Genomic DNA, 64,111 nt, shown 5'->3' with positions numbered 1-64,111 from the left:
CAATTTTTAAAAATTGTAATTTCATTATGGAAAGCTCTAGAATGCTTATTATCATTACTCAGTGATCAAAAAATCAAACACGTAAAATTTATTTGCAATTTAAGGAAGAGATGCTACTCCAGGTCCCTCTTCTCCAGGTCCCTCTTCTCCAGGTCCCTCATCTCCAGGTCCCTCTTCTCCAGGTCCTTTTTCTCCAGGTCCTTTTACTCCAGGCCCCTCTACTTCAGGTCCGTCTATGTTAATAATTTTGAAGACACAGACGTTGCGCACGAGTAGCAATTGTGTCTGTAAAAATTACTTTAGTACAATTTTTGAAAGCGTTGGCCAATGGAGCGCTTACTAGTGCTAGCTAAAGAGGCATTTTTTTATTGATAATTTAATATAATTTATGGATTTTTCCCTATAATATAATTTACGTTAAAAAGTGTAAAAGTCAAAGTTTATTTGTTGAAGAAAAAAATATTTTAATTCTCTTTTGAGTTCATTATGAGAAAACTGCATAAATGAACCTATAGAACCTATGAAAATGCATAAATCGACCTACAGAATTTATGTATTAACTATAAGACTTAACACATCTCTAAACTTTTTTTATTATCTGAAAAAAATGTTTTATAGAAGAAAACTTGTCAAAAAATATCATGTTGTTGATCTTGTATCCCAAATGTAAAATATAAATGTTAAAGGTTTTATCCTGCAATACAGAAGAGAATTCAAGCAACTCAGGCTAAATTTCTGGCAATGCACCCTTTTAACAGTTTTAGATATAATTAATACTGACTTATTAAGTTTAATTGGCTTAGTTCCACACACATAGTTTGTGGAGCTAAGGCAAGTTTGAAAACTGTTTCAGGAATAATAATATCGCTATCTTATGCAATCTATTAAGATCTTCTCCAAGATGTTCTTCCTAATTTCTGCTCAGTTCTTTTGTTTCCTTCTGATATTGGTAATTAAGAGACCTGCAGTAAAATGCATTAGAGTGCTTTTTATTCAAGCAAGGAGATTTATAATATTTATTTGAAATACGCATTATGGTGTAAAAAATGCATAACTCTGACAATTATTTTATTTTTTTATGTACATTTTTATTGATCGGTAAATAATATAATTTCATAGAATTTAGCGGAACCTTCTGATAAACTCGTGCTTGGATAGCTAAAAAATTTCACTTTGAGGATTTCTTTGTAAATCTGAGATATGGACTACAAAATCAAAATGCAGTACCAAAAATGTTAATAAGAGTTGCCTAATAAAGTAAGCATATGACTTAAAGTAAAATTTTGTACTCTTTTATTTTTATCTTTTCTATTTAGCCACAATAAAAAAAGCATTTTATTTGTAAATTGTGCAATAAAAAAAAAGCAGAAACGAAAAAAAGAAACGACACTATCTTAGAAAGTCATTAAAATACTTGTCGATAAAGACAAAAAATTGATCAATCTAAAGTAGAGATTCCTAAACTTTTTTGTGTCGTAGACCACTTGCCATGATTTTCGGTTTTGGGTGGATCCCCTACTTACCTGATATTGATTTTTTATAAATTTCTAACTGTAGTGAAGTTTAGTGTTAAAAATCTAAAGTAAAAACACATGTTAAGTTTTATATATTTATTAATTGAATTTAAGTTAAAACTGCTTAAAATAAATTTTTGTATCTGTTGTATAAAATATACGTAACATAAGATAAACATAAAATAAACTAAGCAATAAATAATTATCAACATTTTGCGTCAATTTTGTAAGATTTAATCTTAAATCCCCTCGCCTACGATTTCCAGTCTTTTTTTTTTTTTTCATTAGGAGATTGGTAACAGCGTTGAACCCCTTTTCCACTAGGTTTGACGATGGAAAGGAAATAAAAAAACTTCCTCGCTATATTCCATAGTTGCTTCAAACTCGGTTTACCGCATCAATCACTAATTGAATAGATTTATGCAAACTCAAATTTTTAGCAACTAAATGTTGTCGATGAATGACGCATTGTGTTGCTAACATCCCTGACACAATTTGTTTTAAATAGCTTATAAATCCACGATAACGTCCGACCATAGCAGGTGCTCCATCTGTTGCTACTGATATTATATTTGATAAAGGGATTGCTTTTCAATGAAGTAATCCTTCAAAACATGAAATATTGATTCACATTTAGTGTCGGTTGTCAAAGTTCTTGCAAAGAGCAGTTTTTCGTAGATTTCTTGATTCATAATAAAATGAACATATGCCAATAATAATGCTTCATTACCAGGTAAAGTAGACTCGTCCAATTTTATAGAGAAATGGGTCATTTGCGAATAATTACACAAGAAGCTTTCAATATCAGAACTCATTTCATCAATACGTCTTGCAACAGTATTTTTACTTAGGGAATATTTTTAATGATGTCAGATGTAGGTTTTTGTAAAACAGTTTTTAAAAACTCTTCAACGGCAGGCAAAATTAGCTTCTCTCCGATAGTATCCGGTTTATAGTAGCGAGATATTGTAAGACGCCCGCAAACCATCATCGTTTCTTTGTGACGTCGAAGCGAACATTCTGTCCAGCGTGGGTCTCTTTTGAAGTTTATCAGTTTATAAAACAGATAAAGATTTGAAAGCATTTCAAATCTTTATCTGTTTTATCAGGGTGACATCTTTTCAGATGATCCTGCAGCTTAGATGGTTTCATAGCGTCATTGCATAAAAGGCACGCAGGCAATTGTTTGTCCAATAATGATGGAACAAAGTCAAACTTCAAATAATCAGCACTGTTCTGTCTACATTTATTTTTAGATTTGGACATGGCATTAGTCATTTGTAGGCAAAATTAACCTATTTACTTTATTATAATCTATTTATACTCTATTATATACTTTAATATAATCTATTTATAATCACTTAATGCACACATTTTATAAAAATTTACGGTAAAAAAACATTTTTTTATTGTCGAAAAGTGTATAGGATGTTATCATTATGAGGTAAAAACAAACAAAGAACCTTTTTTTTTATTATGGTTTACTTGTTAATAACAATTGATGAAATTCAGATATGAACTCATAAAACGCGTTGAAGTAATACAAATATTTTAATTTATTACAAAAATATTTATAATAAAGTATAAAAAATAGAATAAAATAAAAAACTAAAAAACTGAGTTGATAGCGTTAAGCAATAAAATAAAAATCGTATTTATAAAGGAAGTGTAAACAATCTGTTTTGTTTACACTTCTCTTATAAATGTGATATATTTTATTACTCATCGCTGGCATCTCATTATACATTATAAAACCATATATTTATTAGCAGTTAATTTACTGTATAATATGTATAATAAACGAGCTGTTTTTGGGCATATGGCTGCAAGACGAGAAAGATGCCACATGTGGAGTGCCAAAATATAACATCACAAGTGTGATAATAATGTTATGTTGATACTGATTTTTAACTTTTTGAAATGATACCAGTGACTTGCCTACCGCAAGTCACTGTTATTTCCGCAGCGAACGTCAAAATCTATGGCAATTTGACAAAACTTTTTTTCTTGAGAAACTCTCTTCACCAAATGGGACATTTTTCGTCCCTTTTCACAAAACGGAACGTTTTTTGACCGAAAATCGAACCCAATTACTATTTTACCGATAGAATTTTATAAATCAATACTTTAACGACTTGGCAGCACGCTTAACCTTATTTAAAAATTGTATGAAGAGTTTAAAAAGCGTTTATTTCAAATTTTGAGGTTAAACTTTTATCGATTTGTTTGATGATGAAAAAGTATACATATGGCTATTGTTTTTTCGGGACAATTTGGTTGGCTTGTAGATCATTTCAAATCAATATCGTTATCAGTCATTGACTCCAATTACACGTGCGATCCAAAACTTTTTATTGTAAACAAGTATGGATTCAGAAAGTCTTCTTTTAATCTTTTTATTAACGAAAGCTTAAACAAGAAGCAACAATACTATGAATTATCTCTGGAACACAAAAAAAAAGAAAAGAAGGTAAACGTATCTTTAGGATAATTCTATAACCCAGAAAATTATAAAAAAGATTTTAAAAGTTGATTTTCATTCAATTGAGAGAAATGATATGATAAAAATTCCCAAAAATTTCAGCCTTCAACTAAAGCAGTTCCTGAAATATGGTTACTTGACGTTTAGATCATATCTGCAACATTTCCCCATTAGAAAAAGTTCTACTTTTTCCCTTAGAATAGCAACGTTTATTTGAAGGTTTCAAATCAGATAACTTTAAAATGTTTTTTTTTTTTACTTAAAAATTTGAATCTGGATATTTTCTGGGATGAGGTCTCCAATCAAATCAGAAACTGCTTAAGTTATTTTTAAATATCACTATTTTAAATAAATTTATGTTTTTTTTATATACCTGATTTATTTGCAAGAAACCCATGTGGCCTTGATGATATCACAATACGAGTTGTTACACATCATTCTATATACATTAACTTTCCTTAAAACAAATGGCAATTTACCTGCAAATGTATATATAAATTGTGTTCTCTAATCTAAAGCGTAAACTTAAATTTGTTTTTCATGTAATACTTTTATAACTCAAATAATAAGTAATAAATCTATTAGGATTAAGTTGTATAAAATGATAAGTAAAAAATAATTTCAAAAATAAATACAAAAATGTACAAATAAAAGTTGTTCAAATAAAAAAACAATTATCATCAAGTTTTTATTAAAATTTGCTTAGATGTGTTAATAGTCAATTTATACACTCATTTAGTTGTTGTTACAGATGTATCTATGGTATAAATTATATTGGTAATTGAAACCTAACACTCATCTGCTCTAGGTAATTCAAAAATTTTTTAAAAAGAATTACCAATAAAACGTAATATATATATACATGGAATAAAATCACTGACTTTTAATGTATCAATTTAATTTGTTAATTAGATTGAGTTCTTCGAATACTAGTTAAAAATATAGGCTTGATATATTTATATCTTCTCTAGTTTGTTTGGGTTAAATTGATAATAGCTCAAAAAAGAAGTTCTTTAATGTTGTTTAAACAGAACTCAAATATTTAGTTACAATTAAATATTTGGTTATTTTTGGGCCTCAGACTTAAAAAGTTGTATTTGCAGGCAATTATTTTACAATGCTACCTATATGTTGCTAATGATGCAAATTTAAGTCTCTAAGTCTGAGGCTCATAAATGGCATCAACATGTATCAATCAATGATGGGTATATGTGCAAATGGCATGAGTCCCTGATGCTTCAACAGTTATATACCACTTTGTTCTTAAAACATAGAATTTAGAATACTCATCAACATCTCAAGGATATTTAGTTTTAAAAGAAGCATATAGTTTCAAATATATCATAAAATCAGGTGCTTTTACATGTGCTGATTTCTACCAAAAGTTACAAAATCTTTTTCCCTAGACATTTGCCTAGAAAATTGATTTTCATTGTATAAATTGTTGGCTATATTTTATATTGTTTAAAATAATATTTTTTTCTTAATATTTATAACTAAGAGTTTTGTATTTAGGAATGTTTAAATATATGGAAGCGTTTTTTCTTGATCAAGACTTGAGTGTGAATGTTAACAGCTGAATTTGAGTTTTTCTGTCAGATATATTTAACCTATCTTTTGTCATTTCATTTCTTTCGTGGTTTTTTCTATTATTTTATTTGGATTTCATTGCATTTACTTATGTCAATACTTGTGGCCTGATGATTTTTATGGTTCAATATTATTTCATATACTTTTGAATTTTGCTCTCCTTACTTTGAATTTATTTTTTTCCAAACATGCTTGATATCCAGACACAACAAGTGGAAACTAGTTTCTAATTTGTTTTTTCATATCTTATTAAATGATCACGTAAAATAAGTATAAAAGTAAGTTGTCTGTGATTACTTATAAATATAAAAACGTTACTTCAATCTTCAATATCCTAATACGCAGCTTATTTTGTAGTTATTGTTTATTTGTAGGTTCTAACTTTATTGTGCGACACATAAATTTTGAGTGATTGTTTATTGCAAATTATTTACCTTTGGTACTTTTCTTTTTGATTTATGTTTATCCATTAAATAACAACATTTGGCTTTTTTTCAAAGTTTACACAATCTTTCACCAAATCTTCACAAATCTTTTGTAAAGGCAGATTGTTAAAATTTAAATAATCTGTTCTAAATTTTTAAATTCCTCTTTACTATCTTTTCTATAATACTCAAATCTGTTTAAATGTCTTTCTAACAAAAAAATTTTTTATGACTAGTATTATTTAACAGCTTTCCAAAATCACACAAATATTTTCAAAGCTGCTAACAACTTGCATTTAACTTAAATGATTCAAGAATAATTATGAAATAAGAAACCAAAACTATTTGAATTTATAAAATTTATTTAAACACATTGAAAATGAAATATTTAATAGTAATTGATTTTTACTATGTTTTTTTTTTGTGTTAAGATTGTGATGTGATGTGAAATGGTTGTTGAATATTTATTACTTTTAACATTGTTCTTTAAATGAAATGAAGTTGTTAATGTTAATCACATTTTATTATAACACTATAACAAAGATGAATTTATTAGATTATAAATTAATGTAATGTTATGACTGGTTTTTGTTACTAGTAACAGGGTGTTAGCCCAGAATATATTTTTTACTGTGTTTTTGATATATTGGGAATAAAACAATATATATTGTTTTTGTTCTACAAAATATTGGGAGTTTTTATTGATATTGTCCTATTATTTCACAAAAAAAAAGCTCATTGAATTTTTTATTTTATTTGACAAATGTTTATACAGAATGAATTACTTCAGAAATTATTAAAATTCTGTTATCGTGTAAGTCCTGTTATAAAATATAATAAAAGTTATAATTAATTGAAGTAATAAAGTTATTAGAAATGTTATAAAAAACATTATTTTAAATAAACTTTTAACTTATTTTTAAATTCAGTCAATGAGTTGATTTTCCTAATTTTTAATGGTAGATCATTATAGACTCTTGCACCAGAGTAATGGAAATGTTTAGCAAATTCAAGTCGGATATTTGAAATTTCAATTAGGTTTCTGTTATTTTTTGTTGCTTTTGAATGGTTGACAACTTCAAAGTAGTTTGTAAAGTTTGAACATGATAAACCAAGAATGCATTGCTTCGTTATTAGACAAGATGCAACAAGAATTTGAAAATAGTGATTTTGTGTTCACTTTGCGCTTGCTGTTTGCATTTATTGTACAAGATGCACATATATGCATTTAAAAAAATGACCAGGGCCCGGCCCCGGCTAAAAATTAGACTTATTTCAAACCCGGCCCTGGCTAAACTATAAGTTTAGCAAGGGTTGATAGCAGAGGCTTGAATTATAATACTTTATAATACTTTATAATACTTTATATATTATAATTTTATGCCTACATTTACTATTTATTAATTACTGACATATATTTATACATTTTCAAACTCTTATTTACTTTCAACAACATTGCAAGCAACCGCTAATAAGTTATGAGTTACTTTAAATAAAAAATAAGTAAAAATACTAGAAAAAAGTTAACTGTAGACTTGAAAAGTCTTAGGTTGTATATAAAAGAAAAACATGAAAATGGTGAATAGTTATAAGGTTTTTTTTTGATGTGCAAGGAAAAAACTGGATTAATAAAAGTTTTTATAGCATGAAGGGACAAATACAGTAAAAGGATGCAACTTGTTGAATAAGAAACAAGCAAGAATGAGTTTTGATTTATGGTAATAAAGACAATAGCTTGTTTGAGCATTGACCATGATTGTATTTGTAGAAAAAAGAAAGAAATGCAACCTTACAAAAATGGGAGAGTGGCTCAAGCTTGGCAGATAAAGCAGGTCTAGTTTATTATTATTTTTTTATATGTTAATTCGCCTCCCCAAGGCTGAAAATGTCACTACAAGTGAGGAGGCTACTTAATTGTGGTTATAACCGTCTCTTAACTATAAAACTCCAAAACATGAACCTTGAGAACCATGGCTGCTGTGCAGAGAAACACGTTGAGCGCTGCACTACCAGGGACTTGATGGGGATTGAACTCGGTATCTCTCGCTTATGATTAGAGCACTCTACCACTACACTGACCCCATTACATTTACAATATGCTTTTAGACTTTGTCTGAGAATAAGAGGGTTGTTATTCATCAATATAGGTATACCAACATTATTCCAATATTTTTTTGCAGTAAATAAATTAGTTTTGTTGGCTAACAAAAATTGCAGATTTTAAGTCCAGAATTTAAATCCATCAGCCACAGCAAGCCTTAGGCTTGCCAAAAGAGAGATCAGATTTAAAATCAGCTGCTTGTTCTAAGCAATCAAAAAGTGAAAATTTTTTGTCAAGGCAAGAGTATAAAGTTGAGTCATCAACAAATAGAGCTACTTAAGATGTTAAATTTTTATGAAGGTTGATATTGTAGATAAGAAACAATACAGGAGCAAAGATTTACGGGTAAAGTTAACTTAAAGTTACTTGAAATAAAAAAGAGTGTCTTCAGGGATAACTTTATTACTGCAGTTAGTCAGAAATAATTTAATAATCTCAAAACCTTTATATAAAGAAATTTATAACAGAGTGAAGACTAATTGTAGGATCAGGCCTTCTCAGGAAATGTGTGCGGTCGCATGCCTTGAATGACCACGCATATATTGCATATATAAAAATAACGCATTTTAAAAATGCACTGAAAAAACCAAACTTATTTGTCATTATTTTATTTTTCTTATTAATAGTTTATTATTATAGTTATTAATGACAAAATAAAAACATTAAAATAATATATATAACACCTGTTCCATAAAATTTGAGACTGGCTTTAAACTTGAATAAAAACTTAAATAAACACGATAAAATATTTTTTTTTGGTATGTTCTTAGAATTAAATATGCAGAATAGGAAAATAAAAATAAATTTATCACAAGACTCCATATCTTCGAATTTGATCAAGTCTGGTATTCATACCTTGTACCAGCTTTTGTACAGCATTTAGGTCAAGTCTACTGGCACAATAACGAATCTGACGCTCAAGGTTTGATATGTTATTTGTAGACCATCTATTCTTGTACACATTCCCCTTAAGCATTGCCCGAAAATCCTCTATAGCACGAGCTTCTGGTAAGTTTGCTGGATTATTATTTTTTTGAACAAATTGTATCTTCTGGGTTTTTAACCATTTTGTTACCGAATTAGCATAGTGAGATGTTGCTAAATCGGGCAAAAAGATATACTTGGTATCTCGATAATATTTATTATTAAAAGGTTGCAAGCGCTTTTTTAAACACTCTTTTAAATAGATCTCTTGGTTTACCGCTTGGCCAGAAGGAACAATGTAAATAGATGTGACCTCTCGAGGGGAGACGCCATCCTTACAAGTAATTTTTTTTCAAATTTTGCAACATCATAATACTTAACAATGTCTGGTGTCAATTTTTGATCATTTGAATAGTATGTATTATTACCAGCCAGTGTGCTATTCGACAAAGTAAAGTGAATTTATTAATGACTCATCGTCAACCATGAATTTATTAATGACTCATCGTCAATAATAAATTCATGGTTGCGATATTTTGAATAAAGTTGGCCACATTTTCGGTGACCCCAAAGCCTCTGTTCAGGAGTTCTGCTTGGTCTTTTTTTTCTTTTTATAACAAAGAATAGGCTTTTTAAAGAATTTTAAGATTTGTCCGATGGTGCTTTTACTACAACCAAGTCTTCTAGACGCCTTTGAAAGTGACACACCTCTTCGATTGTTAACCATTTTCCTTAATTTGATGCGGTTGTTTTGTGTATTAACAGTAGGCCTTCTTCCACTTCCAGCTTTGTGACCCAATGGTCTATTTTGATAACTGTTCATATATCTATAAATTGTAGCTTTTGAGTAGCCCTCCATCTTGAAATGGTTCCAAACAATGTGTTTTCTATCTTCATGTTTTTTTTTTTTTTAATTATACACACGACTTTTTAGGGCTTGTTGATTTGGCATTTTAAATTGTTATCTAAACAAAAAATAATCAGAGAATTTATATTCCAATTGAAAGAGGAAAGAAAGAGCTTTCATTTAATACCAAATACTAATTATTTTATCAAGCTTACTAATTAAACATGGCTAATTTAAGTTAGTCTCAAATTTTATTGAACAGGTGTTATATGGGCAATTCTATTTTTAACTTACTTTACACACGCAATAACAACTTTATCAAATATTTGCTTATTTAAACTTTAAATTAAAGTTTTAGCTATTTTGTATGAAAGCTGTTATACTAATGAATAAATTAAGTTAAAATGTTTTGAGTCTGGCCAAAAGAGTGTGAACTTATTGCTGAAAATGCCACTTACGCTTATGTTACACTGAAAACAAAGTAAAAAATTGCTTCAACTTTAGGTCTGATTTCTGCGAATCAGTAAAGCGGTTTGTATTAGAAACTTTCACAAGATGTTGAGAATTCTATACCAATTTAATATTATTATAGTTATATTTAATACTATATATTTTATTTACATTACATCACTTACATTATTGAGCAATTATTATCCTGAAATTCGTTTATCAATTATTAAAAGTTAGAGTTATGTAACAAAAGAATTGCAAAAGTATTGAACTCATTCATTAAAATTAATTAGCAAAGGAAATTTTTAAAAACTGGTGGCACTCTTCCTGAGTGATTTTTCATAACATTCATAAAAGTTATCAAATCGAAAACAGTTTTTCCTCAAGACCAAGAGTAACTTCAAAAAATTATTCTATTCTCCTAATATAAAAAGTTTCATTTATAACCTTGTCAAACCAACGCAACAAAATAAATAATGAATGACATATTTCATTTTGTAAACAAAAAGTTAACGATAAAGCGCCAGAGTTTTAGTAAATGCATATATATATATATATATATATATATATATATATATATATATATATATATATATATATATATATATATATATATATATATATATATAAATTAGTAAAAAACACTTATCTAACTTTTATCTTCGACTTGAAGTTTCACCATTGCTGGATCATCAGGAAGAGTTCTATTTTTATTCAGGAAGAGTTCTATTTTTAAGCCAAGCTTGAACCACTCTCCCATTTTTGTAAGGTTGCATTTCTTTCTTTTTTCTACAAATACAATCATGGTCAATGCTCAAACAAGCTATTGTCTTTATTACCATAAATCAAAACTCATTCTTGCTTGTTTCTTATTCAACAAGTTGCATCCTTTTACTGTATTTGTCCCTTCATGCTATAAAAACTTTTATTAATCCAGTTTTTTCCTTGCACATCAAAAAAAAACCTTATAACTATTCACCATCTTTATGTTTTTCTTTTTTAAGAGTATTATTTTTATGTTTTTATTTTGTCATAAATAAAAAATATATGTATATTATTGTTATGTTTTATTTTCTCATAAATAGTTATAGTAATAAATTATTAATAAAAAAATACAATAATATGACAACTTAACTTGGTATTTATAGCACGTTTTTAAAATGTGCCATTTTTAATATACGCATAAAAATTGTGGCCAAGTTATCAACAAAAAAAAAATGCATGGTCATTCAAGGGGTGCGACCGTATGCGTCTCCTGAGAAATCCTGCAGGATAGTTAGAGAGGTCAAAGTGTTTTCTAGAGTTTTAAAAAGTTGGAACCACTTATTTAGCACTTTTTAAAAATTAAATATTAAATATTATATAATTAATAAGATTAAATGTTTGACTTATTTTAGTTAATGACATTGTTGAAGACTAACCTAAAGTCTCTAGAACCTAACATCTAATATAAGATACAAGATTTAGTAAACTGAGAATAACAGAGCTTGACATCAGACAGAATCTTAAGAGATTTTCCTGTACCGAACAACATGGACTCCATTTTACTGACTCCAAGGTTATTAAACAAGTATTGGCTCGTTTTTTATATACCATTTTGAGATTTCTTACATATCAGGTGAAAGATGCGCCTTTATAATAAATATATCTTTTCTAGGAACTTATATGACTGTGTCGTCAACACAAATAATAGATTTTGAATGTTTCAAACAAGGTACCAGGTCATTAAAGTAAATAACAAAAAGTAAAGGGCCTAATATTGATCTTTGAGCTACACCATATACAACTTTTCCTGTTTTAGATATTGTGTTTTGAAAACAAATTGTTTGAGATCTGTTAAATAGGTAATCTTTAAACCAGCAGAATTCAGTATCACGAACACCGTAACTGTTGAGCTTGTTGATAAAAAGTTGATAAAATAGTTGGGGCAGTATTTCTTGACTTGAATAAGGTATTTAACACTATAAGTTGTGTTATCTACAAACTTTTTATTTATGTTATCAACTTTCTATTTGCGTTATCTACAAACAGTGTTGCAGCAAGTTTTGTTAAACTTTCATGCCAAAACCAAACTGATTGTCATTTATCAAACTGGTTTTCTCTGAATAATTTGATAACTAGATGTGTACAGCTTGCTCAATAATTTTTGATATAGTTGGTATTATATATAGGTTGGTAATTTTTTTGTGGGACTTTGATTTGTAAATTGGGAGAATTCTTAAGCATTTCCAATCAGTTGGATAGGTTAATGTCTTCAAAGACATGTTTATTATGTTAGTAAATGGTTTAGGCTAGATGTTAGCTGCATCTTTCAGTATTGATAGTGATATACCATCTCGACTTTTGGAATTTCAAACCTATTGGGAATTCTGCAGTATACAAGGTGCCATTGAGATGGCTAATACCCTAACTAATAGCTTTTATTTAAATAAAAAATTTGCTGTTTATCATTTAAATATTAAAAAATATCAAAAGCTTTAAACTTTTTATTATAAAAAACTATACAATGTAAAATTCCATCAAAATCTATTGTAGATGAATGACTGTGTTTACAATATAGACAAAATAAAATCTTTATGTTTTATGAATGATTATTGGAAAAGTTTTTTTTTTTTGTTGATAATATCAAAACCACATGGGTTTCTTGAGCATCCAATATTTTAAAAAAGCATCCAATATTTAAAAAAAAATTATTTTTAATTTTAAAAATTTTTTAGCTCACTGGACACAACATTTTTTTAGCTCACTGGACACAAAAAGTATGTAGAACTAAGAAACATATAGAACTAAGATTAATTTAAATGTATAATTCTTATAATGGAAATTACTAAAGAATTAAATTTCTTCAAAGTTTTAAAACAAATAATGAGGATATTTTTTAAGAAGTCCTACATTGGTGTGACAATTAATAATCTCAACTACTGAAAAATGCATTATTCCTTATCCTGCTTTATTTTTGTGTAATATTTTTTATATACAAACTGCATTTTTTAATTTTTGACAATTTAATAACTTAATAAAAAGTTTAGATAAAACAATATTTATTTGTAAAATTTAATTTTAAGAAAATATATATATAGCTATTTCTTCAACACCAAACAATGATCTTTACAACCATTTGTGACATACTACAACACTAAGGAAGGTATAATAAAACATTTTGCACTGCATTATATCAGACAAAATTATACACAATGTATCCGTTGAAAGACACCATATAGTTGAAATGTCGGTATTATGAAATGGTTGACCGTGAAAAAATGTTTAACATAGCCATACCAAAACCAAGTGCATCAAAAATCATTTATGAATTTTAAAAATATAAAGTCTTTACTTCATATACATAAAAGGATTGGAATTACAATTGCAACACAATGAGATACAATTGTGTAACAACTCATTTCATCAGTTGATAGATCTTGGCAATAATAGAGTTGGTGCAAATATGAATATTATAGACAGGTTATGTAGTGGTATTCTGTGATAATAATTAAGGTGGTTTGATGCGAAACTTATTGTCATTGCTTGGATTAACATTGGATTACTTATTAGTCAAATATTTATAAATATGCATTTTAAATATATCATTATAATTGAAATAATGTTGCATGCTATCATGCAAGTATTTGCTTGTATTAAATGCTGCAATACTTTTTATATTGGTTATTAATTAAATTATTTTTGTTTTTAGAAAAATAAAAGAAAGCACCCCTTGAATGCTGGAGAAATTAGAATGATTGAATACCATAATGAGGTAAATTTTATAGTAATTTTTTAAAATGATTTTAATACTCATCTTAAGATCTCTTTTTTTTATAAATGGTTTTAATAGAAATTTTCATAGTGATATTTAAATAGATTAAACATTAGAGATTTATACAAAGGCGGTCTTATTTTAAGTTAAAAAATCAAACATACCTTAAAAATGATATTATTGGTAAAGCATTCATTGATGGAATCTGTTGACAAAGTTCAAACTGTTATCTAAATGATTGATATTTGAAATGTGAATTATGCTACGACAATGCATTTTTTTAAAGTTAACTTGAATTATTTTCAAAATATGTAAAAACTATTTTTAAGTTAGAGATTTAATTTCTTGAAATTTATTTTAAATTAAATAATGTTTAAGGCAGCACATAAAACAAAATTGCCTATACTGCAATTTAAACAAAGCTCTCCATATGTATATGTATGTATATATATATATATATATATATATATATATATATATATATATATATATATATATATATATATATATATATATATACAGCGTGGGAAATAAGAAACTGAAGATGAGCGGTATATACATGACCGCTAATCTTCAGTTTTGTTTGACCGGCTAATACATGTACGGTAATACATGACCGCTTATCTTCAATTCTGTTTGACCGGCTAACACATTGAATTTACGGTCAATTGTTTTTATTGGGCGGTCAAAATTTTTAATTTTTTCTTCATTCAAGTTTTTATCTTAGTTCTTTATCACTGAACAATATAAATACAATAACTTAATGCTTAAAAATTAAGGAATTATTATTCCTTTTAAAATAATAGTGTTAAATATATTTAAGGTGGCTCATATAGAAAAAATACTTAACTTAAAAAAAAAAATTTGAATTTTTTTTTAATATACCATTTGATTCAAAATTTATAATTCTTTCAGAAAATATATACATTCTGCATAAAATACTTACTAATATTACCTTACTTAAACTTTTTTATTGGTCAGTTTCATTTTTTTGCTAATAATTTCTATTTATTGGAAAACTTTGGTCATGATTTTCATAGCTTTTTAATTTTATTATTTTTTTGAACTTCAAAACATGATATCTCGAGATTAAGAAAAGCTTTTTGGCTGAAATTTTTAGTGTATGTTCCTTAATCATTAAGATTTCAGATGTACTAAAATGATCAACTAAGAATAGTTTTATCAATTTTTATAACACAACACCCGTTTTTTATTACGTAAAAATTTGTGATTTTTTTAAGTATTGTGTCCCGTTTTTGATATTTTAATTATTTTTTTATTCTTTTAGTAGAAATGAATGAAAACAATGTAATGAAGCTATGACCAAAAGGTTTTTGAGTTTAAACCAAAATTAATCAAGAAATATTGTTTTGAATTTTTTTTAAATTTGCGTTTTTTACCTCTTATTTTGTTGAAAGTTGCCTAAAATATAATTTATTTACAGTTTTTTTAATGAAATTTGAGTTTCTTACATCATCAAAAATAAAATAAAATATATATGAACCGTTGCAATTTATTCTATTAAGAAATTTTTTTTTTCTATATGAGCCACCTTAAATTGATTAGTTTTTATTATAAAATGTAAATATATTTATTTAAGTTATTATTTTATATTATAATTTATAATTATTAGTTTATAGTTATAAATAAATTTTTATTTATATTATTTAAATTATTATAAAATTTAAATATCTTTAAATTAATTTTTTATTAATAAAGTCATTGATTTTATCAATAAAATTAATGAGACTTTAAATGGAAACTTGAAAACTTGGAAATGTTCAAATTACCTGCTAATGGTAATAATAAAATAACTGTTAAAAATTTTAATAATAAAATAAATCATGAGTACACATTTTTATTCATTTAAAAAAAGAATTTTGTTAACATCCAAGTAATTGAATTTAATTATTGTTGAACTTTTTTTATATATCAAAACGATTTTTATGAAATATTTAAAAAATTTAAACTGAATTCTTAATAAGAAAAGAAATCTTTTTATGAAATGCTTCTATAGCAATTACTTATGTTACATAACATTATAATTTATAACGCTACATTGTCGGATTCTTTGACTAATTGATTAATAGAGGGAAAAAAAAGTGCGAACGCAAAATTGATAATTTTAAATTGATCTAAAAATAATTTATTCATTTCAATGACTTTGCAAATGTCTGAAAAAGCTACAAAAAAATAAATGAAAAGTTTGAATTTAAAAAACAACTAAGTACAGTTAGAAGAGATAATGTTACATACAACAATTTTAGATAATAATAAAATAAGACCTTCAATCTTAACAGTTAATGATGTTAAAAAAGAAAAATGATAACACATTTTATATAACTGCTCATTAAAATCATTTTCAAATGCTAATTAATTAACGTTATTAACTTTATTTTCAGATACTATTTTAACTAAATACTTAATATTAAATTGTTTTATATTTTGTTTTATGAAACTAATTAAATTAAATTACTAATGTTACGCAAAATATATTATTTTAATAAAAAAAAATATGTTTTTTTAAAATAATAAAATTAAAACTTAAATCATTTATGAAAAAAGGATTTTCACTACAAATGAAAGTAATCTAAATAAATTGAGGAAAAAAATTAATAGAACATGGTTACGTCATTACAAATCAAAGTAGGTCATCTTAAATAGAACTTTTTAGAACGTTTTTTCAAAATTTAAATAGTTTTATGAAATTATAGTATGCGTTTTTTCAAGTTATTGTCAAATCTTGTTTTTTTCTGACTTTTTTTCAACCGGTCAAACATGACCAACAGGAATTCATTTTTGGAGTTTTTGTTTTCGTAGCAATTTTTTCATCCTGGTATTTTTTTTAAATTAAATTTTATATTATTATTTTTATTTAATAATTTAGTTATTAAGTAAATGAATACATAATAATATAAAAGTTTTATAACATAATCAATCTTTTTATTAAAACAACAATATAAAAATACTGTTATACTATTACTTAAAATATCCCTGCCTCCGGGCTCTTTGTTGAATAAGTGCTAAAGATAGTGTCATCTTTGGGAGATATTATTTGCATAGAGCTATTATCTTGTCAGAGGCCTCCTTAACAAAGACATAAGGGGTAAGCAGATATAAATCTGTGTTACATTTGTTTACTGACTAGGATGATGAATTCTGGATCTTCTTAATTCACTCCTGTTATTACCTGATGAGGGTATAGCTTTAAAACTCAGTTTAATGGTTCTGAGCCTGTCTGGTGGCAAAGTTTCCTGAACTCTAATAGCTCTGATAGAAGCTGATTCTGCCATAAATACATGGCTCCTTTGTAATATGCTTTTATAAGCAGCTTTTTGTTTAAGAAGAATCATTAGAGCATTTTGTCCCATGGGTTATAGTGGAATTTTTAAGTTTTTTTTATCAAAAAAAGGTGCTGGCTTTATTGTAGATCCTATTATCAGCCTAAAAGGCAAAGAGATAGTGTCTCAATTAAATCACACATACTAGGCAGATGTTACCTGCATTCGGATACAGTCATGTAGAGGCCTCCTAGCAAGGACTTGCTAAGTGGTAAGCAAAAATTTTCTACTGATCAGTCTTGTACCCTTTCTTTATTCACACACACATAGATATAGATATATATATATATATATATATATATATATATATATATATATATATATATATATATATATATATATATATATATATATGTATATATATATATATATATATATATATATATATATATATGTATATATATATATATATATATATATATGTATATATATATATATATATATATATATATATATATATATATATATATATATATATATATATATATATATATACGGTATATATATATTTTTATTTTTCCACGCATATTGGCTCCATTATCGTAGCCTTGACCACGAAGATTCATAACCATTTTGTGTCAAAAAAGTTAATATTTCTTCAGTCATCTTTGCTCCGGTTGAATCCAAAATGTTAATAAATTCCCAAAAACTTTCTTTAACTTCCACACTAGCATTATTACCTTCAGTTGATTTTGTTATGTGGACGTAACGCAGAACAATTGACATTTGTTCTTTATGGCTGGCATCGGGTGTACAGTCTACAATAACAGAAAAATACATTGCATTTTTTACCATTTCCAAAATATTATCCTTTGTAGCTTTAGGGATCAATAAAACAATTTCTTGCTGGATATTTTTCCCAAGTAATGAGGCTTTTTTGGATTTTCTACTGCTCGTTTAACATGTTTCTCTAACACCGGATCAAACTTTGAAAACAACTCAACAATTTTAAAAAATTTACCATTATTTTTGGTGAATGTTCTGTCCGAAGATCCTCTAAATGCAATATTTTCTGAGGCCATCATTAAAATAATTGAGATTATTCGCTTGAGCACTTCGTACCAATGTCCTACTTTACTCAAGTTTAATTTATTTGCTAGACAATCAATGGCTTGACCACAAGAAAGTTGTTTTTTAAGCTCAATCCACTTTCCACAGCAGTGAAAATGCTCAGTACTTTGCTCATGTCTTTTTAAAATTATTGTTATGTGGCCCCAATCATTTGTTCCTCCTTTTGATAAGGCAACTTCATCGCTACTAAATAATTTACAACAAAAACAGAATACCCGATCTACTTTGGATAAATATACAAGCCAGGTTCTTTTAAATAATTCACCATTTGCTGTTTTTTGATGAAAATGTATTTTGGTAAATGATCGACCCAAACTGTCTTTTGGGTATTGGTTAATTTCAGCTTGTATTGGACCTTTGGAAAATCTATTTTGAATTTGCAAATTCTTCCAATTTTCTGGCCAGTCCATTATATTACAAAAATCATTACAGCTAGATATATTCTTAGCACTTTTTTCTACCTCATTATTTAAGCATTCATCTTGATTAGCTGTACTAGTGCTAGCATTTAATTCAACATTAACGTTAGTTTCGTCAGTTTCAGATACAGACTTCTCACCAGTTACAATATATTCATCACACTCATGTGTATCGGTTTCTTCAACTATCTTATCAGAAATGTCTTCATTTTGCCTAACTTGCAGAAAGCTGTTCAACATTTTTTGATTTTTAAGTTGCTCTTTCAGCCTGTTTTTCCTATTTTTTTTGTTTTGCCAACCAGACAATTTCCATTTCCGATCCATGTTACAGCAAATAATTTTTAATATTTAATTTTTCAGTATTATAATTCAAATTCACTTACAGTGAGTTTATGATTCAAATTCACTTACTTATAAAATTTAAATTCCTTTTCAAAGTGTAAAAATGAAAATTTACACTTTGAAATACATATGTATATGTATGTATAAATATATGTATATATATATATATATATATATATATATATATATATATATATATATATATATATATATATATATATATGTATATGTATGTATATATATATATGTATATATATGTATATGTATGTATATACATACATATATATATATACACATATATATATATATGTATATGTATATATATATGCATATATAGAAATACATATGTATATGTATGTATAAATATATGTATATATATGTATGTATATATATATGTATATATATATATATATATATATATATATATATATGTATGTATATATATGTATATATATGTATATGTATGTATATATATTAGTAGAAAATCACTTAACAAAATTTTTTTCCATTTAACACTGTGTTTCATCAACAAAGATTCATCAGAAATGGATGATCAAATTAATAAAACTTCAATTTATACCAAAAATTAATTTACAGGAAGTTGCAAATGTCTTAACTACTGTAAATTTTCACACATTTGTGGAATTTGCTGACACTATTATAAAAAGAATTCTTTAGAAATGATTACTTATGCTATTTTTTTAATTGTTTTTTTAAAAAGGGTAGTTAATGTAAATATTATTTGATCTCATTTATTTTTATAGTTTTTTAGGAGAAACTTATTTTCGTGCCTACATTTAGAAATTAATTCCGATCTTTTGTTTAATAAGCATTCTTGATTTGCATGTGTAATTATTTCAAATTTTTCTTGTCGGCATAGTATGCATTTTTTTGAAATACTTTTATATGCAGGCGCTGTTTTAAGGATGGACCAATTCAGTATAAAATCATCAATATTTTTTTCTTTTAATTCCCATATATATTTTGACAGCATGGTGTCTTTTGAATACTTTTTATTCTTGAAAGATTGTTTATGATTGGCAAAACGTTTTTTCCATTCACCCTCTGTTATGCCAATATATTGTTTATCAGGTACATTCTTAGAGGAAACAACACATTTATATACCACATTTTTTGATAAACAACTTCCACTCATTGGACAATTGATTTTTTGTTTACAATTACAATTTTCTGTAGTTTTTTCATTTATAATTTCTTTTTTGTTTAACAAAGCCTTATTGTGATCTTTTATAATTCTTTCCATATTTTTTGTGCAACTTTAGCTAACTTTAATTGTATTCCGATTAAAAATTTTATGTAATTTATTAGAGGGTGGGAAATGACCAATTTTAAAAACACTTTTCCTATGTTAGTAGAAACATTTTTGCTTTATGGGGGGTTGAACCAAATTACATTTCTAGTTCTATTTCGTTTTTTTGTATTCTTTTTTTCAGGGTCAAATTTTAGTTCAAAATTTTCAAAACCACTTTTTTTAAGGGCATCTTCAAATATTCGTTTAGAGGAATTGAATACATTTTCATCTGAGGAGTTTTGGTTTAGTCTGTTATTAATTGAAATCGGGATTTGTTTTAGAACTTGGGGTGGATGGTTAGAGTTAATGTTAATATATAATAGTTCATCGTTTGGTTTTTTGAAAGGCTTATATGAATTTTCAGAGAGGTTAAATGTGACATCAAGAAAATTCACAATTTTTAAATTTATGTTTATTTCAATTTGAAAACCAATATTTTTAAAAATTTTTATAATATCTTTTCTAATTTTGTCGAGCTGTGGACCAGATTTTCTACGCATTACTATTAAACCATCATCGCGATAAAGGCCTAAATCTTTTATATTGATTATTTTACTTAACAAATCTAAAATATATAGTCCAACAAAATCACAAAAACCTTACTTTATTTTAATAAGGAAGCTTGGAAAAAGAAAAACATACATGACTGCTTTGATGTAACAATGGGCAGTTATGACGGAGCAGAAATTTGTGTTTAAATATATGTATGTATATATATTTGTATATATATGTGTATATATAAATGTATATGTATGTATATATATATACATACAGGGGCTATTCTAAACCTTTTTTAACATCTCCGACCATATTTGGGCGCCACCCAAATTCAGACTTTTTTTTCTCAAAAAGTGCCCACATACCCCCATGTTTCTGCCAAATTTCCTTATGGCAGATGCTGGCAAGAGGGGTACCGCCACCCAAATTATTTTCCTAGAATAGCCCTTGATATATATGTGTGTGTATGTATGTATGTATATATATATATATATATATATATATATATATATATATATATATATATATATATATATATATATATATATATATATATATATATATATATATATATACATATATATATATATATATATATATATATATATATATATATATATATATATATATATATATATATATATATATATATATACAGCTGCGGACAAAACTACGTGAACGATTGCAAATAGTTTTTTTCAATGAAATTTTCAATGTCTTAAAATAAGTTTATAGTTTAATACTATATATGGTTGGATAGAGCGGTTTTTGCTCTATAAGACTGTGTAAAGTGTATTCTCTAATAATTTGTTTAAAATTAAACATATCTAAATGTTCAAAAAGCGTCAAATATTTTGTGCGACAAAACCACGTGAACGATTATACAAACGTAAAAGAATAATTTTACTAACATCAACAAATAATAGATTCTAAAAAAAAAAAACATTAATATTTAGTTGCATAGCCTTTAGAATGGATAATGGCCTTGCACCGTCTTGGCATAGATTCTACAAGAGTTTCTAGTAACTGTTTTGGTAATGCCTCCCATTCATACTGTACGGCTCGAAAAAGTTCATCCGGTTTTTGAAATTTGCGACCTCCCAAGCGTCGCTCAACTTCAATCCATAAATTTTCGATTGGATTTAAGTCGGGAGATTGGGCAGGCCACTTCAAAACCGTTATGCTATTATTTATGAGCCAATTTTTTACAGTCAAAGCTGTATGTTTAGGGTCATTATCATGTTGATAAACCCAATTGTGAGGCATTTTTTCTAAAGCGTGTGGCAACATTTGATTAGATAATATTTCCCTGTACTGTAGTTGGTCCATTATACTGTTTACACGGTACAACGGACCAATTCCAGCCCAGGAGAAACACCCTTAAACCATTATATTGCCACCCCCAAATTTTACAGTTCCTATTGTATACTCTTTTGCAAATCTTTTACCTACTGGACACCTAACATAATCTTGACCGTCGCTGCAAACCATGTTAAATTTACTTTCATCCGACCACAAAACTGTTTTCCAATTTTCAACCGTCCAGTTTAAGTGATCTTTAGCAAACTGTAGGCGATCTTTGACGTGCCTGGGCTTAAGGAATGGTTTCTTTGCAGGTCTGCGCCCATAAAGACCTCCTTCGTTTAAACGCCTTTGAATCGTTCGTGTGCTTACGTTTTCCATGCCTGTTTGCAGACAAATTTCAGGGGCTGTCAAATGTGGATTCTCAAGAGATTTTCGCACAATTTTTCGATCAGTACTAAAAAATAAAATGTTAAACATTAAAATTAACATTAACATTAATATTATTAAGATTAAATATTAAAAAAAATAAAATTAAAGGAATATTACCGCTTATCCGTAATACGTGGACGACCACCTTTCTTAACGATCTTTTTGCTCTTTTCTCGGTGTATAATTTTATGTATTCCACCTTTTGACATCTTCACATGAGCTGCAATTTGCCCAATGGACCATTTTTCTTCTTTGCGCAAACGCAAAACCAAGCTTTCAATTTTTGAATCAGTTTGACGAACCATTATAGTTTAATTTTTTTAATTTTTTGATGTTAAACAGAATAATCTTGAGAAATTTAAATGATTGTAAGTTCTTAGAATACCAAAATCACATGAACGATTTTTAAAAGCACTGATTTCGATGTGAATATAATATAATTTGCATCAAAAATGACGCGTTTATACATGTATGATTTTATACGTATTATTAAAGAATACACTTTACACAATCTTATAGAGCAAAAAACGCTCTATCCAATCATATATAGTATTAGAGAAAAAACTTTTTTTAAGGTGTTGAAACTTTTGTTTCAAAAAACTATCTGCAATCGTTCACGTAGTTTTGTCCGCAACTGTATAATTACATAACTAAAAGTTTCGTGCAATAGCGATCATCAGATGTAATAATAATTAAAAAGCAACGTATTGAGCTTATATTAAAGTGCCGCCATAAATATAAATTTAAAAAAATGTTATCAAAGCAGACACTCCATAGCTTTTTTTTTGCATATAATTTAGCAGAGAGTTTTACCACTTATTCTCCTACAACATATATAAGACCTTAGTTTGTATAAGATTAATTAAATACTTCAGTATACAGAAATTTGATTTTTTTTTTTTTTTTTTTTTGCTTATTTTCTTAGCATGTTGAATTTATTAGCTCAGCTACAAAGGAGCTTTTATGTGGCAACAAGCTTTCATTTACAGACAAAGGTACATTTCACTAACAAATTATATAAACAAGCTTTACAACTAGTTTTTTATATTTATTATTATTTTTTCAATATTCATAAAGACAGTTACTAACAAGTTTATACATTTATCAAATATTATTTATTTAATAAATTTGCATTAAATAAGATATTGTAATTTTGCTTTTTAAAATAAATTTACCATACACAAATTAAATTTGAAATCTTTAAAAAATGTTTTTTTTTTTTAATGAATGTTTCTTAAAATATATGCTTCTTGATATATCTATTCTATATTCTATAGCTGAAAACAACTTTAAGAATCTTAATCTTTGTGAAGTATATTTGGGGAAAAATTTGCATGAAGGTATAAACTTTTTTATGTGTTAGATATTATTCTTTAGGTATTATTTATCTGTATTGATAATAGTTATTTGCTTCTTTATTTTTATTACTATTTATATTTAGTTTTCAATAATAATTTCAATAAATATTATAGCCAGCTGATTAAGTTAGACATTCAGTTGAAATTATACTTATTAACTTTCTCAATGTTGAGGAGAACCATTTTCTTCGTTGCAACAAACAAATCATCTATTATCACTCCAAATCATTAAGTATCAAATTCATAATGGTAGAGTGAAGGTTTGTAAATGTAATATAATACAAGATCTAAATGAAAAACCTGTGGTTATATTGTTATACAATATAACCACCTGTATCACAGCAGGATATATTGTTATATATTATAAATGTTTATCGTTGTATATTACAAATGTTTATATAATACAAATGAATATTGTTAATACTAATATACAATATAAACCTAGCAAAATGCTAAGAATTATGGGTGTAAAAGGTAAAAAAATGTTAGTGCCAATATAACCAGGGCTTGTTTAAAAGAAAGCTTGGCTAATTTCTCCATTCGATCAATTGAAGAAAGAAAAAAAAAAAGAAGTGAGCGTGTTTAGCTTACTATTCACCTAATTTCAAAGTGGAAGGAAATATAATGAAACCATACCATACGACCAAATGGAACTTACTAATGTACCACGCCATCACTTCTGTAGACATAAACAGTCTCTAATATCAGTAAATCAAATATTTGTTCTTTGTTGCATCTATGCACCAAGCGACTAGAGTGTTAGTTTCTTTCTCTGCCATTTGTCCTACTTTATTCTTCTACTTTACAAGAGTCTTACAACTCATTTTATATGGTTTTTATTTTTTATTCAACAATGCCATCTACAATAGGGATGTACTGGAATTCTGTTCCGTCCAGAATTTGTGATTTTTAGGTCATTCCGGTTTCGGCCAGAATTACAATATTTCAGGCCAGAATTAATTTTTTACTTTTTTTTTTAATACATCTGATACAGACTGTGTAAATTAAATTAAAAAAATATTGTCTTACAGTGCAATTAAGTACATATATTAAGTAAATATATATATTTAAATACAATGAAGTAAATATATATACCTAGGTAAAAAATACAAACTTCTTAACAAACATAATGTAAATTTAGGTAAAGCTACAGTAAAGTGGTCTAAAATAATTTTATTTTTTACTTATTGCGCTCTCATCAGTGGAGGCTTTTTAAACAGGAATTTTAATTGAAACAATAAAAGTAAAAAAAAAATTGCTGCCCTTAGCCAAACCCTCAGTTGATGTAGCAGCACTTCCTTGTAGTAGCAGGCTATAAGATAGTTGTATTGTGATCTTGGTCAAAAGATGCTAACGTCAGCACCAAACACCTCTATGGTTTTACCATTATTTGAATTTCACCTCTGCAGAGGCTCATTATACATCTGCCAAAAGTCTTGTTGATCTTAAAGATTTAAATTAAAAATAATGCAATGTAGATAATATAAGATTTAAAATGACAAACTTAAAACTTATTACATTCAATTTTGACAAGATAAAGTTAAAGTGCTATTTCTATCGAGTTCATTTTTATTAAATTTCTCCTGATTTTAAGAAAAGTCTGTCATTGGAAAAAAAGTTTGTTTTAGAGCTATTTTCTTTGAATTTTACATCTTATTTTAAACCATTTTGCAAGCCATTGTTTTTAAACAATTTGTTACTTTATGACAAATTATTCTCAAAAGATAAGACTAAAATATCAAAACTTATGAAATTAAGTTTTGCTTTGAAAATTGCAGAATCAGGAAAGTCACAGATCAAAAACCGTGATGCCCTGGAAAGAGAAATGTAGTCAGCCATTCTACTGATCTCTATTATTACATAGAATAAAAACCTGACTGATTTTAGAGTAATGCAACTTGAATTTCATGAAATTCAAGGCAAGTGAAATTGCTCCATATTTATTAATTTTCATTAATGGTCTGATTTTTTCCTGCATTTGCATATATGTTTTAGAAATATATACAAATGTAAATAATTTTAAAATTAGAAATTTATACATTTTGTTTTCACAAAAAGGTATTTTAAAGTGAAGCAGTTTTATCTTTACCTTACTATTTTTTAACATTTTATGGTTTTATGATATAAATAGTTTATTTGTCCGCTTAACAGATTTATTTATGGCTACGGCTATATGAAGTTCTCTGACATGACGGCATGAGGTTATCAAGAATAATGGTTGGCCAGGAAACTTAGCTAATCTTGTACAAACCTCTTTTAAATAGCCAGGGCTTGAAGTGAGTGAACTGTATGAGATCAAAAGCATCTAACAAATTTCTAATTGCTATGTATTGGGCCTTAACGCTATTGTGTTTAAAAACCACATTTTTGTAACTTCTTAATGAATTTGTGCGTTCTTAAAATACCACCACTTAACAAAAATAATAGTAATAAAAATGCGCACAATCAGTATAAATAAAAAACCTTCCATTGTTTGTAATGATGTTATTATGTAGTTAATGATTTGTAAATTTCTGTTCATGCCGATTGTTTGAAATGCCCTTAAAAACTCAAAAAATGTAAAAATTTTAAACTTTAAAAGAGTGGCGCTAGTATAAATAATCATCCAAAATAAAAAATTTAATTAAGAAAACAATACCTTGGGAATATTTTTTGACGCTCCTCGTTTTTTAACAATTCTGGCAAATCCGGTTACGGCCAGAATTTAAAATTTATATATCCGGTATACCCCTAATCTACAATCTGTATTTATTATCACATCTCCCAGGTCTACAAAACTGGATGACTCCATTGGTCATCTATATGCAATTATTGTATTGCATAAAAAATTTTAATTAAATTTATTGTGGCTGGTTCACCGGAACAGATTCACCAGCTGTCGGGTGGTATTATTTAGTATTAAATGGTATTTTGTATTTGTCAGGTGAAAAGTAATTTGTCAGGTGAAAAGTATCTGGGTTCTAAAGAATGGTAATACTTTTGTAAATATTTTTATATAACTTTTATTTTCCGAGGTTATATAAATATGGTAAAATATCGCGTGAACTTACTAAAAGAGGGAGGGGTATATGAAGCTTCTTGTCTTACCTCTCATTATGTAATTGTTTTGCTCTCATTTATCTGCTTTTGCCTATGGTATGGGTTTTGAGTAATACCGTTGTGTTTTTAATGGGTGGTTTTCTAGTTTAGCATTGTCTTCGTTACTCTCTAAAGAACATTTACAACTGCATACATATATTTTTTGGTGGTCTGTTTGTATTATTAGACCTAAATTGTGAATGCTTTGTTTTTGCTTAGTGCAAAAGCGTTCACAATTAAACTCAGATTCAATCAAATATCAGGGAATAAAAATGACCTCAGAAAAGAAAAATATATACATATTTAGAAAAGTGTCACCATTCTTTAGAATCCACTGGCTGTCTTCTTTAATCAATTATTTGTGTTAGTATTTCAGGTGGTATTTTTTTGTATTTAATTTTCACACTATTATGCTTCCCACACATAAATGGTCTCATAAACCATCAAAAAATCATCAGGTAGCTGCAGACTCATAATGTTGAATGTGGTACTACCAGGAATGTGTTGAATAATGCTGACCTTGTTGACCATATGTGTTGAAGGGTTTTGAATATTTTTTTAAACCATAACTCCATTTCACCACCCTAAAGTTAAATGTGAAACTAATCTCAATGTTATGCTTTTAATTACAACATCTATTTAAAGTTTAAAAAAATATAAATGCATAACTTTTATATTGATAAATGTACATTCTTAGAGATAGGCATAATTAAATATATATATTAAAAGATTGGGTCGTGGGAAAATACATTTATAAATGTATAAATTTGATACATTGATAAAACATATTATAAGCATGTTATGTTATTAGTTTTTTGTTTTTTTCAAAGGGAATAAGAATTATTGTTTATTTAATTTAAAAATTGTTCTTTATTAAATTAGTTTTTAATTTTTTTTAAAGTTACAAAAACAAACAATGTAGTTGTCAAATATATATATATATATATATATATATATATATATATATATATATATATATATATATATATATATATATATATATATATAAATGCAGCCTAAAAACTGAATAAAGTATCAAGTGTATAATTTTTATAACTTATATTTAGGTTTTAATATTGTGTGCTTGGAAGACCAAATCTATAAAAATTCACTAACTAATACATGCACTGTTGTATATCAAAATGAAAGATACTTGATTCCTCCAAAATCCTCGTTTATTGTTTCAGATTTTTCGAAGTTGTCATATTTAGTTAAAAAAGGTTTGTTCTTCGTAAATCTTTTAATCAATATGTGTGTGTGTGTGTGTTTATATATATATATATATATATATATATATATATATATATATATATATATATATATATATATATATATATATATATATATATATATATATATATATATATATATATATATATATATATATTTCATGAACGTCATAATAGCATAAAACAAGAAATTATTTTTAAAAAAAAGGTGATGTTTTTTATTCTTGACATGTTTCGGTAAATTTATTTACATTTTCAAAAGATTATTTTGAAATAATAAAAAACTCAGAAATAAATATTAAAAAATAGAAGTCTTTACAGAGAAATATTAACGGACAAAAAATTATACATAAGAAACCAATATATTTATTACAAAATAACTTAGTAAATAGCCAATCTAATTAACCAACTGTCAAAAAATAATAATAATATTAAACTGACAGTAAAATTAAATAGATAAGTTTACAGTATAATGTAAAGTTTGTTTATTAAGTGAGGGACTTTTCCATTTAATGTGGAGGGCTTCTTTTATCTTTAATTTGTTATTGGTTGGGGGTAAGCCAAATTTTTGCAATTAAGAGATAAATTTAAGTGTTTAAATATAAGATTGTTTATCACTTTTAACGTGCTCATCTATTCTATTTGCCAAGTGTCTGGAGGTTTCTCCAATATAACTGGCATTACTGCCAGTGCAAGAAAATTTATAGACATCATGAGATTTAAGCAGTTTAGGAAGTGACTCTTAAAGCAAAAACAATCTTGTATTTTATTAGTAGTGAAAATTAATTTTATTAGAACATCCTTGCAATATTTATGAACAATTTTTGATATTTTCATTTTAGTGTAATTTGAGTACATTCCAATGTATGGAAGCTTAAAGTATCTTATATTTAAGATATTAACGATGCTAGAAACAGGTTCATTTTCTTATCAATATAGGATTTAATTTCATAGTCAATAATTTTTTGGGAAATTTATTATTTTGTAAAACTAATGATAGATTCTTAATATCTTAATCAAAACCAACCCAAGAATTATTAATTTTAAATGTATGATCAATCAAACAACGAACAAGTCCAAATTTGTAGCAAGAGGAAATAAAAATAAAATTTTTTTTGTAAAAGACCTCTATACGTTTTTTTGTGATAAACTGAAGTCGAAAACAAATTGGATTTTTTAATTAGTTCATCTAAAAAAGCAATCTGGTAATCTTGTTCTTTTTCCATTTTTTTTCAGATTTTTATGTTGTTTATTGAGGTGTTTGAAAAATTCTTGAGCTTCATATTCAGAATTAAAAATTGCTATTATGTCAACCACATACCGTTTATAAAAAAATGGTGCTGTAATGGAGCAGTTATTGACCCATGTTTGTTCATGATATCCGACAAAAATATTAGCTAAGCTGGGCGTTAAAGGAGAACCCACAGCAACACCATCTGTTTGATCGTAACATTTTCCGCCAAATAGAAAATGTGAACCGGATGTAAAAATCTGAAGTAATTTTTTAAAGTGAAATTTTGGGAAAGTCCCTCACTAAATAAACAAACTTTACATTATGCTGTAAACTTATCTATTTAATTTTACTGTCAGTTTATTTATTTTTTTGGCATATATTTTTTTTTGACAGTTGATTAATTAGATTGGTTATTTACCGAGTTATTTTGTAATAAATGTATCGGTTTATTATGTATAATTTTTTGTCCGTTAATACAGGAGGGACAAAAGTCTCGCTACTATTTTGATTGCCCATAACTTTGTTCAAAGAAAAGATAAGTAAGTTTGGTATTCATAAAAAGTTTATTTAGTCTTTACATTTTTTTTCGTTATGATTAGAAAATTATATCGGTAAAATGGTAACCGTTATTCACTATGCAACTCTCTGCTCTTTTTAAGGCATTTTTCATGACATCCTGTAACATTTCAGGTCGAATTTCTTCAATTTCATGACGAATATTGTCTTTAAGATGTTGAATCATTTGGGGCTTATTCACATAAACTTTTGATTTTAAAAAACTAAATAAGAAAAAGTCTGGTGCTGTTAAATCCGGGAGTCTAGCTGGCCATGTTAAATCGCCATTTCGCGAAAATTGTCTTTGTGGAAAAATGTCATTCAATAATTGAACTGTTGAACGGGCTGTGTGTGCTGTGGCCCCATCTTGCTGAAACCACATGTCCTCCAGTCCTTGCTCTTCCATTTCAGGCACAAGAAAATTTTGAATCATGTCTTGGTACCATTCAGCATTAACAGTCACTTGAACACCCTGTTCATTTTCAAAAAAATAGGGACCAATGATGTTTCCAGCATGAATACCACACCGTACAGTTGTTTTTTGTGGATGCAATGATGTATCATGAATTAATTTTCGTTGTTCCCCAAAACCGACTGTTCTGTTTATTGGCATGGCCATCAAGAAGAAAATGGGCTTCGCTCATTATCAATTTAAACGAAAAATCTTCAATTTCACTAGACAGCCTTAGGATTGCATTACTGTACTTACTCTGCAACACTATCGCGCACCAGAGCCACATTTTCAGCGTTACAAGACGTCCGTTGTTGTCCAGAACGAGGTCTGTCTGATGTCGTACCGTACTGTCGAAAAATGGCATGTAATCGATAAATTGATGTTTTGTGGGGCACTGGATGATTAGGATATTTTTTACGCCATTTCCGCTGACTGGCAATAATGAAATGATCACTTTCGATAAATATTGTCACTATTTCTGCTTGTTCTTGTGGCCTTTATTTATCCATTATAAAACTGGAACGTCTACACAACACAATGCTTAAAACAAAACTGATCTAAACGTCACATAACCAAGATGGCACACAATCAAAATGGTAGCGGGACTTTTGCCTCACACTGTATTTCTCTGTAAAAACTTCTATTTTTTAATATTTATTTCAGAGATTTTCATTATTTTAAGATAATCTTTTGAAAATGCAAATAAATTTTACGAAACATGTCAAGAATAAAAAACATTGTGTTATTTTTAAAAATAGTTATATATATAGATAAATAGATAGATATTTTTCATGTAAAATTTGTTAAAATGTTAGGCTGATAAAAACTTATTTAAATCTAATTATTATTAATTAAATTTTTATTTATGTTTTATTAAGTTTTTTTTACTTATTATTATTAGATATTGTTTATGATTTGATTGTGATTGATCCTCCATGGGAAAATAAATCTGCTAAGAGAAAAAAAGAGTAAGTTGCTATATTTTATTTTTATATGGACTTTTTTATTTTTTAAATATTTTTAAGTATACTTTTACTGGTGGAAGAAACCAAACCTTCCCTGGTGGAAGATCGTTTTGTTATTTTTATTCATTTATAGACATTCTAAACTTTTGTTAATTTAATGATTTTTTTTGAAATTTATTAATTCATTTTATGTATAATTGAAAAGAAAAAAAAAATCCAGGAAGATTTAGGGGGAGGGGGGGGGACAAAGTTGGTCAGAGGCCCCTGGCCCTCGCTTGGCCGATGACTATAAATGTTCTAAAATAGTCAGTAAATAACACTATTTGATGTTATATTCAAATAAATGTTTTAAAAAACATTTTAACTGTTTTCATAACAAAATTTAAATTGGTCTAAAAAGACAATTTGAATGCAAATTTTGAAGTATTAGAGAGACAATTGATAAATCAAATTTTTTTCAGTAGACCTAAGATAAAATATTGATATACAATTAAACTTTTTACTCAGGATTTTGGGCCACAGTCTTCATTTTACCTTTAATAATCATGAATTTACAGGTCAATTATTTTGAACAAAATTGGATAAACGAGGCATTTCCTGGACAATCGAGTCTTGAGGGTGCTATTTTTGGATTACTCAAGTAAAAATTTAATAGGGTACCAAATTTTAGGCATTTTACCCAAGCCATTATGAAGATACTATATCGTCAGGTTAGAATTATTTTGTTCTAACTCTGCATTTGTTTAAACTGAGATAAATCAAGTTGAAGTTTTACACTGTAATGCAGTAGAATTGGCTATATATTTTTCATTAATGAGAACTTTTTTCAATACTCGGCTATATACTAAAAATAATTATTTGTTTTGAAAAAAAAAGTAAGTTGCTCATATTGCTATTATGGCCCGACCCTGTTTGGAATTTCGATAGATACATTTTGCGTTAATATTATTTTGTGCTATCTCCATATTTTAGTAAAAACAATTTAAACGTTTTGCAAAAAGCAAATGAATTACAACAAATTACTTTTAACTTAGGGATTTAAACGCAAATATAGAAACCTAAAACACTTCGTTGGAAAACTTAAATGAATGGGATGATATAATTAGCTTTCTTATTGCTACTTAGACAGAATTCAACTGATATTGCTTCTGGAAGGATGGGCAGCTTTTAACAAGAGCTATATTATTTAAAGAAAATCATTTCTATCTAAAAAGATTTATTGAAAATAAACAAACAAAGATTTTAATACAAATAACATGTTAATAACAGTTTGAATGAACCTTATACAACTTATACAACTTATAAAACTGAATGTTGCATAACATAACTAAAGTATAGAAATAAAATAATTAAAATGAAATTTGTTTCCGGATGAAGAGTTGAAAAAAAACTACTGAAATAAGGTTTTATAGAAACAAACATCTACAGCTGGCGTGTATGGGTACATAGAAACAATGTCTTTTACTTTCTCACTAGAAGTTTCAATATTATGTGGAAAACAAGATGCCAATGGAATCGATGGTTCTTCAAGATTACTTCCTGATCCTCTAGTGTTTTTTGGCTTAGACAGCCGTGCCTCTTTATAAATATCTGTAAAAGGATTCTTGAAATACACATGACCAGGAGCATTAGACCTATATACAAGTGTTTTGAAATTAAAGTACGGAACCTTTTTGTAGTTCATAAGACAAGCAATTTTTGAGAAATTTTTGATGTCCTTTTTTTGCATTTGGTATACAAAAAATGGTTTACATTGGTTAACATTTAACATTGCTTTTTCCAACTCGGGAGGGCTGAATATTTCTGACGAATGTAATGATTTCTCAATCTGACTGTATATTATCACATTCCTGAATGGAGCTATGCCCTGGCTCACAATACTTTTGTTCAATGAATTCAACATTTGGATGATCAATAAAAAACTCACGCAATGCAGCTGACATTTGACTGTTTCTATTTTGTGGAACACAAGAATCAAACCAAAGTAAAAACTTGTCAATATTAGGAAGATCCTTGTAAACTTGATTTAGCATACATATCACAGCACTAGCTATATCGTTACCAGAATGACCAGACATTCCTTCATGTCATAATACACGATATGCTTTTTTGTTTAGCGAAGAGTAACCTATTAAATTATAACAACTGAGCTTTCTTTTATAAAAGAAGTTTCCCACGTTATTTTTTGGCAAGCTCAAGACATTTTGTAGATCAATACAAACTATGGTTGTAGTAGGGGAGTTCAACTTTCGATCTTTATCTCTCTCGATCTTTGTTTCACTTTTTGATGCAATATGCTTGTTATACTTTTGGATTTGCTCTTCATTAGCATTTTCAAGAATGCAAAATTGGTAGCATGCATCACACAGATCTTTTTTTCGGCTTTTGAAATTCAATATTAAATTTGGTGTTAAAAATATTGCGGTACATACATTCCTGGTAAAATTTTATATTGAGTGCAATATGTTAAATATAAATCATAAAGTTTCTTCAAATTTAATGAACCATCAAAGTATTGTTTGCAGGAAATGCTTCGACAATAATGTGACTCAACTCGTGGAAACAAGTTAATATGGTTTTCTATACTCTGTTTAGTCATTTCAAGAACTATTTTTTTACAATGTTTCCCCCATTTTGTAGGGGCAGGAATACCAGTTTCAAGCTTATTTTTATGATAGTATGATATTTGCCTGCTGCTGATGTCTAATGTAGACAAATAAAACACCTTACATACACGATGTTTGACATTATCAACAAAGAAATTGTAAAAATAAGTATATTTTCTTCTTGATTTGCTTACTTTATTGGTCTGAGTCGTTTTTTTATCTAATCTTTCAGTAGTTTTACTAAAAAAGTGTTGCTTTTCAATCTGAGACATTCCCCACAGTCCATTAAATAATATTTTTCTCTCTTCTGAAATTTTCACGGAACACTTAAACTTGCAACAATTTCCACAATCTTTTTTATTTTTAATACTTTTTGATTGAATAACCCTGCCTCTGATATATATATATATATATTCTAATCCTGATTGACTAAGTCGCTGTCTTTTTGACTGTTTCCAGTTATAACAGTTTGCCTTACGTTTTCTTGTTTCCCCACCGTGCGGAGGTAATCGCAGTTGAGCAGCAATTAAAGGATGTGTTAAAACATAGGGAGTAACCATGATATTAGCTTATTGTGGGTAAACTAAAAATAAAAATTAAACATAAAAAAGTTATGCAATGCAAATAGATGAAAATAAGATAATTTTTTCCACATATGAAGCAATTCATTTAAATTTGAATCTTTATATATTTAGTATATTCAACAGATAGAGTGCTCAATATATATACATATATATATATATATATATATATATATATATATATATATATATATATATATATATATATATATATATATATATATATATTATTAAAACCTCATGGATTCTGTTATATATGTGACATACACACACTAGTGTATATGTCACATATACAACAGAATCTGTGAGGTTCTGATAAGATAATAACACATTTCCTACTAAAATAATGTGCTGAATTTTTATTAATAACTAAAAAAAAGCCGATTAGCACTAGAATATATAAGAAAATACCTGTATTTTGGTTTATTACTCCAAGACATACATTTTTATTTTCCGCCATTTTAAATTTTTAAAGAGGAAATAAACACGAACGTATTATTTTAATGCGATTTATAAACAATTTTATTGGTTGTTGGAAATAGAACAAAATAATATTAATAACTATCGCTATTTTGCACATAGAACAATCGGTTACACCTAATTTGACACTATTTAGTTTTTTTTTTTTCAATTTTAAAAGTATTACAGCTAGAAAGAAAATATAACAAAAAAATAGAAAAAGGTATAAACTCATTTTTTTCAAATTTGGAGATAAAACAAAATATTTCTAACCTGACGATATGTCAAAGTTGCTTTGTAGTCACTTCTGAGAATCACTAAAATGCTAAATGATTCAGCATTACTTGAACTGACGATATCTCTGAAACCCATGTGTATTTTTAACTAAAATTTTTGCAGTTATTATTTTTTTAATATGGACTGCAAGTGAGGTAAAAATGAACAAATTCTGAGATGCAAGGGTGTCATGATTTCGATGATTTCATATGGAATGACCCTTTGCCTAAAAAATGACCTTTTTTTCTATAAATAATGACAAATAAAAGTTTGTAATAGATTGCATATTTATTATATATAAATTTTTTTTTTTATTAGACTTTTAAAACTGTCTTGTTTTTTGATAAAAATTTTTGTCGCTGATAATATTAAAATCATTCATTAAACAATATAACAACAAAAACAGTAATTTTTTTTCCCCACCCTTTCTATTTTTATCCATTGTTAGCAGTATATTACATCTGTTATACATCAAACTCCATGTTATTTTAAAGCAACATTAAAGTTCGAACTTCTAGGGTAGCATATTTTCTATTATTCTTTTTGTATTATCCTAGCTATTATTTTCTTTTAATGTTATCTATTTTATTATTTTAATTATTATTTCTAATAATTATTTATTAGTAAAGTTTTAAAAATAAAAAACTTTAAAACTTCAGTAAAAAATACTTTACAAATACTTTACTTTTTTTTCACTGAATAACTTTCTTCTAGTTTTTTTTTCATCTAGTAGTTTTTTCTTCTAGTAGTTTTTTTTTCTTCTAGTAGATTTTTTTCACTAAACAATGTTTTCTTGTAATTTTTAAAACAACTTAAACGTTTTAGCTGAAATATTTAAAACTTCTTTAACTTAATTACTCCAATTTCTTTTTCAGTAGGCATTGTTTGTACGTGCTTAAAACTGATTTTTTCTTATTTGTACGAGCTTATTAATCATAAGTTTCTATTAATTATTTGACTAATTCACCTAAATATTTTGTGTAATTAAACTTAATATTTTTTTAATATAACTTAAATTTATTTATAAACCTTATTTAAATAAATATTAAAATAGTTTTCTTTTATTTAAAAGAAAAGTATTTTAATTCGAGTAAAATGTAGTAAAAAGTAAATTAGTGGGTTCGAATAAAAGGATTCGAACCCACTACTTAAACAGCCTTAAAATTAGAGCAATTTAAGGAAATAAAGGAAAAATTGAAGTATTTGAACATTGTTTGTGTATAATAATGATTCTAAAATATGCACTTTGTTTCTAGGACAACATTTGATACCTAAGATTTTACAAGAAATAAATATATGACATAATTTAAAAATTATCCTGAAGATTTTTAAAAACAATTTGTGCTACAAAAATCTTGAAACCAAATATTATTTTTTTTTTAGTTGTATAGAAATATTTTTAAAATTTAGTGAAAAATTATGCAAATAAATGATTTTCTTATTGTTGGACAAAAATACTTTATTTTTAAAAATTATGCAATGTAATTACACAATGATATACTGATATATAATGGTATACACAAAAATATTACGCAATAATATGCTAAAACTGATATGAATTAAAATGCACATGAATTAAATTATCAAGTCTATAGATTGCAACTTATATTATAAAAGCTCTGAGAACCAAAATAAAATGGAGAAGTTGAGATTCGACTAAAACAACAATTTTAGTTTTGTTGATATATATTTATTATTTAGTTTTAATCAAAAAATTAAGCCCAAAGGTTTTTTTTTTATATTTTCTTTAATATAAACACAATTTGTCTCAACAGTTTTTGTTTTTTTTTTCAACATTTTTGCTTCCAACAAGGCTGCAAGCCTTGCAACCACTATTAGAGTTGGAAGTTACTGGAAAAGTATTAGGCTGCAAGTTACTGGAAAAGTATTAGGCTGCAAGCCTGCAACCACTATTTGAGTTGGAAGTTACTGGAAAAGAAAAGATGAAATATATAAAGCAAGATATTGATAGGTGATTTAAAAGGTTGCAAATTATATAAATCAGGAAAGCAAGATGAAGGAAGCGAATTCCAAAGAACTGATGTTCAAGGAAAAAAACTAGGCGAATAATTTTTGGAGCACTCAGGAACAGTCACAATAAGACAATAAGACTTAATTGAATGCCAAGTAACACAAGAATGAATTTTAGTAGATGGCTCAATAGACGCTAGCTCTTTAGAGCAGTGCCCATTATAGTATATATAGAAAAGGGAAAGAGAAGTAACATTACAATAATGTGACAATGGTTGAAGGTTGTCTGCAAAAGCAGGTCCAACTATGTTTACAATGCGTTTTTGAAACTTATCTAAAAGAGGAAGGACATCATTGAAAGATCTGCCCCAGATATGGCAACAGTATTCCATACAAGGCCGGATTTGAGATTTATAGAGATAGAAAATAGAATCTGGAGTAAGAAAGTGTCGAGCTCGATAAAGAGATTCAACCTTAGCAGATGCTAATTTTCCAATGGATTTGATATATTGTTTCCAAGAAAGATTGGAAGTAAGAGTTAATTCTAGAAGATGGAGGGTAGATGACTTATCGACTACATTACCGTTAATAAATATATGAAGATCTAGGTTATTGCAATGATGATTAGCTGAAAAAGATTGGGATTTATCTAAATTAAAGTTCACCAGCCACTGTGAGCCCCATGCTGTAGCAGAAGTGGTATCCTTTTCAAGCTCAAATGCCCCCTCCAACCAATCAGAAAGTGTTGGTTTCTTATCAAGACAAAAAATAATGGTAGTAAATTAGCGAACAATGCCACATTAGATGTGAGAATATCTGGAAGATTGTTAATGTAAATTAAAAAATGTATGGAGCCAAGGATAGAACCTTGAGGAACCCCTAAAGTTTTAGGATAAGAAGAAGAGTGCTGATTATCGAGGACAACTTTTATACTACGATTAGAAAGGAAGGATTCGATTATCTTAAAGATGTTACCTGATACATTGTAGGAAGAAAGCTTATGGAGAAGACCAGCATGCCAAACTTTATCAAAAGTTTTAGAAATGTCAAGAGCGATAGCCTTAACCTCTCCACATCTATATAATGCACAATAAAACTTATTGGTTATTACTGTTAGCAAATCAGCTATCAAGAAGCTAGCAAATCAGCAAATCAAGAAGATCGAAATCAATATTGGTGATCAGAAAGTAAGTTATTAGATTCAAAATGAGAGATTAAGTGTTTGTTAATTAAAGATTTAAAAATCTTGCTTATGGTAGGAAAAAGACTAATGAGATGGTAGTTAGACGAGTCAGATCGCTGTTCAGAGTTTTTGAAAATAGGAATATCAAATGCTGCTTTCCAGCAGGCCAGAAAACAAGGCTCTGATAAGCACTTGTTAAATAGCTTTGAAAGTATAGACGACAGCTTCCACGAACACTTCTGCAAGACTAAAACAGGTATGTTGTCTGGACCACAAACTGTAGAGGAGTCAAACAATGTTGAGCAATGGATCAACCTGTTTGTCAGCTATATCAGGTAGAACACAACTAGTGGAATCAAGAGATGATATTGATGAAAAGTTCTTAGCAAACAATTTAGCTTTGTCTTTAGGCGAGGTGACAAAATCTGAACTATACGAGAGAGGTGGATTAACAGATTTGCCCTTATTATTGATACTGTTAAAGTTCCAGAAGTTGTGAGAGCCTAATTTTTTAGATGAAATACAAGATTTTATGGCCTGAGAATAGCTGGCTTCGGCATTAGACAAAACCTTTTTACAATGGTTTCTAGTAATAGTAAACAGACTTCTGTTTTCTGGAGAATTGTTTTGCTGATAGTTGGCGATCCTTTTAAACTACTTTATTTCATCTAACAGTTGATAAATAAAAAGTGAGAATAGTTCTAACCTTCTTATATCAAACAACATAAGTCAAAAAAAGTAAAGTAGACCTATGCGAAACTATACTCTCTCTGTTTACAAATTTATCATATGTTTTGTTTTGCATCAACTAATTCAGTAGTGTTTAAAATGCCGTCAAAACAAGTTGTACTATGCGTTGTAAAGTTCTTAATGCGCCAAAATCTCTAAAAAAAGAAATGGACTTCAACTTTTTTTGTCTTCATTATTTCATTCATTATTTATCATCAGGACTTAGGCTTTGCTTCATGGTGCTTTCAACAACAATGATTTAACAAGTCAACGAGACACTGCAGAAAAGTTCAAGTGTATGCAGCCTTATATCTGCAAAACAATGAAAAAACAAGATACAGTTTGTCAGAAAAAAACAAGACCCCCGAAATGCACTGAGCAACAAATTTCAACCATGAAATCTCAATGCTGCTGATGGCCTGAAACTACTCTGGAAAATGTTTTGTTTTGAATGACAATTTGTTTTTGAAGTTACTTCCCCCTCTCCAAAACGCAAATTCCAGGAAATAATTGATATTATACAGATAAAAGTTCTACAACACCTCTAAAAGTAAAATATAAATATAAACATAAGTGATATAGATATAAGTGATATGCTAAATTTGAGCCCTTATATATATAAATATAAAGCCTTATATATATAAATATATAGCTCTTATATATGTAAATAAACATGAATCGTAAAGTCGTAAAATCGTAAAAATCGATTTCTTGAAACACCTTAATAACCACCAAAATAAAAAAAAGTTTAAAGAAATAAATCTAATTGTCTTCTATAAAAGTTCATTAGGAAAGTATAAACACTATAATAATATTGTGGATCTCGAAAAACCTTGTTAACATTACTGAGTCGTTGAATATTAGAAATCACCTGTAGTTGGTGAATAATGGATATAAAGGAATAAATATTGTTGTGTATTCAGTAAAAATAGCAAAATTGTAACAGATGTTTTTAAACATTTCTGTAACTATTTCCATTAGTTTACTAAGCATTATTTCATTAAAAATCAGAACAATACTGTAGTATTGCTCTATATTAAAGTCAGAACAATACTGTAGTAATGCTCTAACTTTAATATTTAAGTTTTAATTAAATTAAATTAACTATTACTTTATTTACAGTTCTAAATTATTGTTATCAATTATTAAATACAATATGAAAAATAATAATTAAATTTATTACATATTTTTTAAAGAATTTTAATAATATAAACAATTTAAACCTGGTCATCAGAGAACATGTTTATTATACATTCTTAATCTAAATCCCTTTGAATAATAGCTTTAATTCAGTCAACATGATTTCCTTTTAAAACTTTTTCAGAGGAATCTAATAAAACTTTGATCCACATTCTTTGTCATATCTGTTTGAGAAACCAACTCTTCAATAATTGGTTAGCATAATTTAATGCGCATCCTTTCTTTTTTTCTTTTTGTAGTACAAAAGTATTTGAAGTTTTTTTTAAGTATAGTACTATAACTGTAATATATTGTTTATATGTATATTGAACCAGTGTCAAATATGTTTTGATTGCTTAAAACAACCTTATATAACATAGTTTTATGATTATGCAATTTTTCTAGAATGCTTGTGTATGATACTCTAAAAAGTTTCATTTTATAGAAGTTGGGTAATTATAAAAAAAAAAAAAGTTATATTTATCATTAATAAAGATTGCTACAAAGTTTTGTTTAGTTATAAAATCTATTTTGTTTAGTTATACAACTTTACCTGAGTATGACTTAAAGAAGATTCCTATTCAAAGATTATTGAGTAAGCATGGAATTGTGGCTATTTGGGTTACAAACAAGCCAAAATACATTGACTTTGTTAAACACCAATTATTTGTTGAGTGGGGAGTAAGGGTTGTAGCACACTGGCATTGGGTCAAAGTAAGTTTTGGCTCTAGTTACCTGTTGTTGTTTTTTTCAGCTACCCATTATATAATAGTTTCTGAATAATGATTCCTTATTTAAAAAATTTTATAATATTAAATATAGCTAATATTATTTTCATAACGTAAGCTATCAATTATTATTTTTTATTTGACTGAGAATAATGAAAACAGATTTCTAAATGAAAATGTTTTTATAAAAGTTAAATAAAAAAGTTGTAGACAAAGTTGTAAAAAAAGTAAAGTAATAATACATACAATAAAAATGTAGCAAAATGTGTAACATATAAAGTATAGCCGGTTAAAAAAACTGCTCTACTATAGGTTCTACTATAGGTTCTACTATAGGTTCTACTAGAGGTTAACCTTTTGTTAGATATTTCTTTAATTGCTCGATTTAGTTAGATTGCTTTAATTGGCTTATTATGGTAAATAGTTAAATTTACTTATTATGGTAATTATGTGGTAGTGACCAGTGGTATAACACTCTGCAGTCAAGTGGTTTGAGGTTCAAATGTACCCTGTGTCTTGAAGTACCACACTCAAACTGTTTCTCCCCACAGTAGTTTTGTTTAAGTTTTATGTTTTGGAATCTAGGATTGACAGAAAAGTTGCAACTAAAATTTGAAAAATAATAAAAATAGCCTTTTTGAATGTTGTGTCTCTGAAACCTTGGGAAGTAAACTTTAATGATAATAATAATTTAAAAAACCTTGTATATACATGTCTAAGCTATAGTTTGTCTAACTATTGTTTAAGTTTGTACTTTCAAAACCATCTAAAAAGTCTAAATGTTGTTTTTCAGTTAAAAGTAACATTTTGCTCTGGTTGTTCTGAAACTCAAATCTGAATTGTTTTCTTTTTACTTTTTGAAAGGTTTTTTTATTTTTATCTTTTAATCAACAAGTTTTTCGCCTAATAAGTTTGAGTACAATCATTATGGATTTAATTGTTTCTCTTATGGTTGCTTATTAGTATACACAAAAAGACATTGTGAATATTATTGGTACTGCTCCAGTAACCTCAACTGTTGATATTATAGTCTGTTTTTATAATCTGTTCTTTGCTTGTGTTTGCTAGTTGTTTGTCTCTGTCACATACAACTTCTATCACCAGTTTAAGCAAACTCAGTCACATCATCATACAGTTAATTCTATTTATATACTACTTTCTTTGAGTTGTCTGAGGTTTGTACTTAGAGGTGTCTAAAGTGTCTATTCTGGGGTGTCTACTTTGAGATTTTTGAGATGTAAACTTTTAGGTTTTATGAGTTTGAAGTGTATCTTTATTAATGGTAGTTTGATGTATTAATAAAATTGTTACAAGATAAATATATTTTGGTTAGTATATAAATTTTATTGTTATTATATTTCATAAATTAATGTTGAGAAAATTTTTCAGGTGACAAATGATGGAGAGTTTGTTACAGATTTTTCTTCAATACACAAACGTCCCTACGAACCATTGTTATTAGGACAAAGAGAAAATCATGAGCTTAGATTTTGCGAAATACCTGAAAGAAAAGTAATTTGTTCTGTTCCGTGCAACATTCATTCAAGAAAACCTCCATTAAATTGTACGAAAAGATATTTTAAATAACTGAAAATGAAAAGAATGACTAATCACTTTATTTCTAATTTATTTTGTTTTGTTTTATGCTTTAGTCATTCTATCATCCTATGTTCCTGAAGATGCGTTATGTCTTGAGATGTTTGCTCGTAATTTGCTTCCAGGCTGGTTGAGTTGGGGAAATGAGGTAAACATCCAAGAGGATTTTATTTCAGAATCACTATAAGATTATATAAAAAGGTGTCATGTTTTAATTATATGTATATGAACTTTTCCCGGTTTTTTCATAATGTACTGTACTGATAGAATGAACTAGAAAAGACTCAATTTCAACATATATATATATATATATATATACATACATACATACATACATACATACATACATACATACATACATACATACATACATACATACATACATACATACATACATACATACAAACATTCATACATATATATATATATATATATATATATATATATATATATATATATATATATATATATATATATATATATATATATATATATATATATATATATATATATATATTAGGGTGGGTCATTATGATGTAAATGTTAAGTTGGGGCTGTGAAACATTACTAAAATGTTGCATTACAGTCTACTTATGAAAAAAACTCATTTTGAAATAAAATTTAAGCGTGTCTTGGATCTGCAACTTTGGAAATTAAAATTACTGTATAATCGTATAATGTAAATACACGTGGTTTAATGCTATTTTCCATTACTCGACATCTTGTTACATTATATTTAAAAATGCAAGTAGTTGTTAAAGGAGAAATAGTCAGAGTGTAGTAGGCAACACATAACAGCAATTTGTTTCAGTTATTTGCTATTTGTTATGGCTCAAGAAGTCAGATTTAGAGTCAATTTTTGGTAATTCTGCTCGAGATTTACGACACTGCAAAATCATTCCATGTCGTGATTTGTGCCCGAAAACTTTCATAGTTGTTGCTGAGATGTCTTTAATAGTACGTTCAACTGCCTGAGAATGGCATGGAATACCACTCAAGACATCAACGTGGAACTGGAAATGTTCAAGATCATCATTAGAAACAGTTGATAAAAGCGGTGGTGGTGTTGCAATAGCAACAGACCAGTCAATCATTTTTATGAATGATGAAGCTTCCGGATCAAGCTTGATGCTTGATTTATCAAAGACACGTATCTTGCTACTTTGTGATGTAGCTCGTGCGTCAATTATTTTGTCACACGAAAACTGACGAATTGATACATTTTCATCTGTAACTCCTCCAATAAGAATGTTCTCAGGATGAGCAAAATAGCAGTTGTTTTGCAACACTGGTTCAAGAATTTTCCACTCTTCTTTCCCTAGTTCATAGCACTGCTTCATAAGATAAAAGAAGTTTCTTGCTCCGTCAAGGCAGGAAGAATGACGCTTTATGTTGAACCACGATGGCGCATAAACATTTACGATGAATCTTGTAATTCTTTGCAATGGTTTTGAAGGATTTTCCTTAGACATATACAAACGTAAAATACGATTGTCCTTTGTTAGCCACCTTGCATGGTTCAGATTTCCTGGCATATCAGTCTGGAGAAACAATATTTGATCACAAGCAGCGTATCCCTGCTGAACAGCTAAGCAAGCTTTTAGAAGGTATATCTGATCAGAGCTTAAATCTTTCTTGACATCAACACTTACATCCTCAACTTTACCAGGTATATGTTTAAAGTTCACAATATCTAAATCTTTTGGATCAAAATCAAGTGGAATGTCTATTTTACCTGTTGAAGTAGCTGGACCTGTTGAACGTCCACCATCCACAACAGAGAAATATTTTCTAAAAGGTAGTTCATTTGCATGTAACAAGCAGACCAACCATTGCAATGTTCTCCCAAGACCTTCTTCTAATTTTCTGATTACTCCATTATGTTGACCTGTATTATTCACAGAACCATCACAAACAACTGCTGCTAAAGTGTCTGATGATTTGATGTTGTTGATGCTCAATAATATCTCTTGTGCAATATCAACAGCTTTACTACTTTGTGGCATGACATGATTGACATTTGTTTTGCGGAAATGACACTATCACATAATGTTCTTCTTTGAAATTTCGTTGGACACCACTTGTTTTAACGGAAGTGATATCCTGCTTTCCATCAAATCCAATGCAAAGTATTTTTTGGACTTCAGCAGCATGCTTCTTAACTTCTTTTTTCCTCCACATATTTCTCTGACGACGAAGTTTTGCTGGATCAATAGCATTCTCTGGTGTTATAAGATCTAAATCTTTTAGTACAGCATTTGCTATTAGGCAAGCATCCCTGTTACTGATTTTACACCTATCCATGGCCTTACACAACTCAGGATATTGTTTAGTGTTGTAAACCTTCATCTCTTCATCACTTGACATCTCATTATCACTTGACATCACTTCATAATTTGACATCACTTTACCATCTGACATCTCAATTGGCAAAAATTCTTCATCTGGCTTTGACTGTTCATTATCATTGCAATATGTTTCATTTGGATCAATTTCTTTATCAAACTTCATTTTCTTATCTGTAATCGGTAAATTGCATGTTTTACTTCCTCTTTTTTCTCTCTTCTGCAGCTTAATTGTTTCTTCTTTGTCTACTTTTCCTATTACCATCTTCTGTACCGTTTTTTGATCTATCCAGAACTCCCATTCAAGTGTTGGAATTTTTTTTGGCAGTGGACATGAACAAGCTGACCTTTCTCGAACACCTTTATTAAAACACTTACACAGACAAATATCGAATAATTGATCTAACACCTGTAAACTTGATTTAAATGTTGCAGAGGACTTCTTGCGATCAGAGTACTTACCAAGCTCATGTACTTTGTTAATTAGTCTCTTTATGCGAATAACTAAGCTGCTGACTGCAATGGTAGGAATACTTGCTTTGTTGTACAGTGCTTTAATTTCATTAGCTATGACTGTTGCTCTTTCAGTAACACTTGCGCAATTGTTATTTTTTAATAAATAGTCATATGCTTTGAAAACATCAGCAGAAGTTGGCAGTTGATTTGTTTGGAATGGTCTAGGTTGTCCAAGTATAGCATGTCCAGTTTCACTTCTTGTTTTAACAGTAGCCATTTTTATTTTCAATTTTAACTAATTAAACTAAAATAAAAAAACAAACAACGTAATTTAAATGTTATATATACAAGTATATATCTTATAATGAAGTACAGGATCATGTTATCGGAAGTCAACAAACAACACTAACAGCTTTTTGTCTTATATTTCGTAGGGTGCTCTAAACTTTTGCAAAGTTCTGTATACTATTAATAAAATATTATTAACATGAATCATCAAAAAACCTAAATCTTAATGCTTTTATCCTGCAATTATACAACTGTTGTAAAATAGCATCATTTTGACCTAATATAGTAAAATTCAAGTTAAAGTTTTTTCTTTAAAGTTAATTTCTTTTACATATCATTTATAGAGACAACAAAATGCAACTTTATTTTCATGTTTCATAAAAAAAAAAAAAAATTTGACCCACCCTAATATATATATATATAAATATATATATATATATATATATATATATATATATATATATATTTATATATATATATATATATGTATATATGTATATATATTTATATATATTTATATATATATATATATATATATATATATATATATATATATATATATATATATATATATATATATATATATATATATATATATATATAGATGTCTCAAAAAACAACATTTTTGAAAAGTATGTTGCCACCCATTTAATGTATTCTTTATGATAAAATAACACCGGTTAAAAAATTTTTGAATTAAAAATATTTTTAGGGGATATTTCCCCCAAGACATAACAAGTTCCTAAAATTTTCAAAAAATCTTCAAAAGTGTGTTGTGCTGGGTCTCAAATGAAGCAAAATATATAAAAATTTTCAAAATGATTACTATATTATATAAAAACAAATATGCTAGACTTAAAAGCATTAAAAATAAAGTTTATTAACTAAAAGAGAAAAAAGTGCATCTTAATAAGTTTTTTTTACAATATTTTTCCAATGGAGTTTTTTATAATATTGTTATCATTTTTGAAATTTCAATATGATTATGCTTTATTTGAGACCCAACATTAAATACTTTTGAAGAATTTTTTTTTTGGATAATTTTAGGAACTTGTTATATGTTCAAAGGTTTTGGGGGACCCCTAAAAGTATTTTTAATTCAACAATTTTTTAAAACCAGTTTTTTTTTTATCATATAAAACACATTAAGGAGGTGATATATGTGTATGTATATATATATATATATATATATATATATATATATATATATATATATATATATATATATATATATATATATATATATATATATATATATATATATGTATATATATATATCTGTGTGTGTGTGTATATAATTTTTTTATTGTTTTGCTTTTATAGGTTTTGAAGTTTCAGAATACTAAATATTTTTGCAAAACCACATCAAGTTAGCTTACCTTAATTGACAATTGAGTTTCAAAAGGAAAAATATTTTTATGTTTATATTATGTTTTGTTTATTATTTTTCTATTAAATTTTTCATGAAGTGTGTTGTATTTTTAACAATAGTTAGTTATTTATTACTGGATATTTTACTGTTAATTGCATTATCTTTGTTTTAATAAATAGTAATGATCTTAATGATGATCATGATAATGATCATGATTTGTTATTGGTGTAGTTTTTAAACATTTGTATTTATTTTAAATTAATTGAATCCATTTATATTTTAGTTTAGCCAAGAAATAATAAATTAATGGAACAATAAATAAAAGTATTTTTATTATTCATCTTTATTATGTATTTTATAAATTTTAAAATGTATTTCGTATTTTTTTAAATATTTTTTTGTTTTTTATTTTTAGTGGCAGTTGCAAAGGCAAAGTAAGTTGTTTAAAAATATGTTTTTAAATAAAACTATTGTAATATTTTTCTCAAAAACAATATTTTGTGTTTATGTATTTTTCTGCTATTTCTTATAGATGTATAATATTTAAATGTTTACTACGTTTTGTATCGGTGTTCATACTTTTTAGTTCAGTATACAGTCAGAGAGATAAGTATCCAAACAAAAAATTTTCTTGTGAAAAATAAATTTCAGGTCACTTTTCACAAGTAAATTAAGTTACTTTAAGAAAAAAAATTAGTTTTTAGTTATGTGTATTCAGAAAGTTGCTGAAGGTTCATAATTATCCTTAGAAACCATCAGCAACTTTGTTAAAAGTCCAAAATGTTTGGACATTTAAAAAATCATTTAAGATCAGAAGCTAAGAACCACATTCAAAATCAACATGTTGTCAAGATAGTGCAGAAAATAACAATTGAGAAAGTAAAAAGTTCCACACAAAAAACATTCCTTTCAATAACCCATTGAGACAGAAGATTTGAATTCACTAAAAAATGTGTAAACATGCTGTTATTATTCTGAAAAACCCTAACCCTGAAAAAAAATTGTTGGACTAATGAATCAAATTTTAATCTAGCAAGTTGATCCAGATTCAACAAAGTGATCCAGATACTAAAAGAAGTGAGTTGAATCAATGTAAAATTGACTTGTTGAAGTTGTTGATAAATGTAGTCCAACTCGATATTAAAAAATAAATGTGGTCCAACTCAATATTAAAAAAAATATGTGGTCCAACTCATTAAAAAGTCAAAAAAAATATCTGAAATTTCTCTGGGTGCTACATAACCATTCTACATAACATACTTCTTATGCTACATAACCGTTGTCAAGTAAAAACAAGAGTCATTCAAATAAGTGTTCTTGGATTTTATATTATTCATACATGATATAAATGATTTCTTACCACCAGAGACAAACCTAGAAAAATATGCCGATATATATTAACTTCCATTTTCTACAACAAAGTAAAAGACAAAACATTTTCTTACTTTCTTAGAAATATCTTTAAGTTTTAATCAGTGGTACTTATCAATGGTACATGAAAAAATGTAAAATTTGAGCTCGTTAGTACAAACAGTTTAAAAGTTATGGCGCTCTGAAATTCAGCCTAAAATATCTATTTTTTACTGTCTGCCATTATAGTAGTATCTTTTAATGAATAATTGAAGTTCTCAGGTGAAGAAAATAAAAAGGTAAAATTTGGTACCTGACCATTTTTAAGGGTGCTTTATCTAAAGATGAAGTGATATAATCAAATTCAAACTTTTGGTCCCTTTTTGATTTTAAAATGGTAAAAACAAATTTTTTTTTCATTACTGAGAATTGTCATTGTTATCTAACTCTCATGGGTTCAAAAAAAAATTTTCATGCAAAAAAAAAAAATGTTAAGCTATCTTAATATTGAATTAAGTATATTAATGTGTTAAAGTCTGAATATAGTTTTGTCAATAAATGTTGCAGCATGTTGCAAGTTTAGAAATAGAACTTTTGAGTTTCATTTTGAAATTCAATCAGTCAACAGTGCTCTGTTGGAGTTGAGCTAGAAAGTGAATGTCATCTAATAATATATCCACCATTGCTTGGAATTTAATCTTTAAAAGATATTCCTAAATATGAAAGAAATATCAATGTTGATAACTGGTCTAATAATAATCAATCTGAAATTAAAACATTTTGTTTCTATTATAAATTTTTTTATTTCAAGTATTTCTATTTGAAGTGCAACTAAATTAACACAATGCTGCAATCCATTTAATACCCATAATCCAATTAATACCCAAGCACAACTAAAAAAGGTATTTATAGCAATCTCAACTTTTATTTATCAAATCTGCTTTTTGAAAGTGTTGAGGATTCCAATAATAAGATTAATTGTTGTCAAGTTTTATTTTTGCTTTATATAAATCTTATTTTTAGCTAACCTCTGTTGAATTAAATTGCAGAGTTGAATACTAGATAACTTTAGATGGCTTTGTTAACGTTTTTAAAGATATTAAATGCATTCATTTTATTTTATAGACAGTCTTTGTAAAATTAACTTGGATACAGCAAAGTTCTTATGCAGTACAATCAAATTAATAGGTGAAAAGCTCTGTCCACATTGTTGACATAAATTAGCATCAAATGAAGAATCAGAAGATAATGCAATATGATGTGGAGAAAAAAAATTATGATGGATTCAATAAGATCAATACTCAACTGAACTCTGTTTGAACTTAAACTTTCCCTTTAAAGGCTCATTTAAGCAAACCTCTAAAAAGCCTTTACTCGGAAAGAGAAAGATAAAGCAAGTTGAAAAAAAAGCATAACTTGCAACTGTTCTGGGTCTCTTTAAACTGCTGCACCAATTAACAGAATTACTAAAAGAGATTTGAATCAAAGCTAACAATCTACAATTTCTTGCTGAATGATAGAAAAACTTTCATTTTCATGCTAGTTTCTAACAGATAACTTTGAATTTTGCAGTAACTTTGAATTTTGACATTGACCCTAAAATCTTGGTTTATCACAAAAACAGAGAAATTGTTTTGAGTTTCTAAAATTAAAATTTAAAAGGCAAAGTTGTTATTTAACAAAATAGGCATTCTAGCATACCTCAATGTGGTTAGACAGCATTAAATCAGCAAAGATATTTTAGAACTTGTAAAATGTAAATGTACAATATACCAAAACATCACAATGGTGATGATTTGGTATATTGTACAGACAAAATTTCACGTTTCCATGTGTACAGTACACTAAAATATGAAATTAATGTTGATTGGCCTTGAAATGTTTAACAATGAAATCATTGAAATAATTGTCTGCATTATAGAATTAAAAGTTTGCATGGTTTGCAACAGTTGTTTGTTTGAAAAACTTTCAACAGTATTTGACAAAAAATGATTATTCAGAATAATTTATATAAAAGTGATGATAGTAATGAAAATGAACACTCAATGAATTTCAAACAACAGGTAGAAATGAGTTACTGAGCGTGTAAAGTTTGATATAATTACTTCTCATTCATTTATCATAAATTACAATAAAGCCATCTAAACCATCTCAAAGAAGCAATGTTTGTTGATGAGGTCCTGGGAGATTTTTTTGTGCATTTTAATGCTAAATAAATGGAGCTAGTATATACAAACTTGTTGATTGATTTTCTATCTTTCAGTAATTCACACCTTTTCCATCAATCATAAAGATGAATAATAGAGTTTAGCAATATTTAGTAATACAAAATGAATATAAAATTGCCAAAAATAAATGTTGTTTCTTTTGTTAAAATACTGTCAACATCTTTTGGATGTCAGTATCACCTTTCAAAAAATATGAAACTCTAATTAACCACCTTTCAAAAAAATGAAACTCTAATTAATCAGCTTTTATGTTATTAATGAAAGTTCATTAATATTTTTTTTTATAATTAATGATTGTTTAAATGATTATAAACATTAACCATAATATTTCCGTAATATTTGTTTGAGTTCATTTTTCTTCTTTTTCGAAAAAAACTATATTTAAACTGTAAATAAACTGTAAAGCTATTACAAATACATGTTCAAGAAACCATTCCTTTCAATAGCCTATTAAAACCAAAGACTTGCATTTGCTAAAAAAATAAAAATTGTCATTATCATTGTAGAAAAAAGTTTAGTGTACTTACAAGTCAAAGTTTAATCTTGTAAAGTCCAATGGAGCTCAAAGAGTATGGAGAAAAAAAGGCAAAGTTGCATTAGAAAACTCAGTTGCATTGGAGGGAGGCAGTGTTATAGTCTGGGGATCGATAGCTTGAAACCAAACAGGAAAACTGGAGTTTATTGATAGGATTATGAGGTTTTCTGAGGTTTACGCCAACATTCTCAATAAAAGTCTTTTGGCCTCAACTGAAAATTTGTAGAAAATATTTTATTTTTTAACATTCAACCACCCTAAGCATATGTCAGGAAAGCAAAAAAGTTATTCAGAAGCAGATTAAGTTACATGAATGACAAATTGAAAGATCTCAATCCTATTGAACACCTGTGGGTTATTTTGAATCAAAAGTGTAGCATAGGATGTTGTAAATGAAGAGAGCTATAGATCATGCTCCAAGAAGCTTACACTAAACTTGATCCAAATGCATCAAAGAATTTCGTAAATCAATGCCAAATCAGAGGTTATAAAAGCTAATAGCTCAATATTGAAAAGTCAAAAAAACTAATTACTTGGACAAAATTTCATCTCTAAAATTTTGTTAGAATTAACTAACGTTAAAAATTTATATAGTTTAAATGTATCATTAAGTTTTTAGCAATTAAAGTTAATTATTGTTAATAATTAATAATAGCATAATAAGTTAATTTTTTTTTGGGTTTATTGAGTTTTTGATAAAATTTTCTTTCATAATCATAAAATTTTTTATTATAAACTTTTTTTCTTAAATTGCTTGTCAAAGTTTACTTTTTGAGAAAAATTATTTTGTTTGGATGCCTTTCTCTTCTACTCTATATAGATACTGTTTGTTACAGTGATACTATCTGTTATCAAGTATGATATATTTATTTAAATTATATTGTTATCAATATGATTGCTTAACTTATATTGCAGAAGATTAATAATATTATTCCCCTACCTTAAAAATTAGTTAATTTGTACAGAAATGTTATTCTTGGAGTTTACAAAAGGAAATAAATGGATGATAAAAATATAAGAGTAATTATTAGTGATTATTATTTGAAATTGTTTAATATGGTTAAAGCATTGAAAAATATTAAATATTTTTCAATGTTATATTATATTAAAATATTAATATCATATAATATATATATAATATATAAATATATAATATATTGATATATAAATTTATAATATTAATATATAAATTTATATATTTAATCATATTGAATTTAAAAGAATAAAGCATTAAAAAATCTTAAAAATATTAATTTGTATAATATAAAAATTTTTTGTAGGAGAATTGTGGTGCGCTTAGTAAGCATGGCAGGTACTGGCTACTTTTACACAACCACACGAAATCGTTTAAAAGATAAACTGACATTTCTTAAGCACGATCCCATAGGTAAATTATGTTTTATTATTTGTGACAATATGGTGAGTTTCTGATATATGAAAGATGACTTTAGTGATTATACATAGTGATTAAGGTTTTTAATTCTACAATTATTGTATTAAGTTGATTAAACAAGCATTTCTTGTTAAAATTTTGCTCCGTTTATAAAAAATTAATTAATATAAGTTCTTATTTGATGGTACTAAGTAAAAGATTTTTTAAATTTTGGTTAGTACTTAGGTGACCAAGTCTTTATAAAAAATGCTTTCTCTCTGATTTTGTCTCTGTCTTTGCAGAAATAATGTTCTGACTGTCACTTCTGTAATGACTATTTCTGATAAAAATCACTTGCATCATACAAATAATCTTTTTAGTGTGTCACACTAATAATACTTATAGCAAAGCTTCAAAAAAAAAATTATTGAGTGTGCTCAAACTGAGGTCTTCAATATATTATATCTTCTTTTCTAATTATGTCAAATAGTAACCATAGTTTAAATATCAGCATCAAAGAATTTGCATTTACAGATAATATAGAGACTTTGATAAAAATCTAACATAATGAGCTGACCCAGTGTTTTGGATTATTTCTATTGAAAGTGAGATAGCTTACCATCAGCTCTTATCTATCTTCCCTGACAATATCATGTCTTGATCAAAATGTCCTGCAGTAGGTGAGAGATTCTGTAGCAGCTTTTTCAACTATTGCTTCTTAAACTTTTTCACTATCACATTAAACATTTACAGTTTATACACAAAATTAAGTTGCTCAAACATGTTTCTGAAAGTTTTAAACTTGGATATATATTAGGGCCCAAAATTTGTTCATTTTTCACATTTATCACAATTCTTAACCCAAAACATGTTGCTTGTAAGGTAAGGAGATGAGATACTTATCTAATTATGAAGGTAAGATAAGATACTTCATCTAATTCAACAGATTTTGTCTAATTTAAAAAGATTAAGTAATCCTTTATGAATTTCTTTTTTGTTTTTGTTTGAGGTTGTATTGAAACAAACTAATCCAATATTTTTTGTTTGAAGTTGTATTGAAACAAACTAATCCAATATTTTATGTTTGAGGTTGTATTGAAACAAACTTTAATTCAGATAAAAACCCAATTTTTTTCAGCCAATCGTTATTGCATTAATTTAGATCTTCCTATATATATGAACAGTAATGTACTCGATGAGTCATCTACCCTTCATCTTCTAGGATTAACTCTTACTTCCGATCTTTCTTGAAAACCATATATCAAATCCGTTGCAAAATTAGCATCTTCTAAGGTTGAATCTCTTTATCGAGCTCGACACTTTCTTACTCCGGATTCTATTCTCTATATCTATCTCTATATCTATAAATCTCAAATCCGGCCTTGTATGGAATACTGTTGCCATATCTGGGGCAGATCTTCTAATGATGCCCTTTCTCTTTTAGACAAGGTGCAAAAACGGATTGTAAACATAGTTGGACCTGCTCTAGCAGCCAACCTCCAACCGTTATTACATCGTCATAATGTTGCTTCTCTTTCTCTTTTCTACAAATACTATAATGGGCACTGCTCTTAAGAGCTAGCGTCTCTTGTGCCATCTACTAAAATTCATTCTCGTGTTACTCGTCATTCAATTAAGTCTCATCCTTTTTCTGTGACTATTCCTAAGTGCTCCAAAAACTCTTATTCGTCTAGTTTTTTTCCTCGTGCACCAGTTCTTTGGAATTCGCTTCCTTTATCTTGCTTTCCCGATTCATATAATTTGCAATCTTTTAAGTTGTCTGTCAATCGTTATCTTGCTCTACAATCTTGATCTTTTCTCTTCCAGTAACTTCCAACTTTAATTAGTGGTTGCTTGCAGCCTTGTTGAAAACTTATCCAATATTTTTTGTTTGAGGTTGTATTGAAACAAACTAATCCGATATTTAACTCAAGATTGTATTGCCAATGAGTTTGATTTCTCAATTTGTCATCTGAAGAAGATCAATAGATCTTCCCAGATGATAAAGCTAATGGTGCAACACCAAAAGCATGTGAATCAATCTTTGTGAAAAGTTTTTTTTTATGAAAAAATTGAAATTGCTTTTGAGCTACATTCAATATTTTCTATAAGGTTCTAGAGTGAATTGTTTCATCTTTCTTTAGCAATAAGATTCTAGAGCTGATTATTTTATCTTTCTTTACTAACAGGTTTCTAGAGCTGATTGGACCAAAATCCGCACCAAACAGTGACTCGTTTTGGGTGCATCGGCTTTTCAATGTATGCGTGCGAGTTTTCTGTGCCTCAAATGCGACAATTTTGCTTGTTTACATACCCGCCAAGATCAAAATGAGCTTCATCTGAAAAGATGATTTTTTTGGCAAAATCGGCATCTTCTGTAGGTTGATCGCAGGCCCACTTAGCGAAGCGAAAACGCATTGGATGGTCAGTTGGCTTCAACTCCTGAACCAATTGGACTTTGTATGGCGTCATACCAAGGTCTTTATGCAAAATTCGTCTCAATGATGTCTCCGAAATGTTCAATTGTTGAGAACGACGGTGAATTGATGTTGATGGCGCTTCAGGCACACTTTCTGCCACAGCAGCAATATTCTCGGGTATACACACTGTTTTTGGCTTTTCATGCTTTGGTTTATCGATGAGGATGCCAGTTTCTTTCACTTTTTTCACAAGATAACGAACATACGGAACTGACGGTGCTTCTCTTCTTCCAAAATCCGTACGCAATTTTCGCACACATTCTGCAACATTACCATGATTTTCAAAGTAATGTTGCAATATTTCCCAGCGTTGTTCAAGCGTATACACAACCATATTCGTTCAGCGGAAGGATAAAACTAATTATCTGTCAAATCAGACATGAGCTAAGTGTTACCATTCACGAAATAAGCACTAGTTGAAAAAAAAAAAGTTAGATGGCGGACCCGTTAATTTGAATACCAACCATCTTCTGTGGAAAAAACATATTCTGAAACTTTTTATTCAGAAAAATTTCTTAGTATTTGTGTCCTTTAAAGGATTGGTCTGTCCACATGTCTTTGCTAACTCAATTTAACTGTCTCGATTCAACTCAATTTAACTGTCTTAATTTAACTCAATTTAACCACCACGATTTAACTCAATTTAACTGTCTCGATTTAACTCAATTTAACGATTTTGCTAGATTTAACTGTCTATGCTATCTTTTTATAACTGAATTACTTTTAACTTTTGTTTAGTATTTTTTTGTTCTTTTTAAACTCACTTATATAATAATCCATTGTAGCAGGTTATAATGCTCTTTAATGGGCTAAACTTGTCTTCTACGGGTATGCGGATGCAGCCTCCATGTAGCAATTAGCAAGAGGAGTATAAATCACAATTTTAATTTAGACAGTATGTGGCACTACATTCCAGACTAGTTTTAATTATTTTGAAATAAAACAAGCAATAATTAACCAATTTATTTGATTCTTTTTTTAAGTTTTGGCAACATTTTACTTGATATGGGACCCTTCGGCCTCAATTATGAAGCCTGAACCAGAAGCTCTTGCATGTGTTCAGCATGAAGTTGGTAGGCATTTGGCCCTAGCACTTCTTGATGGAGGCTTTGAGAGCTTCAATACTTTAATAGATTTTTGGACAGGCCTATAACTCAACATATGCCCATATAGATTAGTCGAGTGGATTTTTGTCTAACAAGCTAGGGGGCCAGATGTCCTTGGGTCAGAAATCAGAATGTTTATTTCAGCCAATATTGTATCTTCTTCAAGTTGTGACAGTGACTTGATCCAGTGCTTGACATGTTGTGACAGTGACTTGATCCAGTGCTTGACATGTTGTGACAGTGACTTGATCCAGTGCTTGACATGTTGTGACAGTGACTTGATCCAGTGCTTGACATGTGTGTTCAGGATTTGATAAAAACTAGAGTCATTTTTTTTACCACCTGATGAAACAAAAAACCATTAGCGATGTCGGGTGCTTTGTTTGGAACTTGAACCTGACCTCTTCTGAAACTTGTTTAGATGTCTGAGTCAATATGTAGTAGTCTGTTTGGCTGTTTGAGACAGTTGACTTTAAACAACTTCTCGTCCAGATAGTATTATTGGCATGTCTTATCTTAGAATATTACGAATTTTTTTATCTTAAATGTAAATTAAAGTAAACTTTGTTTAAAAGATTTATGTTGCGGTTGCCAACTACGTAAATCTATTTACCGGGAGAGATTTAAAGTATATAATTGCTAACGTAGTCAATATTTCTAGCAGTGTGGTTAGTTATTTCTATGCTAAATGGTTTGCAATTTTTTTCATCTACAATGAGGAATAAAGTTATTTTAGATTTATTGTAGTATAAATAATAAAGATTTTTTTTTGTTCGCAACACAACATTTGACAATGGTTATCTTTTCCCTACAGTAATTTTTTTTTAATTTGAATCTTTTTGTTAGTTTATTCTCTCTGAATCTTTTTGTTAGTTTATTCACACACAAAGATATTATGAATATATTTCCATGTACTAATAATTGTTATTGTTATTATTATTATTCATTTCACTGATAATTTTAGTAATTTTTTTCAGTGAACAAGCACGTCTTATTCACGGAACAAAAAGTTGTAAAAGGAGAAAAGAAAACGAAAGCCGGCGGAAGATGAATTTGGGGACAAATTATGGACTTATTTTTTTCTGTATATGAGTATTGGTTATTCAAGCATAGAAATGAAATTGTTTTATAAAAATCGTAAACTTTTGCAGTCTAATTTATGATAAAGCACGAGACTGGTGATTTTTAAGTTGGATAAAAAAAGTTTTCTTTCTCAAATGTTTATCAATGTCTTTATCAATTTATATACTTAAAATTTAAAATAAGAATAAATAAAATTTGCACAACCACAAAAATGCAAAATACGTTTTTTTCTAACTCCATAAGATAACTACAACGGAGAGGAAATTTTCTTATCACAAACATAACAAAGTCGAATTGATTCAATTAAAATTATATACTTGCATTTGAATTAAGCCAAAAATCTAGGTAAAGATCGCTAGTCTCAAAGCTACATAATAATCTCAACGAATCAAATTAATTTCAATTCTTTGACTAAGAGTTTGAGGTGAAATATTTAGTTTTTTATTAATAAATACAATACGACACAGTTAATAAATATATTACAACACATAGTTAATGAAGATACACTCTAAAAGAAAAAGGTAGAATTTTCTATCTTAAGGTAGGATATGTAATATACTATAATAAGGTATAATTTACTACCTTCGAAGGTAGAAAATTCTATGGAAAATCTTTATTTTTAATATAATTTTCTACCTTAAAACATTACTAAGGGTATCCTAGTTAGAAATTTCTTTTTTTTTTTAGAGTGAAGTATACTGAATCAATCTATTTTTATTAATTAAAACGATACTGGTTGTTTCGTTTTTAATATTTTACCAAAAGTTATTAAAGACATATTGCGATACAAGTCACTTAAGAATATATATTTGAGCAGTGGTAGCGCACTTGCCTCAGAAACGTAAGATCCGTGGTTCAAACCCCGCCACTGGGCAAGTTTTGCGACATCGGTTAGGAAGAAGGCGCAAACTTCCTATTAAACGCTCTTCCGCCGTGCTCCGTGATAAGACCGTAAGGACTTCTTTGGGCACCTAAAAAAAGAAAATATGCTCTGATATTACAATTAATTAAATATAAAAAGAAAAACTGTGACTGACTCGCGTAGGAATATCAATTCAATTTAATGTTTGAATTAAATGTTTAAATTCAAAAATACAATTTATTTAAAGAATGAGCAATAAGTTTGCCAAGGATGTAACCTTCACGCGCGCATGTTCGTAAAAGTCTTTTACACGCAAAAATACGATATAATAATTGTTTTTGGCATTATTATTATTAAATAAAAAATTTAGGCTTTTTAAACCAAAAGGTGTACGCTTACTGCTTTAAGTTAGAAATTTGGATTTCAAAATATCCTATAAGCTGAATTTAACAACGAAAAGAAAAATTATAGGTAACAAAAAACAGCTTTAGTTTTTTAAAACATTAACAAACAAACAAAAAACTTTAAGTACAAGTAATTTTTCATTTTTAAACTTTCGTATTATGAAACTTTATTAATTAAATAATTACTTCTTATAAAAAAAATATTGGTACTGATTAGCGATTTCATTTTTTCTAAATAAATTTCTTGGCGGTAAGACTTTTTTTCTAAAGTTTCTTTACTCAGAGAATTTTTTCCATTCTACACAGCAGTTATATTTTTATTATTATTTGATTCTATTGATAAGTATTTGTAATTCTTCAAATATCTCGTGTTTCGAATAGCGGAATTCCTAATAACTTGATATCAGTATTTTATCAGAAAAATTGAAAGCTATCAACATTGCAAAGTTTTGCAGAAAATTCAAAATGGCGTAACTGGTTTTAAAAGAATAAAACTGTTTTTAGAAAAAAATAAATAAAGTGAAAACGAAAAACTATCAAGCAGATTATCTATCAAACCAACAACTCTGTAAATTAATTGTGAGCCAAGTTTTTCTATACCGTGTTAACTGCAACTGGTAATACTTTATCGAAGTACAACAGTGCTCAGAGCTATTAGCGTAGATAATATAAGTTCTAATACAGGGTAGTTTGATTGTTCATAAATGTCAATCAGATAAATGATAGATGATCAGTGTGTAATGTAACCCGTTACAATCCACACTAATCATCTATCGTTTATCTAGTTGACAAAGTTGCTCTTTTGACCATTCAAAAATACCTTTCAAAATGTTATTTTACTGGCCGACCAACTTTGATTATTTATTTTAGCATGTTTGATGATATATTCTTGATAAAAAATAGATGGATGATGTATATATAAAAGATGTTTGAAAAACAGTAAACAAGAGCTGTTTGTTAAGAGGTTATAAGCGATCTTAGAACAAACCAGCGTAAAATTTAGGAGTTGGTATCTTTAAAAAATATTTTGATATATCAACGCAACACATTAAGAAATATTTATTTCAAAAAAGTTTTTTGATAACAAATTTAGCATAACAAATCAATCTTAGGTTTTTGAAAAAAACAAGATTGATTTGTTATGCTAGACGGTTAACATCGGAAAGAAGAGTAATGGTTAGAAGAATAATGATTAGAAGAATATTGGTTAGAAGCTCTTGAAACATTAGTATTAAAAAAGTATTTTGTTCAAGTAAACTGTTGAATGTGCTTTGCATTTAGACCCTTTGGGTTGTGCAACTCCTGTACAAAACCGTTCAATCAGTCAAAATAAACGGTTTAACCGTACTTTTTTAGGAATCGGCGAGTGAATAATTTTCTTTTAGATGCTTAAAAAAAAGTTTGATATATAGCTTTACAATTCTTTTTTTTATTTATTATTTATACTGCTACTTAGAAAAAATAATACAGCCGTTAACCAGATTCTTAATATATATACAACTTTAATTTATTTGGTTATTAAGGTACTCCAAAAAGACCAAACGGTCTTGTTATAAAGCATCGTGAAAGAGCATTCAACTTGGAAGTTCAAGCCTCTATTTACTGATGTTGCCAACTTATCAAAATAAAATTTTTTTTATAAGAAACTAACAAAGATTAAAAGAAACTTTCAAGCAAAAGTATTGTTTAAGACAAAGCGTAAGCCAAAACTTGTGATTAAAATCAATTTTATTGCACACGGAACTTTATTGTTATGAGATTAAGGCTTCAATTAAGGTCCCAGCAACTGCACAGTTTCAAAAGGAAAAAAAATGCATTTGAATCAAAAACATTCAAGGCTAAAAGCATAAAGGTATTTGGGTATGTATTATTAGAAATACTGCAATGTGCTCCATGTTTATATCTTTAAACCAAACATTTTTTCTCTCTCTTTGTGTTCTAGCATCTCTTTAAAATATTTCAGCTAAAAAGGTTTCAATTTGACTAATTTAGATTTTATTTTCGCATTTTACCCTTTTTCCGCACTTCACACGATAAAAATTTTGGCATTCTAACACAACTCAATTTTTGAAAAAAAATTGAGTTATTGTGATAAATATTTATTTATATAGTTATATAGCAAATATTTACTTTTAAATTTGATATTTCAGATACATACTTTCTAAATTTCCAGATAATATGTCAGTACCACATCAATTTTAAAATCTTTATCAATGGCTTGACAAAATAATAAAACTAATAGGAAATCGAGCATCGATACATCTGAAAAAAAAACCATATTTCGTCAATACTGGCATATTTTTAGTTTTGTAAAAATTCTATTCTTTAAGTGTTTTAAAGTGCTTTACAAAAATTATTACCACCACATACGAACTTAAGTCTTTAAGATAATACTGGTCCCAAAAATATAATATACTATTATGAATGTTTTGATTGAATTCATAAAAAATATATATTTTGCAAATCATTATCACAAGATCTAAAATATGGCTTTTTAATCAAAATTTTGACAAACAAATTTAAAAAATAATAATCAGGTTAACAACTTCTAATGATGAGAAAAATAATAATTTAGGTAATAACTACTGTCGCTAGGGTTAATTATTACTGTTGCTAGGGATAACTATTACTGTTGCAAAGGATAATTATTTGCCAAATAAAATAAATAGACCATAACAACCTTTTGTTGTGTATGTGTACATTAATTTATATAATAAATTTTATACATTATTTATACAGTAGGTTTGTGTAACAGAATTTTATACAATTGATTTGCATAAATAATCATTATTTATACAACAGATACATAGCCATAATAGATAATCAGACAATCCAGAAGTGACACTATATAAAAGGAAAAAGTAACAAGAAGATCGTTGATGCTTCATTAGAAGAATGTCAGGACACATCTTCTTCTACAAAAACAAACCAAGAGAATAATTTTGATTTTATAACCTGTATTCTACAATAGACTTTAAAAAATAAACGATTAACCTACCTTTTATTTTAGTATCTATTGTCGTAGAATCGTCGTAGTAGTCTTTTAACTTTGTTAAAAAATATCGTTCTACTACGCCTGCACACTTATAATATTCCGTATCAGGACCGTTATATGTTCTACAATTAGAAAATATACGAGACATATCTGCGACAAATAGTTTTTTAAGGGTGTAATATTTCTTTTCTAATCTTTCTTCCATAGTCTGCAAATCTAAATAAAAAACTTTAGAATTACATCACAAGAAAGTAAGGATCTGAAAAATATTTGAATTACTTTCTCACCCATTGGATATTTAATAATATCATAGTAGTCCGGGACTTCGTTTCGAGGAACAGGTTTGAGGAAAGGCCAAGCGCTTGCATGATTCTGTTTAAAACGTTTTATGCAATTAGATCAATTTATGAGACAATACTTTTTTTTATTTTATGCAACAAAACAGGTAAATAGTAATTAAATTTGTTTTTAGGATAACAGTTCAGATTTTAAGAAAACTACTGTTTCATGCTTTAAGAAAATAATGCTAACAGAATTTACCTTGACTGCATTTAGTACGTTAAGTAAAGCGTCATGATGAGCAGTTGCATTCAATAAGATATCTTTGCTTAGAAAAAAAAAATGATAAAAAAGTAAAAATGAAGTTTATAATCAAATAAAAGAAGCACAATAAAAAAAATGATAACAATTTATTATTATAAAAATGTTACTTATAATAATAATGTTAATTCATAAAAATTTCTTTAAAAAGAAATGCAATCTCCAAATACCCACTAAACGAGACAAAACATCATCCATTCAACACCTTTAAACTTACAGAAGTATATATTTAAAAACTTTGATTTACCCGTCGATCATGATCATGTGGAGTTGAAAAAATAATCGTAAATAAATAATTCCTTTTTTCAAATGTTACAACACATGCATATGTTTTAACAAATTTAACAAAATTGCGCTTCAACAGAAGCAATATTTTATTATGCTGAGGTTGGTTATTTGGATGACGTTTCATCTTAAACACAGAAATAAGCAAACAAATAATCAGGTCAAACAAATAACTCTTACCCATTCTTCTGAATTTGCTTCCAGCCTGTCTCTTCTAAATCATTTTTTTTTTAAATATTTAAACTTATATTAACAAATAAAATATTTTTGTAATAAAAAACAAATAAAAGAAAATATTTTTGTAATATAAAACTTTAATAAAAATAAGGATAATCTTATAATTGTTTTTTTTTTTACCTATTCCAGGTATACTTGATATGGGTATTTCAGATACTCCATTTTTAAAACATGTCAACCCAGGATATACTTTTTTTATTTCCTCTTGCTTTTCTTTAATCAATTGACGAACAATCTAAAAAAAAAATCCAAATATTACAAATATACTAATAGTTATAAAATGAATGAAAAAAAGAAAACAACGTGCAACCACTGATGTATTAGGTTAATATTTTATCAATTGTTTTTTACCTCTTTTTGCTTTTTAATAACTAAAGAAAACTCTCTGTAAGGTATTTTTGGATTTAAGGAACACTAAAAGAACAAATAAGAAAAATTTATGTAAGTTTTGGATTTAGGGAAACACTGAAAGAACAAATAAAATGAATTTAACTATATAGTCATGACATTTCTAGTTTAAAAAATAAGCAATGTATACCCAATAAATTTAATATTTTTATTTATGTGTACCTTTGGACACATATTACTTTCTAAAAAATTTATGTGTTATTAGTGTTTGAACAGCAGTTGCATAACCCTAAAAAAAATATTAGTGGTCATGACAGTCAAAACCACTTGTTTAAGGGTCTCTCAAAAAAAATGTTGCGTTTTTTTTCTCCCTAAATATTGGTAAATCGAAATTTTCTTGGTAAGAAGATTTACTTTTTTATCCTCTACAAAGGATTTTTGATTTTACTAAATTGTGATTTTGTTTCATTTTAAATAATAAAAAGTATTAAAAAAATGTAGCAAAATTTCCAAAAATTGACAAAACATCAAATTTTAATTTTACAGTTACTCTTCACACAGTCCAAAAATGGTCAAAAATACAAAATGATCAAAAATACAAAACGATCAAAGATACAAAATGATAAAAAATACATAATGATCAAAGACAGTGCTACCAAATTTCATCACTCACTGGTTAAACATAAATTGCACAACGACAACAAATACAAACTGCGCGACGACAATAAACATTTGCAAAGTAAAAGTCCATTATTCAACAAACACTTGCAAAGTAAAAGT

General features: G+C 27.6%; 3 protein-coding genes across 3 annotated transcripts in view; 1 reads left to right on the top strand and 2 right to left on the bottom strand.

Annotated features, from left to right (window-relative positions):
- The first annotated feature begins 3,635 nt into the window (after nucleotides 1-3,635).
- Nucleotides 3,636-47,603, top strand: LOC100203523 (N(6)-adenine-specific methyltransferase METTL4). Its single transcript, XM_065810512.1, has 10 exons — nucleotides 3,636-3,984; nucleotides 14,025-14,087; nucleotides 23,730-23,799; nucleotides 24,082-24,144; nucleotides 28,308-28,460; nucleotides 31,614-31,680; nucleotides 41,201-41,375; nucleotides 42,779-42,953; nucleotides 43,042-43,133; nucleotides 47,398-47,603. Exons 1-10 carry the CDS (start codon nucleotides 3,763-3,765, stop codon nucleotides 47,446-47,448), a joined length of 1,131 nt encoding a protein of 376 aa, XP_065666584.1. The 5' UTR covers nucleotides 3,636-3,762; the 3' UTR covers nucleotides 47,449-47,603.
- A 7,611-nt stretch (nucleotides 47,604-55,214) lies between these two features.
- LOC136086936 (uncharacterized) lies at nucleotides 55,215-55,745 on the bottom strand. The gene has a single exon (XM_065809437.1). It carries the CDS (start codon nucleotides 55,743-55,745, stop codon nucleotides 55,215-55,217), a length of 531 nt encoding a protein of 176 aa, XP_065665509.1.
- A 5,802-nt stretch (nucleotides 55,746-61,547) lies between these two features.
- LOC100202935 (histone acetyltransferase KAT2A) overlaps nucleotides 61,548-64,111 on the bottom strand; it is a 48,274-nt gene continuing 45,710 nt past the window's right edge. The window contains exons 13-19 of the mRNA XM_065810511.1: nucleotides 63,335-63,397; nucleotides 63,104-63,218; nucleotides 62,927-62,960; nucleotides 62,402-62,468; nucleotides 62,149-62,233; nucleotides 61,865-62,077; nucleotides 61,548-61,781 (exon numbers count right to left, since the gene is read on the bottom strand). Of these exons, the coding sequence (XP_065666583.1) occupies nucleotides 61,765-61,781; nucleotides 61,865-62,077; nucleotides 62,149-62,233; nucleotides 62,402-62,468; nucleotides 62,927-62,960; nucleotides 63,104-63,218; nucleotides 63,335-63,397 (594 nt within the window). The 3' untranslated portion in view covers nucleotides 61,548-61,764. The remainder of the gene's footprint in view (nucleotides 61,782-61,864; nucleotides 62,078-62,148; nucleotides 62,234-62,401; nucleotides 62,469-62,926; nucleotides 62,961-63,103; nucleotides 63,219-63,334; nucleotides 63,398-64,111) is intronic.

This window comes from Hydra vulgaris, chromosome 11 (genome assembly GCF_038396675.1).
Source record: "Hydra vulgaris chromosome 11, alternate assembly HydraT2T_AEP".
Lineage (NCBI taxonomy): Eukaryota > Metazoa > Cnidaria > Hydrozoa > Anthoathecata > Hydridae > Hydra > Hydra vulgaris.
The sequence above is the reverse complement of the archived record's forward strand: the minus strand, read 5'-3'. Positions and strand labels throughout refer to the sequence as shown.

Coding starts and splice junctions, on each gene's coding strand:
- LOC100203523 (XM_065810512.1), top strand. CDS start 3,763: ATGGCTATTGTTTTTTCGGGACAATTTGGTTGGCTTGTAGATCATTTC. Junction 3,985..14,024: donor ACAAAAAAAAAGAAAAGAAG/GTAAACGTATCT, acceptor TTTTGTTTTTAG/AAAAATAAAAGAAAGCACCC. Junction 24,145..28,307: donor GGGGAAAAATTTGCATGAAG/GTATAAACTTTT, acceptor ACTTATATTTAG/GTTTTAATATTGTGTGCTTG.
- LOC136086936 (XM_065809437.1), bottom strand. CDS start 55,745: ATGGTTGTGTATACGCTTGAACAACGCTGGGAAATATTGCAACATTAC.